Here is a 72,089-nt window from a genome sequence, read left to right as displayed (position 1 = left end):
GCAGTCCATGGGATCACTGGGAGACTGAGTGACTTCACTTTCACTTTTCCTTTCATGCACTGGAGAAGGAAATGGCAACCCACTCCAGTGTTCTTGCCTGGAGAATCCCAGGGACGGGGTAGCCTGGTGGGCTGCCGTCTATGGGGTTGCACAGAGTCGGACACAACTGAAGTGACTTAGCAGTAGCAGCATCAGTATTATACTGTATTATAATTTTCTATTATGGTTTGTATAGTGTAATGCAGTCATTCCTGTTAATTTTAAAGACATCAGAACATCTAGAAAAGACAATCTTGTAGCTTCCATTTAAGAAAATGTGGGAATATGTACTATATAATAGGACTTATAACTTAAGACTAATTTACATCAAACCAGGTTTGGGGAAAATGATTAAAGACAAATTTTTTTAAAATTAATTTATTTTAATTGGAGGCTAGTTACTTTACAATATTCTGGTGGTTTTTGCCATATATCGACATGAATCACTCATGGGTATACATGTGTCCCCCCATCCTGAACCCCCTTCCCACCTCCCTTCTCAACCCATCCCTCTGGGTTGTCCCAGAGAACTGGGTTTGAGTGCCCTGCTTCATGCATTGAACTTGCATTGGTCATCAGTTTCACATATGGTAATATACATGTTTCAATGCTATTCTCTCAAATCATCCCACCCTCACCTTCTCCCACATAGTTCAAAAGTCTATTCTTTACATCTGAGTCTCTTTTGCTGTCTTGCATATAGGGTCATCATTACCATAAAGATGAGTAGCTTTAACACACATAGTTCTGGAATTTATGTATTTTTTTTCCAAATTGATTTGTAGGTTTAGATATAGATAAATAATATAATAACTGAAACCCAAATCATTTTTACATAAAAGTACTATTGAGTTCATTTTCTGAGACCATCCTAAAAAATCTTTCCTATACTATACAGTTAAAAAATTGTTTCTCTAGATAGCAATGTCTTCAAAATGTTCATGACTCATGTAAATAAAGTTATGAATGCTCTAATGTAAAGGAGCTTGGAAGTAATGATTTGTGCCTAGATCTTTTGTTTTATTGCTCCTCATTACTATACTCTTTGGCCTTTTTGTCCTATCCCTGATGTTTTCCCATAAAACTCTTCTTGCAGTGCAGGAGACTGCCTGCAATGCAGGAACAAGGGCTTGATCCCTGGGTCAGGAAGATCCCATGGAGAAGGAAATGGCAACCCACTCCAGTATCTTCCCTGGAAAATTCAATGGACAGAGGAACATGGCGTGCTACAGTCCATGGGGTCACAAGAGTTGGATGTGACTTATTGAGTAGACCACCAACCACCATCAGTTAAGTAGCTCAACAAATGGTGAGAGTACACATATAAAATATAGGTAATAAAGATATAGGCAACTATGAATCCATATTAAGTGATCAACAACCATCTAAATATTTGTTTAGGAATGATTGATGACCATCATTTGGAAGCAGCAGAACCAGGACACATTGTTGCTACAGTTTTCTCACTGCTTACATCTTCATAGCATGATCTTTTGTGGGAATGGGTATTTGGAAGTGGAGTGGGTAAGGTGACTGGATTGGGGAATAGGGAAAACAATAAAAAGGAGAGCAAAATCCATTAAGAAGTCTTTTCTGTACATAAAATATTATTCAAACTTTTAAACATAAATCATACAAATTAACATATGAATTAACTTTTCCTTCTGAGAAGGAAAGCTCTTATTAGGGCAAGAGAAAATTTCAGAATGAGCAATCAGTATGAGAGTTCTGTCACTGCAATTTCAAGTTGGTTTAGAAGAGTGACATGTTGTATAAGATTGCGAAGCGATTGAGAGAAAAACCCTTTCCAAAGGGAGACCAAGATCAATTTTCCCTTTTTAAGGTCAGTACTTTAAATAGCACATGTTTCTCATGAAACATAAAAAAAAAAAAATTATTCTATGCTCTACAGTCCCTAGTATCAATACTACAGAGTTTATACACAGGAAGTAGTCTGAGAAGTGCTGTTGTTTGACAGCAGAAACCTACAAATCACAAAAATAATCATAAATTTATTTAATGCCTATTGTATGCTATACTTTCATTTTCTTTTTCTCTTTTAATTTAATCCCTTTAACAAGCCTATAAGGCAGGTACTATTATTATCCCATTTTCCAGATGAGAAAATTAAGGGCTCCAGGTGGTGATGTTAATTGCCCAAGATAACACAGCAAGTGATGGAATGGTCATCAAATACAGACATCTGGGTCTCCAAGAGCTATGCATTTTCCCACTAAGATATATTGTTCTGTGCACTGGCAAGCACCATTTTCCTTTCCCTTCATAACCTCTCTACCCATGTTTCTGGATATGGGAATAAATGTGGCACATCAGCTTATTGAAATTGAAGGTGTGACTGTGGAAACATATGGTTACAATCCCATAACCCGAGCTATGCCTGGAGCATTTGCACCAGGGATTCATAGCAGGATTGTCTAATGTGATTTGAGGACTACATAACCTGAGAGGTTTAGAGGGCTTTCTCACATGGGCCAAGGTAGACAATATTAAAGGGTACTAGGTAGATGTGAGAGCCCTGTGGGAGTGAAGGAATAGTCCTGCTGAGTCCTTGGCAGTGCTGATACCTGTAAGATGCTTTCCTGGAATGGGCTTTGAGGATGGAGTCATATGAAGCCTTCATTGTAGAATTTTGTGGTTTATGAATGTTAGTTTCAGCCAAGTGTGGCACCTCTGATGGTTACTAATGAATATGTTAAGTATAATCATAACAGGATTTTTTAAAGAAGGGAAATATAAGAATATATGTGTTTTACACTGGAAGGATGAAATATTTCTTTCAACTGAGACAGAAACCAAAATATTTCAGTCACTCCTGTGACTCTAATGAATCACAGACATGGAGAGCTTGCCAAAGACACAGAAGTAAAATACATTCTTTGTTGTCCCTGAAGAATTTCAGGGTAAAAGTAGATTTTTATAAAGGCTCCAAATTTGAATGAATGAATGAATGAATGACAGGTGAATGAATGAGAAGTTCTTTTGTCAGATGGCCCCTGCTCCCTGCTGAAAATATTTTCTCAAAGAGATGATGTTATAGATGGTGTTACTTCTGCCACTCTGAAAACTCCACTAAAATCTGTGTACAAATTTTAAGGACTGTTTATTAGAACTTACTATGTTTTAAGCCCTTTCTAATGTAATACCCACAAGAACTATGTAATATTGGGTACTCTTACTGATGGGCTCCCTAGGTAAGCTCGGTGGTAGATCTGCCTGCCAATGCAGGAGACGCAGATTCGATTGCTGGGTCAGCAAGATCTCTTGGAGGAAATGGCAACCCTCTTCAGTATTCTTGTGTAGAGAAACCCACGGACAGAGGACCATGGCGGGCCAAAGGGTCAGACACAGCTAAGAACATATGCACTCTTAATGATATTATTTTACAGATGAGGAAATAGCCTTGGAGTGCTTATATTTCTTGATCTAGGTTACACAGCTGTAGACTAGTGGTTTTAAATTAGTCCACAAATCACTCCATTTACTACTACACTATACTGTTTAGAAATTTTGAGTATAGAGTACCCTGAAAGTAACTCAGGCCAGGATAAAGAATACAGGTAATAGCAGAGATAGGGAATTAAATTCAGTCTTCCTTGAGGAGTGTTTCCCTGGTAGTTCAGATGGTAAAGCGTCTGCCTGCAATGTAGGAGACCTGGATTCGATCCCTGGGTTGGGAAGATCCCCTGGAGAAGGAAATGGCAACTGACTCCAGTACTCTTGCCTGAAAAATCCTATGGACGGAGGAGACTGGTAGACTACAGTCCATGGGGTCACAAAAAGTCGGACACTACTGAGCGACTTCACTTTCTTTTCATTTTTCTTTCAGGAATCACTTAACCAGTACCTTAAGATACCTCAGAAGTGCCCCAAAGTAGTAAGCAACTGGCCCAAAGTTTGTCTGCAGACCTAATTCATGTAATAGAACTACTGTCATTACTTGTTGCATGGTAGAGGTGAAAGGGTAAGGCAATCACCTTCCTACATCACATCTATGCTAAAAGTGTGTGTGTGCTAGGTTGCTTCAGCTGTGTCTGACTCTTGTAGCCCCCAGTCTTCTCTGTCCAAGGGATTCACAAGACAAAAATACTGAAACCGGTTGCCATTTCCTCCTCCAGATCTTCCCGACCCAGGGATCGAACCCCTATCTCCTCTGTCTCCTGCATTGTAGGCAGATTCTTTACTGCTGAGCCACCGGTAAGCTCCCAAACACATTCTGCTGAAAAACCTTTTGTTCCTTCCTACTGCCTAAAGAATCAAGTTCTGATTCTTTACCTTGTTACTCAGGGTGGGCCACAAGCTGACCACAACCTTACTTAGCAATCTGTCCTTAGGCTATTCTCATATACTGCAGACTAGACACAGTTTGGAAACATGGATAACATGCAACTCAAACAAGTGAGACTTTACTAAGCATGCAGAAAGCCATATAGTTAATGACAAATTACTTACAGCGCAGTTACAACTTCTTCCCAGGTAGTGCCAGTGATAAAGAATCCACCTCCAATGCACACACACACACAAAAAACAAAACTGAGGTGTGGGATCTTTCCCTGGGTCCAAAAGAACCCCTGGTGGAGAGCATGCCACCCACTCACGTATTCTTGCCGGGAGAATCCCATGGATAGAGGAGTGTGGCGAGCTACCATTTATATGATTGCATAGAGTCAAAGACACAACTGAACACAGGCAGTTAAGTTTACACAGTGACAGCTTGACCTAGGGACAGCACCAATTACTGAAACCTCAACCTAGGGGCAGCCTGACCTAGAGACAGCTCCAGTTAGGGACAGCTCGACCTAGGAGGAGGACAAGTGCCAGTTAGTGACAGCTCAGTTTAGTGACAGCTCAACCTGTGGGCAGCTCCAGTGGCAGCTGGCGTCAGGAACAGCTCCGGCAACAGCTCCAGTGGAAACTGACTCTCAAGATGCAAGAACAGCTGCAACCTCGAAGCCAATGCGAGTTTACTTGGCTTCCTTTTTTAATACCTTTGGTCTCATTTCCCTGGAGCCTGATTTGTTATGGCCTATGCAAAATAGGTGACAGTACCTGCATGCCCCTGATTGTTTACACCCAGGAGCACTCGAGCAGGAGTTTTCCCAGGTTCAGTTCAGTTCAGTTCAGTCGCTCAGTCGTGTCCGACTCTTTGCGACCCCATGAATCACAGCACGCCAGGCCTCCCTGTCCATCACCAACTCCCGGAGTTCACTCAAACTCATGTCCATCGAGTCGGTGATGCCATCCAGCCATCTCATTCTCTGTCGTCCCCTTCTCCTCCCGCTCCCAACCTTTCCCAGCATCAGAGTCTTTTCCAGTGAGTCAACTCGTTGCATGAGGTGGCCAAAGTATTGGAGTTTCAGCTTTAGCATCAGTCCTTCCAATGAACACCCAGGACTGATCTCCTTTAGAATGGACTGGTTGGATCTCCTTGCAATACAAGGGACTCTCAAGAGTGTTCTCCAGCACCACAGTTCAAAGGTATCAATTCTTCAGCGCTCAGCCTTCTTCATATGGGATGATATCAGCATGTGCCTGATTGGTTACACCCAGGGCCAGTCAGGGAAGGGGGTGTGTTTTCCCCGGTTAAAGTAAAGTGAAAGTGAAAGTTGCTCAGTTGTGTCCAACTCCTTAGGACCCCATGGATTATAGCCTGACAGGATCTTTTGTTCATGAAATTCTCGAGGCAAGAATACTGGAGTGGGAGTTCCCATTTCCAGGGGATCTTCTGAACCTGAGGTCAAACGGAGGTCTCCTGCATTTCAGGCGGGTTCTTCACCGTCTGAGCCACCAGGAAAGTCTAGGAATACTGGCATAGGTAGCCTATCCCTTCTCCAGGGGATATGCCCAACCCAGGAATCCAACCGGGGTGTCCTGCATTGTAGGCTGATTCTTTACCAGCTGAGCTTTCCCAGGTTCAGTTCAGTTCAGTTCAGTTCAGTCGCTCAGTTGTGTCCGACTCTCTGCGACCCCATGAATCACAGCACACCAGGCCTCCCTGTCCATCACCAAATCCCGGAGTTCACTCAAACTCATGTCCACAGAGTCGGTGATGCCATCCAGCCATCTCATTCTCCGTCGTCCCCTTCTCCTCCCACCTGCAACCTTTCCCAGCATCAGAGTCTTTTCCAGTGAGTCAACTCATCGCATGAGGTGGTGGTTTTTCCCAGGTTCGGCCCTATGCAAATAGGTGATGGTGCCAGCATTTGCCTGATTGGTTTCACCCAAGGTTCTCACTCAGGTCCTTGACTTCCCCTTTTATGGGCCTTCCCCCCTGCACTGCCTCCCTCTCCACCACGTGGTTCTATCATTTGGACTCCCAATTTTTTCTGACTACCTGATGTCTCCCTTTACTCCTTCTATGCCCTGATCTCCCCGACAGGTCATTCCCACTGGTCAAAATCATATTTATCTTTCAACATGCTTCTCAAATGCCATCTTAAAAGTAAGACTTTATTTTTATTTCATTGGTGTATAATTGACATGTATTATTTTCAGGTGTACAACATAATGATTTGATATTTGTATGTGTTGCAAAATGATCACCATACGTCTAGTTAACATCTGTCACCATACATAGTTACAGGGTTTTGTTTTTTTTTTGTGATGAGAACTTTCAAGGCTTACTCTCAGCAACTTCCTCATATGCAGTGCTGTATTATTAACTGTCTCCATGCTGTGCATTATATTGCCAAGGACTTTATATATAGTTTTAGGTATACAGTAATATTGAGAGGAAAGTACAGAGATTTCTCATATACTCCTCTGTTCTGCACCTCCATAGCCTCCCCTATTATCAATATCACACCCCAGAATAACACAGTTTTTTTTTTAAGGAAGGATGAACCTACATTGACAAATGATAATCACTCAAAGGCCATAGTTTACAGTGTTGTAAATTTCTATGGGTTTGGACAAAAGTATAGTGACACATATCTGTTATTGTGTGTGTGCTCACTCTCAATCATGTTCAACTCTTTGTGACCCAATGGACTGTAGCCCACCCACTGGGGTGGTTGCCTTTTCCTCCTCCAGGGAATCTTCCTGACTCAGGGGTCAAACCTGCGTCTCCTGTGTCTCCTGCATTGGCAGCTGGATTCTTTACCACTGTGCCACCTGGGACACCTGTATATCCGTTACTATAATAATCATAAATAGTGTATTCACTGCCCTAAAAATCTTCTGTGCTTTGTCTATTCCTCTTTCTTACCCCCAGAAACGACAGATATTTTTAATCGTCTTTAATTTTGTCTTATGCAAAATGTTGTATAGTTTGAATCATACAGTATGTATACAGAGGATTCCCTGGTGGCTCTGCCTGCCAAGCAGGAAATGTGGATTCAATCCCTGGGTCAGGAAGACCCCCTAGAGAAGGAAATGGCAACCCACTCCAGTATTCTTGGAGAAGAATGGACAGAGAAGCCCAGAGATGTCGCAGAGTTTTACACAACCGAGGACGCACAAGGACTATACAATATGTAGTCTTTTCAGATTGGCTTCTTTCACTAGTAATATGTATTTGTTTCTTGATAACTCATTTGTTTTTTAGGGGTGAATATTCCTTTGTCTGGATGTACCTTTTTCCTTCAGTCTTTCCCAGCATCAGGGTCTTTGCCAAATGACTCAACTCTTCACACCAGGCAAAGGGAGAGCAGGGCGCCAGAGGATAAAATGGTTAGATAGCATCACAGTCTCAATGGACACCAATTTGAGCAAACTCTGGGAGATGGTGAAGGACAGGGGAGCCTGTTGTGCTGCAGTCCATGGAGTTGCAAAGAGTTGGCTGTGACTTAGTGACTGAACAACAACAACAACTGGATGTACTACAATTTATTTATCCATTCACCTACTAAAGGACACCTCTGCTGCTCCCAAACTTTGATAAGTATGAATAAAACTTCTATAAATATCCATGGGCTGGTTCTTTCATAGACATAAGTTTTCAGCTCCTTTGGGTAAGTGCCAAAGAGTGTGACTGCTGAATCATTTGATAAAGGTATGTTAAGTTTTATAAGAAACCGCCAAACTGTCTTCCAAAGTATCTGTACCATGTTTCATTCCTACCATCAATGAATAAGAATTCCAGGGAAAAATACACCTTTCCCTGTGTTTCAGTGTTCTGAATTTTGGCCATTCCAATAGATGTATAGTGTATCTTATAGTCATCTTAATTTCCATTTCCATGATGATATATGATGTGCGGAATCTTTTCATTTGCTTATTTGCCATCTACAAATCTTCTTTCATGAGGTGTCTGTTCAGATCTTTTGCCATTTAAAAATTGGGTTGTCCGTTTTTCAATTGTTAACTTTTAAGAGTTCTTTGTATTTTTTAGACAATTGTCCTGTATCAAATATGTCTTTTGCAAATATTTTCTCCCAGTCTGTGACCTGTCTTCTAATCCTCTTGATACTGTCTTTTGTAGAACAGAAGATTTTTGTTTTAATGAAGTTCAGCCTATCAATTATTTCTTTCTTAAATCTCATTTTTGGTGTTTTATTTAAAAAGTCATTGTCATACCCAGTGTCATCTATTTTTTCTTATATTATCTTCTGAGTTTTATGGTTTTGCATTTTACATTTAGGTCTATGATCTATTTTGCTTGTTTTCTATTTTGAAATTTTCTTGTCTTAATTTTTTTTTCTAAAATTGCAATGATAAAAGAATTTTTTAAAGTTGATTCCCGAGTCCAGAAAACATCTCTCTTTTGATAGGTCCCTGAAAACATGGATTGTATTTTACTCTGTGTTGAAGGCTGCTAGGCCCTTGCAGTCTGCCACTTTAGGAAAATAGTCCTTTAGTCTCTCTGAGCATGGAGGTGTTCCAAGGCCCATTTCTCCTGCAAGACAACAGCTTGAGTACAGAGGAAAGAGCAGTTTGTAAACTACTGAATGTAGAGTACAGTCCACCAGGTGTAGTTCTTCCCAGATGTGGCTGGAGAATCGTTGTGCTGAAGAAGGTAGAACAGGATGGTAGAGGAATTTTACAATTTTATTCCTACTGCCTTTTAAAATATCCTTTTTTTAATTGAGATATAATTGACATAATATTATGTAAGTTTAGGTGTAGAATATGTCATTTTGGTCTGTTTATATATTACAGTATGATTACCACCAGTTAGCTAACAGCTCTATCATATCACATCATTATCTTCTTTTTTTTAGTGAGAACAGTATTGTTCAGTCATGAGAAAGAAGAAGTCTTGCCATTTGTGACAACACTGATGGACCTTGAGGGCATTACCAAGAGGTACATCAGGCAGAGAAATACAAATATTGTACAATATCACTTGCATGTGGAATATTAAAAGAAATCCAAAGCAGAGTAGAATGGTGATTATCAGAGACTGGGAGTGGAGGAATTGGGAAGATGTTGTTTCAGGGTGCAAACTTGCATCTAGTAGATAAGTTCTGGAGAGCTAATATATAACATAGTGATTATAGACAATGTTGTTGTATTATAAACTTTACAATTACTAAGAGACTAGATCTATGATCCATTTAGAGTTATCTTTTGTGATGGCTACTCAAATACTTCTTCATGGAGACTTTTCAGATTACCCTCTTCCATGAGATGGACATGATTTTACCCCCCAAGCTTTCGAACACCTATTTTTTTCTTCTCTCATGATTGGGGCTGACTATATAATTTATTGTTTGAAGGGGGATATTTTCCAAAGTGAAAGAGTGTGCTACTGATAGTTACATCAGTATGATAGACACTAACTGGAACAGTCCCTATGGACATGTTAAGTATGGTACATGCTTTATCTTATCCATATTGTTCAGTTCAGTTCAGTTGCTCAGTTGTGTCCGATTCTTCGCGACCTCATGGACCACAGCACACCAGGCCTCTCTGTCCATCACCAACTCCTGGAGATTATTCAAACTCATCTCCATGGAGTCAGTGATGCCATCTCACCTTCTCTTGTTCGCTTTTCCTCCTGCTTTCAATCTTTCCCATCATCAAGGTCTTTTCAAATGAGTCAGCTCTTCACAACAGGTGGCCAAAGTATTGGAGTTTCAGCTTCAACATCAGTACTTCCAATGAACACTCAGGACTGATCTCCTTTAGAATGGACTGGTTGGATCTCCTTGCAGTCCAAGGGACTCTCAAGAGTCTTCTCCAATACCACAGTTCAAAAGCACCAATTAATTGGCACTCAGCTTTCTTTATAGACCAACACTCATATCCATACATGACTACTAGAAAAACCATAGCCTTGACGAGACGGACCTTTGTTGGCACAGTAATGTCTCTGCTTTTTAATATGTTGTCTAGGTTGGTCATAATTTTCCTTCCAAGGAGTAAGCATGTTTTAATTTCATGACTACAGTCACCATCTGCAGTGATTTTGGAGCCCCCAAAAATAAAGTCTGCTACTGTTTCCAGTGTTTCCCCATCTATTTGCCATGAAGTTATGGGACTGGATGCCATGATCTTAGTTTTCTGAATGTTGAGCTTTAAGCCAACCTTTTCACTCTCCTCTTTCACTTTCATCAAGAGGCTCTTTAGTTCTTCACTTTCAGCCATAAGGGTGGTGTCATCTGCATATGTGAGGTTATTGATATTTCTCCCGGCAATCTTGATTCCAGCTTGTGCTTCTTCCAGCCCAGCATTTCTCATGATGTACTCTGCATATAAGTTAAATAAGCAAGGTGACAATATACAGCCTTGATGTACTCCTTTTCCTATTTGTTGTTTCCTGTTATTTCCTGTTGTTCCATGTTCAGTTCTAACTGTTGCTTCCTGACCTTCATACAGATTTCTCAAGAGGCAAGTCAAGTGGTCTTGTATTCCCATCTCTTTTAGAATTTTCCAGAGTGTGTTGTGGTCCACACAGTCAAAGGCTTTGGCATAGTCAATAATGCAGAAATAGATGTTTTTCTGGAAATCTCTTGCTTTTTCGATGATCCAAGGAATGTTGGCAATTTGATCTCTGGTTTCTCTGCCTTTTCTAAATCCAGCTTGAACATCTGGAAGTTCATGGTTCATGTATTATTGAAGCCTGGCTTGGAGAATTTTGAGCATTACTTTACTAGTGTGTGAGACGAGTGCAATTGTGGGGGTAGTTTGAGCATTCTTTGGCATTGCATTTCATTGGGCTTGGAATGAAAACTGACCTTTTCCAGTCCTGTGGCCACTGCTGAGTTTTCCACATTTGCTGGCATATTGAGGACAGCACTTTCACAGCGTCATCTTTTAGGATTTGAAATAGCTCAACTGGAATTCTATCACCTCTACTAGCTTTGTTTGTTGTGATGCCCACTTGACTTCACGCTCCAGAATGTCTGGCCCTAGGTGAGTGATCACACCATCATGATTATCTGGGTCATGAAGATCTTTTTTGTATAGTTCTTCTGTGTGTTCTTGCCATCTCTTCTTAATATCTTCTGCTTCTGTTAGGTCCATACCATTTCTGTCCTTTATTGAGCCCATCTTTGCATGAAATGTTCCCTTGGTATTGCTAATTTTCTTGAAGAGATCTCTAGTCTTTCCTATTCTGTTGTTTTCCTCTCTATTCCTTTGCCCTGATGAGTGAGGAAGGCTTTCTTATCATTTGTGAACGTAACCAAAGGATATCATAAACTCTCAAGGCTTTTGTTAACTCCTTGGCAGCATCTTCCTCTTTTCTGAAGTTCTTAGCACAGCATTTTGAATATTCATTAGAGCCCTCTTTTTTAAAGATATTTGACTGCACCATATGGCATGTGGGATCTTAGTTCCCTGACCAGGGATCGAACTCACACCTCCCTGCAGTGGGTGCATGGAGTCTTAACCATTGGACCACCAGGGAAGTCCTAGAAATCCTCTTATCTAAAATGATTCTACCTACTTAGTTAATTGAAGAAGTCAGATGAAAAAGAATATTAAGTAAACATGATATATACTTAAGCATACTTTTTTTCTCAAAACATATGAATGTTCAATTATTCACTTATGTTTTGATCTAGGACCTCTCAAGTCATTTGGGGATGAACTCATTGGCTGCTGCTGCTGCTGAGTCACTTCAGTCGTGTCCGACTCTGTGTGACCCCTTAGACGGAAGCCCACCAGGCTCCCCCATCCCTGGGATTCTCCAGGCAAGAACACTGGAGTGGGTTGCCATTTCCTTCTCCAATGTGTGAAAGTGAAAAGTGAAAGTGAAGTCGCTCAGTCGTGTCCGACCCTTAGCGATCCCACGGACTGCAGCCTACCAGGCTCCTCCATCCATGGGATTTTCTAGGCAAGAGTACTGGCGTGGCTTGCCATTGCCTTCTCCAAACTCATTGGCTAGTGTTCCATAAACTGTTTTGTGTGTGTGTGTGTGTGCAGAAACTCCACCTGTAAGTATCAGCTCTGATTTTCAGGGCAATTTCCTTAAAGTAGAGATACATTCTAAAGATACTTGCAAAGAAATAAGTAATAGTTCTATCCTTACTTTTCCAATTAAAAAACATATAATCATATAATATTTAATAACTTGACCAATAAATATACAGTTCAATGTTATTAAATACCTTCATAATGCTGTGTAGCCATCACCACTGTCTGTCTTCATAACTCTTGCAAAATGAAACTCTATACCCATTAAACAATAACTCCCTATACCACCCTTCCCCCCAGCTCTGAAAACTACCATTCTACTTTCTGTCTCTGTAATTTTGATTACTGTAAGTATCTCTTATAAGTGGAATTATACAGTACATATTTGCCTTTTTGTGAGTTATTTGTTTCACTTAGTATAATATCTTCAAATTTCATCTGGGTTGTAGCATGTCAGAATTTCCTTCCTTTTTAAGACTGAATAATATTTCACTGTATGGGTATTCCACATTTGCTTATCCATTCAGTCTGTTGATGGACACAAGTTGCCTCCACATTTTAGTTGTTGTGAATAATACTGTTAAGAACATGGTGTACAAATATCTCTTTGAGAATTGAAATCACTGGATCATATGGTAATTCTAATATTAAAGATTTTTTTGAGTCGTGCTGTTTTCCACAATGACTGTACTGTTTTACATTCACATCAGGAGTATGTTGTTCATTTGCTCAGTTGTGTCCAACTCTTTGCCACCCCATGGACTGCAGCACACCAGGCTTTCCTGTCCTTCACAATCTCCTGGAGTTTGCTCAAACTCATGTCTGTTGAGTCGGTTATAACATCCAATCATCTTATCCTCTGTCGCCCTCTTCTCCTCATGTCCTCAATCTTTCCCAGCATCAGGGTCTTTTCCAATGAGACCACTCTTTGCATCATGTGGCCAAAGTATTGGAGCTTCAGCTTCACCATATGAATAGTAAGTGTTGATTTCTTTTAGGATTGACTGGTTTGATCTTCTGGCTGTCCAAGGGACTCTTGAGAGTCTTCTCCAGCATCACAGTTTGGAAACATCAATTTTTCAGTGGTCAGCCTTCTTTTTAGACCAGCTCTTGCATCCATACATGACTATTAAAAAGACCATAGCTTTGACTATACAACCTTTGTTGGCAAAGTGATGTCTATGCTTCTTAATATGCTGTCTAGGTCTATGATTATACAATGTCTAGTTAGAACTGGACATGTCAAGGTTTGTCATTAGATAATGTCTAGTTAGAACCAGACATGGAACAACGGACTGGTTGAAAATTGGGACAGGAATACATCAAAGGTGAATGTTGTCACCCTGCTTCTTTAACTCGTATGCATAGTACATCATGTGAAATGCTGGGCTAGATGACTCACAAATTGGAACCAAGATTGCTGGGAGAAATATCATTTACCTCAGATATGCAGATGATACCACCCTTATGGCAGAAAGTGAAGAGGAACTAAAGAACCTCTTGATGAGGGTGAAAGAGGTGAGAGAAAAGCTGCTTTAAAGTTTAACATTCAAAAAATGAAGATCATGGCATCTGGTCCCATCATTTCATGGCAAATAGATGGGGAAACAATGCAAACAGTGACAGACTTTAATTTCTTCAGCTCCAAAATCACTGCAAATTGTGACTGTAGCCATGAAATTAAAAGAGCTCCTTGGAGGAAAAGCTATGACAAATGTTGTTGTTGTTTTTCATTTGCTCAGTTGTGTCCAACTCTTTTCAACACCATAGACTGCAGCACACCAGTCCTATCTGTCCCTCACCATCTCCCTGAGTTTCCCAAAGTTCATGTCCATTGCATCGGTGATGCCATCCAACCATCTCATCCTGTGACTCCCTCTTTTTCTTCCCTCAACCTTTCCCAGAAACAGGGACTTTTCAAATGAGTCAGCTGTTTGCATCAGATGACCAAAATACTGGAGTTTCAGCTTCAGCATCAGTCCTTCCAAGGAATATTCAGGTTTGATTTCCCTTATGATTGATTGGTTTGGTCTCCTTGATGTCCAAGGGACTCTCAGGAGTCTTCAGCAGCACCACAGTTTGAAGCCATCAATTCTTCCATGCTCTGCATTTTTAAGGTCTAGCTCTCACAACCATGTGTCACCACTGGGAAGACCATAGCCTTGACTATATGGATCTTTATTGGCAGAGTAATGTCTCTGCTTTTCAACACACTATCTAGGTTTGTTATCGCTTTCCTGCCAAGAATCAAACATCTTCTGATTTCATGGCTACAGTCACCATCCGCAGTGATTTTACTGATTTCCCAAGAAGAGGAAATATGTCACTACTTCCACCTTTCCCCCTCTCTTTGCCATGAAGTAATGGGGCCAGATGCCATGATATTAGTATTTTAATGTTTAGTTTTAAGCTGGCTCTTTCACAAACCTAGACAGTATATTAAAAAACAGATGTTACTTTGCTGACAAAGGTCCATATATTCAGTGCTATGGTTTTTCCAGTAGTCATGTACAGATGTGAGAGTTGGACCATAAAGAAGGCTGAGCACTGAAGAATTGATGCTCTTGAACTGTGGCATTGGATAATACTCTTGAGAGCCCCTTGGACTGAAAGATCAAACCAGTCAATCCTAAAAGGAATCAGCCCTGGATATTCAGGGACTGATGGGGGGACTGATGCTGAAACTGAAACTCCAATAATTTGGCCGCCTGATATGAAGAGCCGCCTTTTTAGAAAAGACCCTGATGCTGGGAAAGACTGAAGGTGAGAGAAGAAGGAGATGACAGAGCTTGAGATGGTTGAATGGCATCACTGACTCAATGGATATGAGAGATGGGAGATGGGGAAGAACAGGGAAGCCTGGGTGCTGCATGGGGTCACAAAGAGTCAGACAGGGCTGAGTGAATGAACAACACCTATGTTTGTCATAGCTTTTCTTTCAAGGAGTAAGCATCTTTTAATTTCATGGCTGCAGTCACCATCTGCAGTATTTTGAAGCCCAAGAAAATAAAGTCTGTCATTGTTTCCATTTTTCCCCATCTATTTGCCATGAAGTGATGGGGTCAGATGTCATGTTCTTTGATTTTGAATGTTGAATTTTAAGCCAGCTTTTTCACTCTTTTCTCTCACAATCATCAAGAGGCTCTTTAGTTCTTGTTCACTTTCTGTCATAAGACTGGTGTCATCTGCATATCTGAGCTTGTTGATGTTTCTCCCAGCAATCTTGATTACAGTTTGTGAGTCATCCAGGGCAATATTTCACATGATGTACTCTGCAAATAAGTTAAAGAAGCAGGGTGATAACTTTCAGCCTTGACATACTCTTTTCCCAATTTTGAACGAGTCCATTGTTCCATGTCTTGTTCTAACTGTTACTTCTTGACCTCCATACAGGTTTCTCAGGAGGCAGGTAAAGTGGTTTGTTATTCTCATCTCTTTAAGAATTCTCAATAGTTTGTTGTGATCCTCACAGTCAAAGACTTTAGCGTAGTCATTGAAGCAGAAGTAGATGTTTTTCTGGAATTCCTTTGCTTTTTCTATGATCCAATGGATGTTGGCAGTTTGATCTCTGGTTCTTCTGCCTTTTCAAAACCAGATTGTACAACTGGGATTTCTTGGTTCATGTACTAGCTTGAAGTGTAGCGTGAAGGATTTTGAGCATAACCTTGCTAGCATGTACATAAGTGTATGGTAGATTGAGCATTTTTTGGAATTTCCCTTCCTTTGGATTGGAATCAAAATTGACCTTTTCCAGTCCTGTATCCACTGCTGAATTTTCCAAATTTGCTGGCATATTAATTGCAGCACTTTAACAGCATCATCTTTTAGAATTTGAAATAGTGCAGCTGGAAATCTGTCACTTCCACTAGCTTTGCTCATGGTAATACTTTCTAAGACCCCCTTGACTTCACACTCCAGGATTTCTGGCTCTAAGTGAGTGACCACACTATCATGGTTATCTGGGTCATTAAGACTTTTTTGTATACTCCTTCTGCGTATTCTTGCCACCTCTTCTGCTTCTGTTAGGTTCATACCATTTATGTCCTTTATTGTTCCCACCTTTGCCTGAAATGTTCCCTTCGTATCTCTCATTTTCTTGAAGTGATCTCTAGTGTTTCCCATTCTGTTGTTTTCCTCTATTTCTTTGCATTGTTCACTTAGGAAAGCTTTCTTATCTCTCCTTGGTATTCTTTGGACCTCTGCATTCAGTTAATCATATCTTTCCCTTTCTCCTTTGCCTTTCTCTTTTCTTCTTTTCTTAGATATTTGTAAGACCTCCTCACACAACCATTGCCTTGTTTCATTTCTTTTTCTTGGGGATAGTTTTGGTTACTGTCTCCTGTACAATGTTACAAACCTCTGTTCATAGTTCTTCAGGCACTCTATCAGATCTAATCCCTTGAATCTATTTGTGACTTCCACTGTATACCAATAAGAGAGTTGATTTAGTTCACCCCTGAATGGCCTAGTGGTTTTCCCCAGTTTATTCAATTGATGTCTGAATTTTGCACTAAGGTGCTCATGATCTGAGCCACAGTCAGCTCCGGGTCTTCTTTTTGCTGACTCTATAGAGCTCCTCCATCTTGGGCTGCAACACAGGGTTCTAATTTCTCTATATCCTCTCCAATATTTGTTATTTCTGTTTTTTGTTTGTTTGTTTTTTGATAGTCATTCTAATGGGTGTGAGGTAATAAATATCTCATTGTAGTTTTGATTTTCATTTCCGTAATGATTAATGATGTGCTTATTGGCCATTTGTATATCTTCTTTGGAGAAATGTATATTCAAGGCCTTTGTTTACTTCTTTTTATAATTTTTAAAAAATGTATTTATTTTAATTGGAGGCTAATTACTTTACAATATTGTATTGGTTTTGCCACATATTGACATGAATCCACCCCGGGTATACATGTGTTCCCCATCTTGAACCCCCCTCCCACCTTCCTCCCTATATCATCCCTCTGGGTCATCCCAGTGCACCAGCCCCAAGCATCCTGTATCATGCATCGAACCTGGACTGGCGATTCGTTTCACATATGATAATATACATGTTTCAATGCCATTCTCCCAAATCATCCCACCCTCGCCCTCTCCCACAGAGTCCAAAAGACTGTTCTATACATCCGTGTCTCTTTTGCTTTCTCGTATACAGGGTTATCGTTACCATCTTTCTATTTCCATATATATGCGTTAGTATACTGTATTGCTGTTTTTCTTTCTGGCTTACTTCACTCTGTATAATAGGCTCCAGTTTCATCCACCTCATTAGAACTGATTCAAATGTATTCTTTTTAATTTCTTAATTGAGTTGTTTTCTGTTGTTGAATTTAGAAGCTCTTTATATTTTCTGGATATTAATTCTTTATCAGATATATGATTTGCAAATATTTTTTCCCATTCTGCAGGTTGTATCTTTATTCTGTTGATATTGTCCTTTGAAACACAAAATTTAAAAAATTCATGATGTCCAGTTTGTCTATTTTTTCTTTTGTTGTTTGTGCAAGAAATTATTGCTAAATCCAGTGTGGTGCCCTATGTTTTTACCTAAGAGCTTTATAACTGTAATTCCTAATTTTGGTTTTAGAATCATTTTGAGTTAATTTTTGTGTATGGTGTTAGATAAGGGTCCAACTTTATTCCTTTGCACATGGATACCTAGTTTTCCCAGCGTAATTTGTTGCAAAGACTGTCTTTCCTCTCTGAATGGTTTTGGCACTCTTGTCAAAAAATCATTTGACTATACATGTAAGAGATTATTTTTGGGTTCTCTGTTTTATTTCATTGGTTTGTATGTTTGTCTTTATGTCAGAATGATTCTTTTTAGATTACTATAATTTTGTAGTAAGATTTGAAATCAGCAAGTGTGAGCCCTTCAAGTTTGTTGCCCTTTTTCATGATTGTTTTGGCTATTTGAAGTCCCCTAAGATTCCATATGAATTTTAGGATGGGTTTTATTATTTCTGCAAAAATTGTCATTGGGATTTTGATAGAGATTGCATTGACTCTGTAGATCACTTTGGGTAGTATTGGCATGCTAACAATATTAATCTTGCTACCCATGAACATGGGATGTGTTTCCATTTATTTACGTTTTTTTTTTTTATTTCTTGCATCAATTTTTTTCTTAATTTTTATAGTGTTTCACATCAAATATGACAGCAATTTGTGATTCCCTTTTAACTAGTCTTTCTAAATATTTTAATATATTTTTTCATAGAAGCAAATACTCTTTCTTACATATACTTTATTTGTATAACATTTTATTAAACTCATAATCAAAAAACAAATATGATTGGCAGAAACAGATTTTGTAAATAAACCTGACTCTTGTTAAGTCTAGAGCACTATGGGTGGGAGAAGAAGCACATGGAAAAGCTAGAGATTAACCTACCAAAAGCAATGGCTCAGTCAGCATCAGACATTAGTCAGTATGTTTTACAAAGGGCATGAAGAAGTTTTGTTAATCTGTTGAGTTGGCTAAATGGAGAGATTGTTTATAGAATATATACTATAGAAGGTTCTAGTAAATATTTGTTGAGTTTAATTGAATTTACCTGAGTCTTTATGAAGATTTGCCATCCTCCATTTTTATTGATATTTTATCCATTGTGTCTATGAAAGGGGAAATGCAGACAGGATGACCAGTTTTATTATTAAAATTAAAATTTCAACCTTTGCCCCTTTTGGTACTCTTTATCCTTCCTCTGCACTTACTTTTTTCTCCAACGTACTTACCACCATCTGATATATTAAATACACTATTTATGTAGTTGTTTATTGTCTGTCATTATACAGTAGGATCAAAGGTCAATAAGTGAAGGAATTTTGGGTTCCTTTATTCACTGATGTATTCCTGAAGCCTAGGAGCATTGACTGGTATATAGCAGGTGCTCAATAAATATGTATTGAATGAACAGATGCAAGTTAGAATGGTATCATAGGGTGTCAAAACTGCAATGAGACTTTGGGATAATCTAGTTCAATCCTTTTATTTTATATAGCTGTAGCATAGCATAGACATTTAGTATGGGACACATAGATAGATCTGGGTTTAAATCTCACTTGCTATGATTTGTGGCAAATTACTTGACCTTTTTTTGCCTCACTTTCCTCATATTTAAAAATGAGTCAATAACAGTCACCTAATATAGAGCGAATTATGAGGATTCAATGACATTATACAAGCAAAACATTTAGTATAGTCTGTAAGAAATGATAGTTTTGCATCAGTCAAAGTTTAGAAATAGAGATCACTTCAAGGATTGACAATAAAAGGAAATTAATGTGAGGAATTAGCAATAAGGGGGATGGAGCAGCTGAGAAGCCAAACAGGGGATAGTAAGTTAATCCCTCGGAGAAAGCAATGGCAAGCCACTCCAGTACTCTTGTCTAGTAAATCGCATGGACGGAGGACCCTGGTGGGCTGCAGTCCATGGGGTCGCTACTAGTCGGACACGACTGAGCGACTTCACTTTCACTTTTCACTTAGAAGGAAATGGCAACCCACTCCAGTGTTCTTGCCTGAAGAATCCCAGGGACGGCGGAGCCTGGTCGGCTGCCGTCTATGGGGTCGCACAGAGTCGGACACGACTGAAGCGACTTAGCAGCAGCAGTAGCAGCAAGTTAATCCCTAGATTAACAACTGAAACCTGGGACATGGAGGAACAGTGGGAAAAGATGGTGTTAACAGAGCCCAGAGGCTTGGTCATCTGAGATGAGCTTGAAACTTAATGAGCCTGTCAGGACCTGAATCTATAGGGAAGATTCAGCTGCTATAGGAGATGCCACCATAGGTAGAGAGGGAGGGAGAGAAACCCTGGTTTATCTTTGCCTACTGCGTTAACAGTGTCCCTCCAATATTTCCCATTGGCTAAACCTAGCCGGAAACCAGATCACATGGGAACCTGGGAAAGGCAGCCTATTGCGGTTACTCTGGGCCCTTTGATTCAGAGCAGAAACTGGGAAGAATGAGGAATGGCATGCTGTTTAATAAACAAGAGATATTATTGCTATTATTGCCTTCACTAACACAAGGCAGAGCTAACCAGCTAGAGGCAGTTTGTTACATAAGGGAAAATGTGCTAAATGAAGAATCAGAGCCAAATTTTGTCGTGTTCAACACCATTTACATTAGTCATGATGTTATCAACTCACAAAGGATTGGCTGGGTATTTGAACTCTTTGAGGTTCAACATGTTATGTTTCTGAGTTGTGCTGCTAGGTGTTAGCTAAGGACGTAAGCTTTACCCTAGCCCTAAACTTAGGCCATTTCCCGATTTCACAACTGAATGTGATTTACAGTTCCATACGGTGCAGCCAAAATTAATGTAAGCTGAAATGTTTAATTTTTTTGATGCTCAGTTTAAATAGCCAAATTATGGACTAAATTTAAATTTAAAAACTCAGCATGAATCAGATGGCTTATGTCTCTGTGTGATGGCTTTTATATTAAATGGTTTACATGAATGCTGTTGTTCATCTTGGAAACAGGTTGTCATGCATATTAATGAGACCCAGGTGTTAACTTCATGCTGTTTTCTTTCCAAAGAAGAAAATCTTTACATTAAGTTAAAGTGTTTTTACAAGTATTTGTAGTAATAATTATAGGACAACATTTTGCACCTTGCAGTGTTTACCAAGTTTATTTCCTAATTCCAACTCATTTCTTAATTCCTCTCCTTTCCCACTGCACTTTTGCTTTTTGTATGCTGAGAGTTTCTGGCCATATATGACGGTAGCCTGAAAGTTCCCCAGGAGCTCAAGAGGGACAAACCTTTCTCCAACAACTCTTCAAATGGCAAGACTTCATGTTCATCTGTGTTCTACCCAAGGTCATTTTATGTGCACCCCTTGTGATTTCCTCCTTCCCTACCAGGAAGGGAGATTGGCCAATTGATTACAGGTTAAAGACCTCATGTCTTTTATAATTTTCTAATATTTCCTTCGGGTACTTTTTTTTAACTTCTTGGATCATTTCCATAACTTTTCTGTATCTCTCCAGTTTTCCTTTCAGTGCAGAAACTCAGGCTGGTTGGGCTTCTCTAAGAGGAACTGACTGATGTTACACATAGCTGGACAATAACTTCATGGATCTTGCTTATCTTAGAGAAAATTCTCAGGGTAGCAATACTCCACCTAACTTTCTGAGATTGATGTTGTGGGATTGTGTCCAAAGGGACCACCCCGTGAATGAATGGTAGGTACACACTCCTTTTGATTTTACAGACAGGTTTTGAGTACCTACTGTATGCTGAGCATGGTGTTATGTTCTGGGAATACAATGATGTGTAACACATCATCCTAAGTCTTGGAGAATTTGTAGTCTTACAGCAGAGACTTGTACATAAAGTTTTAAAAAGTGTGGTGGTACAGTTTTTGAGATATACTCTGGGTAATTCTGAATCGCGGTAGAGGTACCCAAACTAGCCTTGGGGTAGAGATCCTCAAAGATATGATACCTAGAGTTAAGTCTGGGATGAGGGATAGTAGTTACTTGAGTGAGGAGGTGAGCTAAGGGCATCCCTGGAAGAGAGAACATATATGACCTCAGGCAGGGAGGTGTGAAGAAACATGTCCTAATTCAGGACGCGACGCGAGAGACGCCGGCCCCGGCGCAACGAACCACGCAAAGAGGTGCGGCCGTGAGGAGCTACCACACACCTGAGGCCAGGGCCGGCGGCCAAGAGGAGCTACTCCACGTCCAACAGGCGGTGGCTGCGCGGGCGCAGGAGGGCCGAGAGGAGCTACTCCACGATCAAGGTCAGGAGGGGCGGCCTTGAGGAGATACCCCTCGTCCAAAGTAAGGTACAGTGGTTGCACTTTGCTGGAGCGGCTGTGAAGAGATTTTTCCACGACCAAGATAAGAGAAACCCAAATAAGATGGTAGGTATTGCTAGGGGGCATCAGAGGGCAGACAAACTGAAATCATAATCACAGGAAACTAGCCGATCTGATCACATGGACCACAGCCGAATGTGGTCCACTGGAGAAGGGAATGGCAAACCACTTCAGTATACTTGCCTTGAGAACCCCATGGACAGTAACAAAGGGCAAAATGATAGGATACTGACTGAGGAATTCCCTAGGTCGGTAGGTGCCCAGTATGCTACTGGAGATCAGTGGAGAAATAACTATAGAAGGAATAAAGGGATGGAGCAAAAGCAAAACCAATACCCAGTTGTGGATGTGACCAGTGATAGAAGCAAGGTCAGGTGCTGTAAAGAGCAATATTGCATAGGAACCTGGAATGTTAGGTCCATGAATCAAGGCAAATTGGAAGTGGTCAAACAGGAGATGGCAAGAGTGAACGTCGACATTCTAGGAATCAGTGAATTAAAATGGACTGGAATGGGTGAATTTAACTCGGATGACCATTATATCTACTACTGTGGGCAGGAATCCCTTAGAAGAAATGGAGTAGCCATCATGGTCAACAAAAGAGTCCGAAATGCAGTACTTGGATGCAATCTTAAAAACGACAGAATGATTTCTGTTCATTTCCAAGGCAAACCATTCAATATTACAGTAATCCAGGCCTATGCCCCAACCAGTAATGCTGAAGAAGCCGAAGTTAATCGGTTCTATGAAGACCTACAAGACCTTTTAGAACTAACACCCAAAAAAGATGTCCTTTTCATTATAGGGGACTGGAATGCAAAAGTAGGAAGTTAAGAAACACCTGGAGTAACTGGCAAATTTGGCCTTGGAGCACGGAATGAAGCAGGGCAAAGGCTAATAGAGTTTTGTCAAGAGAATGCACTGGTCATAGAAAACACCCTCTTCCAACAACACAAGAGAAGACTCTACACATGGACATCACCAGATGGTCAACACCGAAATCAGATTGATTATATTCTTTGCAGCCAAAGATGGAGAAGCTGTATACAGTTAGCGAAAACAAGACCAGGAGCTGACTGTGGCTCAGATCATGAACTCCTTATTGCGAAATTCAGACTTAAATTGAAGAAAGTAGGGAAAACCACTAGACCATTCAGATATGACCTCAATCAAATCCCTTATGATTATACAGTGGAAGTGAGAAATAGATTTAAGGGTCTAGATCTGATTGATAGAGTGCATGATGAACTCTGGACGGAGGTTCGTGACATTGTACAGGAAACAGGGACCAAGACCATCCCCATGGAAAAGAAATGCAAAAGAGCGAAATGGCTGTCTGAGGAGGCCTTACAAATAGCTGTGAAAAGAAGAGAAGCGAAAAGCAAAGGAGAAAAGGAAAGATATAAGCATCTGAATGCAGAGTTCCAAAGAATAGCTAGGAGAGATAAGAAAGCTTTCCTCAGTGATCAATGCAAAGAAATAGAGAAAAACAACAGAATAGGAAAAACAAGAGATCTCTTCAAGAAAATTAGAGATTCCAAGACAACATTTCATGCAGAGATGGGGGCTCGATAAAGGACAGAAATGGTATGGACCTAACAGAAACAGAAGATATTAAGAAGAGGTGGCAAGAATACACAGAAGAACTGTATAAAAAAGATCTTCACGACCAAGATAGTCACGATAACGTGATCACTGACCTAGAGCCAGACATCTTGGAATGTGAAGTCAAGTGAGCCTTAGAAAACATCACTACTAACAAAGCTAGTGGAGGTGATGGAATTCCAGTTGAGCTATTTCAAGTCTTGAAAGATGATGCTGTGAAAGTGCTGCACTCAATATGCCAGCAGATTTGGAAAACTCAGCAGTGGCCACAGGACTGGAAGAGGTCAGTCTTCATTCCAATCCCAAAGAAAGGGAATGCCAAAGAATGCTCAAACTACCGCACAATTGCACTCATCTCACACGCTAGTAAAGTCATGCTCAAAATTCTCCAAGCCAGGCTTCAGCAGTATGTAAACCTTGAACTCCCAGATGTTCAAGCAGGTTTTAGAAAAGGCAAAGGCACCAGAGATCAAATTGCCAACATCCGCTGGATCATGGAAAAAGCAAGAGAGTTCCAGAAAAACATCTATTTCTGCTTCATTGACTATGCCAAAGCCTTTGACTGTGTGGATCACAATAAACTGTGGAACATTCTGAAAGAGATGGGAATCCCAGACCACCTGACCTGCCTCTTGAGAAACCTGTATGCAGGTCAGGAAGCAACAGTTAGAACTGGACATGGAACAAATGACTGGTTCCAAATAGGAAAAGGTGTACGTCAAGGTTGTATATTGTCACCTTGCTTATTTAACTTATATGCAGAGTACATCATGAGGAACGCTGGGCTGGAAGAAGCACAAGCTGGAATCAAGATTGCCGGGAGAAATATCAATAACCTCAGATATGCAGATGACACTACCTTATGGCAGAAAGTGAAGAGGAACTCAAAAGCCTCTTGATGGAAGTGAAAGAGGAGAGTGAAAAGGTTGGCTTGAAGCTCAACATTCAGAAAACAAAGATCATGGCATCTGGTCCCATCACTTCATGGGAAATGGATGGAAAAACAGTGGCAACAGTTTCAGACTTTATTTTTTGGGCTCCAAAATTACTGCAGATGCTGATTGCAGCCATGAAATTAAAAGACGCTTGCTCCTTGGAAGGAAAATTATGACCAACCTTGATAGTATATTAAAAAGCAGAGACATTACTTTGCCAACCAAGATCCGTCTAGTCAAGGCAATGGTTTTTCCCATGGTCATGTATGGATGTGAGAGTTGGACTGTGAAGAAGGCTGATTGCCGAAGAATCGATGCTTTTGAACTGTGGTGTTGGAGAAGACTCTTGAGAGTCCCTTATACTGCAAGGAGATCCAACCAGTCCATTCTAAAGGAGATCAGTCCTGGATGTTCATTGGAGGGACTGATGCTAAAGCTGAAACTGCAATACTTTGGCCACCTCATGCGACGAGTTGACTCCCTGGAAAAGACTCTGATGCTGGGAAAGTTTGGGGGCAGGAGGAGAAGGGGACAACGGAGAATGAGATGGCTGGATGGCATCACCGACTCTGTGGACATGAGTTTGAGTGTACCCCGGGAGTTGGTGATGGACAGGGAGGCCTGGCGTGCTGTGATTCATGGGGTCGTGGAGGGTCGGACACGACTGAGCGACTGAACTGAACTGAACTGATGGATTTTGAGTGAAGTGACATGTGACGGGAGATAAAGTTTGAGGAAGACTTGGGGCCAGGTTGTGGAATGCCTACTTGCCTACTGCTGTGTGGAGTGCAGTCTTTCACCTTGAATCTGTTCTTGGAGTGAAGATGAGGTAGGATGGAGTGATGAGGGATAGAAGGCTTTATAAAAGAGTAATTTATTTCCTTTGAGGTTTGGAAGGATGAGATGGGCTGAACAACACTTTATCTTGAAATGGCTCTTTTTTTCTTTATATTTTCCAAAGCTGACATGTACACCCTGAGGCTTCTGCCTGTTTGTATGGGCATGTGAAGTATTTTTTTTTATTATGAAAATTAAAAAAAGCAAGAGTCAAAATCCAGATAACTCAATTTTAAAGTAACTTTTATTGTGTGTTTTTCTCTGATTCAAAGTAACACCTGCTCACTTTTAAAATGTAGTATGAACAGAAAAACGCAAAGAGCATTTAAATTACCAATAATCCTGATATTCAGAAAATGTATTATTAATATTTTGAAGCCTTTTCTCTCAATCTTTTCAACACACACACACATACACTCACACCCACACATATATTTGCATTTTACAAAGTTGGGATCATATTCAATACATTGTTTTGTAAGCTGTTTTATTTTTATTTATTTTTTTTACTTTACCTTCTATGGTGAACATTTTCCAGGTTATAAACTATTCTTCTACAAGGAATTTTAATAGCTGTGTAAGTATTCCATTCAACTTACATGCACAATGCTGTTTACTCTCCTCCATTGTTAGACATTCATTTTTCACTATTATACTATTTCAGTATTATATTATGATACTCATGCCTCTACATAAATATTTATGTACCTTACTGATTATTTTCTGTTGGATGAATTCTTAGAGTTGGTTTTGCTATAAAAAACTGACTGCATTGACTGCATATTTTTAAAAACTTTAATGCACTTTGCTAAATTATTCTCTAGAAATGTTACTCCATTTTTATTTTTTTTTAATTTATTTATTTTAATTGGAGGCTAATTACTTTACATTATTGTATTGGTTTTGCCATACATTAACATGAATATGCCCCAGGTTACATGTGTTCCCCATCTTGAACCCCCTCCCCCCCCTCCCTTTTTATAAATGTTTATAAAATGCTGCTTGTTTCTCCATATTTCTGCAACTTTTTCAGTGGAAACTTGTTTCTAATTTTCTCTAATTTATTTGATCACTAGTGAACTTTACCATCTTTTCTCATGCCTATAAGTCATACATATCCTTTTAATGAATTTCCTATGTGCGTTCTTTCTGAATTTTTTATTGCTGTTCTGTTCCTCATTATCAGTTTTTAAAAGTGTTTATATACTAACAATATATTTCCATTTACCTGTCTCTTACATTACATTTTCCCCTGTTATTTTCCCCTTTTTATTCATGGAATACACACACACACACACACACACATATATAACACAGTCAAATCTGTAACATTTCATTATGGTTTCTTTTTACTTTTATTCTTAAAATAAAAATATTTCTCCACTCTTTGTTCAAATATTCACCCATAATGCTTTTCTTTTTATTGAAAAATATTTAACTATCTACTCTCCTTGGAATTTAGTTGATATACATTGTGAGAAAGGGGTCTAATTTTTTTTCCAAGCAGTATGCCAATTAGTCCATTATTATTTATTGAATAATTGATCTGTTCATCTCCCATACTGACATAGCACCTTTATTGTATGTTGAAAACTCATTTAAATCCGTATCTCTCTTTTTTTAAATTTTGGATGTGTAGGTCTCTTTTATGGTGTGTGGGCTTTCTCTAGTTGTGGACTTCTCTTGTAGTGTGAGGGCTTCTCTCATTGTGGAACATAGGCTCTAGAATGAGCCAGCTCCTTGGACTGAGTTGCCCTGCGGCATGTGGGATCTTAGTTCCCCATCCAGGGGTCAAACCCGTATCCCCTGCATTGGATGTCAGATTCCTAACCACTGGACCACCAGGGAAGTCCCTCATGTCTCTTTCTGGACTTGTTATACTCTTGCTTTGAACTCTCTACTCTGGCACTAGTGCCCTTTATAATTATTTTAGTTTTTGATATGTTTAATACTGTACAAAAATCTTATTTTAAAAATTTAGCTATTCTTCCGTGTTTCTTACCTCATATTATCTTTACCAAAGAAAACTTTGATTGTGATTTTAATTGGAATTGTTATATTTTATAGATCATAGAGAGAGGAATTGATATCTTTACAATATTTGGACTTACCACCCAGTTATTTCATATGGTTCTCCATTTCTTTGAATTTTTAACCAATGTAAGTCTTTAGAATTCAATTTTGAAAATGTCCTGTAGACAAAGATAGACAGCTTGCATATAGAACTTGCATCTTCATGTTGAATATTGGTTCATCACCTGACCTGATGGGACAATTTGACAACGACAAGCAAAAGTTAAGAAAGAAGCATGAAAATTTGATAAGGCCCTTTCAACATTTAGCCCCATGTTCTTCAGCTGTTCAGTTGCACATATTCTCCTAGGTCACTCTGGATATTTATCCTGACAAAGGCACCCTGCTTGAGTTTTATTACTGTTGCAGAAAAACCTGGAGTTTCCCTTGTGAATAGCAGTGTGTCAGCACTTCACTAATTAGAAGAGACCTTACAACTAAAAAGAGCCAGGGAAGGGCTCAGCATTCAAGCAGAGACCTAATTTTAAAGTACAAAATGTAGCCAGGAAACTCTTGGGTGGTAAGATTCTCTAACTTGGTGGTTAGCATTCCTAGACACTCCCACTCAGTGTTAGACACACACACACACACACACACACACACACACACAATTTGCTTTTCGAGTTGTTGAAGTAGGAATATTTTTCAGAAGAAAAATGTAATTTGCATTACTATATCACTTCATCTTTTTTGAAGATTCAGTTCAGTTCAGTTCAGTCGCTCAGTCGTGTCTGACTCTTTGCGACCCCATGAATCACAGCACGCCAGGCCTCCCTGTCCATCAACAACTCCCGGAGTTCACTTAGAGAGCTTAAATCGTTTCCATATTCAGTTAGGAAAATATGAAGATTATTGAGCTGATAGCCTTTGGAGATAAGCTGAAGGTGAGAAAACCCACATTCCGAAGTAAATAATCAGTAGTAGTGAGGGAAATATTAATGGTTACTTCAAAGAATAGAGCAGATGCGTTTGGATATATTTGGAGGGACATAATTAAGCTCATGTCAGATTCTGTGTAGAAATAGCCTGATGAGACCGGGTTAATCTCTAAGGTAGGTTTTATAATAGGTTTCATCATATGCAAATTAAGTATCAGTATTCTTGTTTGATCTCCATAATGCCATTGTATAGGTGTCCATAAGGAGTAGGAAATGGCAACCCACTCCAGTATTCTCGCCTGGAAAGTCCTATAGACAGAGGAGCCTGGCAGGCTAGAGTCCATGGGGTTGCAAAAAATTGGATATGACTGAGGTACTGACCACAAGGATAGGACTGACTATGAAGGACAGGGACAGAGAGATAAGACTTCTGCAATGGTGCAGTAAGGACCTCCACAAATATGGATGAACCTTGAAAACACTCTGCTGAGTCATAGACCACATGCTGCATGATTCCATTTCAATGAAATGCCCAGGATATGAAAATCCACAGAGACAGGGAGTAGACTGTTACTTACTTTGTGCATGCTTAGTTGCTCAGTTGTGCCCTACTCTTTGTGACCACAAAGATTGTAGCCCACCAGGCTCCTCTGTCCATGGGGATACTCTAGGCAAGGATACTGGAATGGTTGCCATTTCCTCCTCCAGGTGATCTTCCCAACCCAAGGATGAAACCATGTCTCCTGCATTTACAGGCAGATTCTTCACTGCTGAGCCAGCAGAGAAGCCCTTAATTACCTCAGATTTGCTCTAATAATTAAATAGTTGCCTATGTTTAGGGCAGGACATGGGGGCAAGTGAGGAGTGACTCTCTACGTGTAGGATTTCCTTTTTGGGGTGATGAAAATTTTCTAAACTTACTGTGGTGATAGTTTCACAGCTTGTACAATTCAGTTGTTTTTACTGTATGTTCATGTTGGGCGAATGGCATGTGAATTAAATAGCAATAAAGCGTGTTTTTTTTTTTTTCCCCAGAGAGGATACAGAATAAGAGTTTAGCAGAGCAAGGGTGAATGAGCTGATGCCATAGTTCTTGAGCAAGTATCTAACTATTCCGGACCTTATTTTCTTCATCTATAAAAAATGAGAGTAGTAACATTAAAATCAGAGTTCTGATAATTACATGAGGTATCTTTAAAGCACTTAACTCAGTAATTGACACATAGTAACTTTACAGGCCATCAAGAAAGAGGCCAGATTCCAAGTGACCAGTTGCTGAAGAGAAATAAAAAGTTATTACAGTATATTTAAGTAGGCAATCAGGATCACCCAGGAAGTGAGAGTCAGCAGAAACAACACACATGTAGAGCTGGTACCCAATAATCCCTGGAATAAATGTCTTTTGTTTCATCCTGTTTTCATACTGCTTTCTGGATTGGATAACCTGAAGGGGGGACTATCAGGCGGTGATTTCAGCTAGATGGAGACAAGGGTCTATAGGTGAGTTTGCCTTTATATGACATGTGGGGCAAAGATACTATGGTTACCTTACACGAAAGTTCTGGTCTTTCTAGCTAATTTTCTCATCAGATGGAAAAATGTAGCATCTGTTGTGTGTCTTCCTTTCCCCTTATCACTGAAATAAGGTCAGAATTTTCATAAAATGGAGTGAAAAAGTTGTGATTACTGAGCTGAGAGTTGACTTAGAACCATATTTTCACACGTGCACTGGTGGAGAAATCAATCTTCTTCTTTTAGTCATCCCTACGACTGAGCAACTGAACTGAACTGAACTGAACTGAGGGGTGAAAAATATTGGGCCATCTTATCCATTCTTGCAGCCATCTGATCTACCCACCTGGCTTTCTAGCTATAACTGCTTACTTGGTCAGATTCTGATAGGTGGTCTGGGGGAATTGGATCACTGCTGAATGCTTGTCCTTGAGCACTTCTCTGAAACCAATGTAATGCTTTCTTTTTTGCCAGTTAACTTAATGAGGTTCTTTAGGATGGCCCCACTGAGGTTTGGTAAAAAGTGAGAAGGAATATTGAAGCCAATTAAACTTTAGTCTTGGAAGAAGAAGCATAACTGGTGGATTGAGTGTTACCAGAGACAGCAGTAGTTTGGAACCTTGGCCATGAGGGATCATAATTCAGCTGATCGGGAAACAGGAGGCAGGTGGAGTCTTGGAGCTTTGCAACTGGAGGCAAGAAGTCTGTTGGCCAGACATAATTTATAAATCACTTTCACCTCACTCACGGTGCTTATGGGACGGTTGACCTCTAGGCTATAAAAGTTATGAAGTGTACAATCTATGCTGCCCTTTGTCATCTTTGTTGGGATAAAATGAGTAAGGAATTTTGGAATTTTTGAGAAGTTATAGACAGGTTAATCATTTTCACAGGATTGTAGAAACCTGTTCATCTTCTTGACTGATTAAGAAGTACTGTTCCTGAGATGTGGTATGACAGTTTTGATGATGAAATCTTGGCTGCTTAAAATGTCTTGAAGACATTGCTCCATAAACTGCATCAAAGCAGAAAGTTCTTCAGAGTTCTTTGAAGGGAAATCAATCCTTAGGAAGATCAAAGAAGTGCTCTGCCTGACACTAAAGCAGATTTGGTAAGACATGGCAGTAGGGAAAAGAGAGATTCTAGTAGTTGATGTCAGATTTCAGCTTAGGGATTGAATTTGCTCTCAGTGGAAGGAGATAAGTACGACATTTGTAAATGATGCTGGGAATATTTCAGTTGAGGTGACACACTTTGGTAATGGATTCCTTTAAACAGTTGAGGAGGAATTGAATAGGCATTCTTCTCTCACTTCAGGGAGAACAGTTGGCTAAATGGAAGAAGAAACAGTGCAAGTGTCCCTCAGTCCCTTACCTAGCTTCTCTGGTGACTTCCTGTTGCCACTGGGTCTTTAACTACCCAGCGATTTGTTCATAACACTTGTGTGTTGAGTGGGGCACTAGTCTCCTTTATTAAAGCTGTTTAGAGAAATGTGAAATTCTAGCCAAAAGAGTTACAGCTGAATACCTTGCTTATAGTAAATGCTGCTTGTGGTATCTCAGATGGAGAAAGCTAAATAATGAAAAAACTCATTTAGCTCTCAAACAACCCAAGACGTGTCATTATTATGTCCATTAGACAGATGAGGAAACCATGGCTTAGGGAAATTTGATAACTTGTCCCAATTCACACACTGTATAAGTGATGAGTCAAGGTAGGAAGCCAGGTCAGTCAGATTCTGGAGCCTTCATCTTTAATCACAAAGCCATGCTGCTTGTTTCCATGGGGAGGTGACTTTTCCTGAAACAAGCAGGGCTTACCAGTTTACTTACATGAAATACAGCTTGCTTATATAAAGAGTCCATTTTCAATTACCCGTAATCATAATAAAATGGGTTTTGTGAGTTGCATTTTCTCATTCAGTTCAGTTCAGTTCAGTCACTCAGTCGTGTCTGACTCTTTGCGACCCCATGAATCACAGCACGCTAGGCCTCCCTGTCCATCACCAACTCCCAGAGTTCACTCAAACTCATGTCCATCGAGTCGGTGATGCCATCCAGACATCTCATTCTCTGTCATCCCCTTCTCCTCCTGCCCCCAATCCCTCCCAGCATCAAAGTCTTTTCCAGTGAGTCAACTCTTCGCATGAGGTGGCCAAAGTATTGGAGCATTTTCTGGTTAACTGAGAATATTCATGGATATCTGTTCCACTCATTGTTCACATGCTGGTAGTTACAGGATCACCAACAGCAAAAAAAGGGCAAGCCTCAATACACTAGCACTTTTCAAGTCTCACAACTGATATAGTCACGTTGCCTAAAAGAAGTTATGTGGCTGAGCCCAGAATCAAAGGCAGGGAGAAATTGTCTACCTTTTGATGATAGGAGTGGGAAAATTACAGAGGAGTGTGCATCTGAGATCGGTGGACAAATTCAGAGCCAGTACTAAGACAGTCTACCATGCTTCCTAATAACATTTCATGCTTCATTTGTTAAAGCTTCTTCCTTAGCCATATAGACTTGATTCTTCTTCCTTGGATGTGTCAGGCTGTTTCATGTTTCTGTGCCCTTGCTTGTGCTGTTCTCTCTACTTGTAATACACCCTACTACTCATGTCTCCTCACTGTACCTCCATCTGGTTGGTTAATACCTATTTATTCCTTAAAGGTCACCTCCTGCTTCCTCAGTCTCCACTGTACCCTGTGCATACAGCCATCAGTGCACTCTGTCATATTCATCTGTTTACATATTTATCTCCTCTTACCAGGCTTTCATCTCCTTGAGGGCAAGGACTGCATTTGATTTTGTGTATTCTGCATTTGGCAGCATACTTGCTACATAACAGGAGCCTAATATATGTATTCTTCAGTCAGTTCAGTCACTCAGTCATGTCTGACTCTTTGTGACCCCATGGACTGCAGCACGCCAGGCTTCCCTGTCCATCACCAACTCTCAGAGCTTACTCAAACTCATGTCCATCAAGTCAGTGATGCCATCCAACCATCTCATCCTCTGTCGTCCGCTTCTCTTCCCGCCTTCAATCTTTCCCAGCATCAGGGTCTTTTTCAATGAGTCTATTCTTCGCATCAGCTGGCCAAAGTATTGGAGTTTCAGCTTCAGCATCAGTCCTTCCAATGAATATTCAGGACTGATTTCCTTTAGGATTGACTGGTTTCATCTCCTTGCAGTCTAAGGTACTCTCAAGAGTCTTCTCCAACACCACTGTTAAAAACTATCAATTGTTTGGCACTCAGGTTTCTTTATAGTCCAGCTCTTACATCCATACATGACTACTGGAAAAGCCATAGCTTTGACTAGATGGACCTTTTTTGGCAAAGTCCTAATGAAATAATATTTGGACTTCTCTGATGACTCAATTGTAAAGACTCCACCTGCCAACGCAGGAGATGGAGTTTGATCCATGGGTCAGGAAGATACCCTGGAGGAGGAAATGGCAACCCACTCCAGTATTCTTGCCTGGAAAATTCCATGGACAGATGAGTCTGGCAGGCTACACTCTAAAGTGTCACAAAGAGTTGGACATGACCGAGCAACTGAGTACACACAGTGAAAGAATAAGCAATGTGCTTCCCAATATTTTGGTAGCTATGGTGCTTTTTTTTGGACCCTGCAAACTGATATTTTTGTTTAAGTTTTTACTACGTGTCCAGTTTCCCCAAGGATGCTATAATTCTCCCAAAATTTAGGGTAGATTTTCTCTGGAGATTTGTAAGATCATCTTGAGATATGGGAGCTACTGTGCAGTGTTATCAAGTTCAGGATTGGGAAGCACATTCTTAGATGGGCACTAGCCAAAACTATTGTGATGCCTTGCTAAGAACAATTGTTCACATATCACATTTGATGTGAAAATACAAAGTCTTAAAGGTAGAAACGGCTAAGCCAGGTAGCAGAGGGGGAGGTAAAAGTGTTGGTTGTCTAGCAATCGAACATGTGTATCATATGTGAAATTTGTGTTTCTGGATGACGGAGGTTGGAGAGGTAGCTAACATGCAGAGGAAATATGGTGATAGCCATTTGTCCCCAGAGATTAAAAAAAAAAAAAAAAAGAAATGTGGCTCATGATAGACAGGAGGTGCTGAGAATGATTGAAAGTCTGTGAACTTGTATGTTTTCATGTTTGTAAGCAGATATTTTTACCCTTCAGAGTTCCAGTTTTTTTAAGAAATAATCTTTATTCTTTACCCCCTTTCAAAAAAACAAACAAACAAAAAAAGCCACTGCAGCATTTGATAGCCTTTGCTGAGAAAGAAGTAAACATATTCCAACGTGTTAGATTCCCACTTCGCCTAGGCTGGCAGAGGCTTTCACTTTGGAGGCTGCCATAGTGGATCCACAGAGCTTTGGCTGTCCAGGGATTTCAAAGCTTTAATAGTTCCAGTTCATGGTTTCCACCAATGCATGATCTTCAACAAAAGAAACAGTGCTCCCCCCACCCCCAGGAGACTTTCTGGCCTTGCCCTCCATTTCTGCAAGCTTCATCATCTTTTGTCCTCTTTACCTCCTACTTAAAAGCATTCACTCTCCTTCAGGTTAGGTGGAGGCACTACCTTTTCCCTCCAGTGTTAGAGGTATATTCAGACAAATGTTCAAAGCTTTTAAAAAAAAAAAAAACCACAGATAACTGGAAGAAAGGTCGAACTTGGGGGAAAATTTTTAAAACCAAATGCTATATATGCATATGACCTTCAAAACTCCTAGAAATCCTTGTTGCAACTTAAAATTGACAAAGCCTCAGACTCTAAAAGGAGTGTTTTCTGGGGCTTTGAGGATTTGAGGACTTCATTTTAATGGGTCACTTTAGCCTATATTGGCTCTTTGGTTTACTACTTGAATTTTTTTTTCAAAGCACAAGGCCTTTGCAAAGCCATAAATACACAAAGATTGGCTCCATCTTTCTCCTTGTCTTCCAGTCTACTTTCCAAGGCAATCACCACCAAACCAACACCTACCATTGCCTTCATGATTTGAAAAGTGTTTCTTAAAATCTTATGAGCAGGAGCTGCCCCATGAAGACATGAATGGGACTCAAAATATACACTGAGCAAAAAATAAATATATTTTTATAAACTCAAAAGAGTTTATTAGCACAAGCTTGGGAGATGAATAGGATGCTGAAGAGGAAGGCAGGTGGATAGAGGGGTCAGAGTGATGGGATAACTGACTTTCTCTAAAAGGTAGGTAAATGAAGATAATTAGGAAGAGACTGGATTTAGCAGGAAAGCATGAGTTCCTGAGTGGAAGGGAGATAAATTTTATAAGGATATTACAATACACTGTTATTAGTTTCTTAAGTATCATTCTACAGTTTTATTTTGCATATACAAAATATAAATTATATAAAACAATTTTAAGTATATGATTATTTATACCTTTACACAGATAGTAGTATAGTATACATATTATTCTGCACTTAACAGGATATCTTGGAAGTATTTCCGTGTAAATACAGAGAGGACTTCACCATTCTTTCTTAACAGCTGTATAGTATTCTATTAGTATGTCCTACTTCTTTTCCTGACTAAATCCCTACTGATGGAATTGCATTTTTCTAATCCTTTGCCATCTTGTGTTTGTAAATATATCTGTAGGATAAATTATTAAAAATGGAATAGCTGATCAAAGGGTGAATGTATTTGTAATAAACTTGTTATATATGTTGTCAAATTGCCCTCTGCAGAAGTGTAGCAATTACACTCCTGCCAGCAGTGTATGAAAATACCTTTCTCTATAGCGAGTAATCAGATTTTTTATTTTTGCCAATCTGATATATTAAAAAGTATATTTGAGTTGTTTTGTTTTGCAATCACTTTATTGCTTATGAGGTTGCACATATTTTCATGTTTAAGAGTCATATAATGTTTTTTTTGTGTGAACTATTGCATTCTTTGACCATTTTTTTTTTTCTTTTGAGTTGTTGGCCTTTTAGCCTGATGTACTCATCTTCAGAATTTGAATCTATTAAGAAGTCTTCCTCTAAATGAGGTCAGATCCCCATTCCATTCAGTGTAAGCCACTGGACTTCATACTGTCAGAAATAGAGCTGGGTTGAGGTGAGAAGACCATGGGGAGAGCTTGTTCCCCATGAACACAATACCCAAAAGTGGGGCCTTTTCAATACATATTGTAAAGCTTTTTGTTCATGTATGAAAATATATCAGAGGAAGCAGTGTGAAAATGAGACATAGAGAATGTAGCCAAGGATAGCATGTGCCCAGGACAGCATAGCTGTGCTCTGGCTCAATCCCAACCCCTAATTGGAAACTTGCTATACCTCTCCTTACTGACTGCTGATGACTAGTTCTGTGTGGGTGGGTTTCTATGAGTAGTGGCAGCTTAGGTCAACACTGGCAGAGCTCACTATGTGAACACTTAGTTTTTTCTTTTTTTAAATTTGGTTGTACCACATGACATGGGACCTTAGTTCTCTAACCAGGGATGGAACCTGTTCCCCCTGCAGTGGAAGCACAGAATCCCAACCACCGGACTGCCAGGGGAGTCCATTTTTTTCAATTTTAATAATATATTTTATTTAACTCAATATCTCTAAAATATTACCATTGTAACATGAAATTAATATAAAAGTGATATATTTTATTTTCTTGTTTTTCTTATTATGTGTTGAAAAATTCATTGTGTATTTTACACTTGCAGCATATTTTGCTTTGGACTAGTCATATTGAATGGCTAAATAGCCCCATGACCTAGTGGCTACCATATTGGACAACACAGTTATAGATGGTGGAGAGATTTTGAGGCATTTAAGAAAAATAACTGTAGTTTTAAGACATTTTACTTTGAAATAACTTCAGTTTTTCATGGAGTTCTCATATGCCTTTTATTCAGTTTTTCCTATTGTCAGTCTTGTTATGCTTCATATTTTATAGCTCTGTCATTTTTTATGTACTTTATGAGAGATTTCTTCCATTTTACTTTTAAAATCCTCTCATGTATATTTTATTTCATATTTTTAATTTCTAAGAGCTCTTCTTATTCTCTGGTTATTTCTTTTTATAGCATACTGTTCTTGCTTCATGGATGTAATATCTTTTATCTCTCTGGGGATATTAATCATAGTCCTTGTGTACTACTCCCAGTATTGTGTCTATTGCCTTTTTTAAAACTCTTTTCTGTTAGTGGTTTTCTTACAATGTTTGGTGATTCCTGGCTGTCCTTTTATGTTTAAGCATGAAACATTATTTAATATGAAAGGACATGAATGTAAATGTATCTACAGGTAGGACTTAGCAACTAGTAAAATTCACAGTGGATAATTACGTGAGGACACAGCTTTTTAATTGGGTATCCCCTATTAATATCTGTAGGCCTTTTCTCATGGGCTGTTCAGTACCGCTTTTGAGGTACTCTTCAACTTCCTGCCTGAGCAATATGATCATGTCTATTGTGGGAGATGCATGAAGGAAACGAGCTGAGGGTTTTACTATTTAGCATATGGACATTCATTGAATGCCTTTCACTTCAATAAGATCCTTCGTTTGCATTTTTGGCTGTTCCTGGTATCCCTAAATTCAGATCCTGTCTGGTTTAGTCTTACTAGATATTGATCTAGGTGGAGTAGAAATTGATCTGGGTGTTATCAGTCCCATTCTATACCCCTTGTTTCAATAGTGTCTTCTATCTCTAATTCTTGAGGCTTTCCAGAATTTTAAGGCCAAGTACACTTGCTTATTGATGACTACTCTTACTGAAATTTTATATTACAACTTTACCTGACCTGCTAAGTCAGCTACTACTTAGCCATTGGCTTTCCATTTTTCTAATATAGTTACTTCTCTTGTTTGCTGTTTTCTCCCCTCCCATTCTCTTTGCACTTATGGATTTATATCTTTTCATTTATTGTCATTTTAGTGGGGATTCAGGAGAAAATGGAGATAAATAAGTTTAGTTATCCAATTTAGTCAGAAGTTTGAACATTTGATTTTAAGGATTACCTCTGTATAAAAATAGTTGCTTTCATTTGCCTGGTGTGTTTTCTGTCCGAGGCTTAAGAATGTCTCTTGTAGGAGCTTTGGCAAATTTTGCAGCCCTGGATGCTTAAAACTTCAGAACTGTCCTGGATAACATTAATTCAACTACCTTTAAGTGAATAACTGAATAAATTTTCTCTCATGTAAGCCTGTGATTTTTCTCGAAAGGTACAAAAGAACAGAAATATAGCATGACAGAGGTGGAAGAGGACTTAAATATCATTGATCACAGGGTTTCCTAAGTTGTGATCTATGGGGCATTTATTCCTCAAGGTTCTCTGAGAGAAAAGGTTTCTGTGGTCAAATAAATTGAGGAAACTCTGTAATAAAGCCCTACTTTGAGATTTCACAGAATATATGCTTCTATTCTTTGAGAAATCTGCAGAAACCTCCACTTCCAGCATAAGGCAGACTTTGCTGAATTGGCATAAAAAGAGAGATTCTACAGAGGCCAAAAAGTAGTTGAAAACAGGAGGAATCCTGAGAGGTAAAGTAGTCTGTAAACTAGCTTTTCCCCTCAGGGCTTCTCTTGATGTCTAGAGACCCTGAAAGACCCCCTTAAAGTTGTATTAGAAGTGAGGAGTGGGAGATGAAACTCTGAGACCAGACAGATGGTTGTTATAGGAAATCCCTGAATAAAGCAAGGAATCTAAAGACCACACCCTCAATGTGATGGTGAATGGTAACTAACTAATCCTATGACTATTAAAGACATAATATCAGTACCTTAAAATTACCCCATAATGAAAACGTCAGGCTTAGATTATCTAGTGTGTAGCCAAACACTTAATGAAGAGGTAAATTCAGTTTTATACAAATTATTCTAGAGAAAGTAAAACAAGGACAATACCTAATTTTTCTTCCCTATGGAGCCAGTAAAAACCTCAATAACAAAATTTGATAAGGATGATTAAAGAAAGTACAGTTACAGGACAAATTCACTCATGAACACAGATGTGAACTTTTTAAAAAAATCACAAACTTATATCCAACAAAGTATAAGAAAAATAATATTTCAGAGCTAACTAATAATATTTCACCACTAACTAAGAAGTAAGTTATCCTAGAAATACGAGGTCGATTTAACATTAGAAAATCAATTAATGTAATTTACCGCATTAACAGAAAATAATATATGATGATCTCAATAAATGTGAGAAAGCATGTGGCAAAATCCAAAAATCCATTGATTAAAAAAAAAAAAAAAAGCTTTGCAAGCTAGAAACAAAAGGGAACTTCTGTAACCTGATACAGGGAATCTTTACAAATCCTGTGAAAAGTGAAAGTGTTAATTGCTCAGTTGTGTCACACTCTTTGTCTCAGTCATGTCTGACTTTTTGTGACCCCTTGGACTGTAGCCCACCAGGCTCCTCTGTCCATGGAATTCTCCAGGCAAGAATACTTGAGTGGGTAGACATTCCCTTCTCCAGGGAATCTTCCAGACCCAGGGATGAAGCCAGTGTCTCCTGCATTGCAGGCTGATTCTTTACCATCTGAGCCACTAGGGAAGCCCTAATAATCCTACACCAAAGATTATTTCAGATGGAAGAATTTTGAAAGTATCCCCTTTAAATTAAGGAACAAGACAAAAGGACTGACTCCATTACTTCTATTTCATGTTCTAGCTGGAAATGCTCAGTTCAGTTCAGTCACTCACTCGTGTCCAACTCTTTGTGACCCCATGGACTGCAGCATGCTAGACTTCCCTGTCCATCACCAACTCCTGGAGTTTACTCAAACTCATGTCCATCAATTTGGTGATGCCATCCAACCATCTCATCCTTTGTTGTCCCCTTCTCCTCCTGCCTTCAATCTTTCCCAGCATCAGGGTCTTTTCCAATGAGTCCATTCTTCGTATCAGGTGGCCAAAGTATTGGAGCTTCAGCTTCAGCATCAGTCCTTCCAATGAATATTCAGGACTGATTTCCTTTAGTATTGACTGGTTTCATCTCCTTGCTGTCCAAGGGACTGTCAAGTGTCTTCTGCAACACCACAGTTCAAAAGCATCAATTCTTCGGTGCTCAGATTTCTTTATAGTCCAACTCTCAGATACATACATGACTACTGGAAAAACCATAGATTTGACTAGATGGAACTTTGTTGGCAAAGTAATGTCTCTGCTTTTTAATATGCTGTCTAGGTTGGTCATAGCTTTTCTTCCAAGGAGCAAACATCTTTGAATTTCATGACTAGCTACTGTGTGCTAGCTACTGTGTGAAGATAAGGAAAGAAATAAAAGATCTAATAATTGGAAAGGAAGAAATAAACTATCATTATTTATAGATTATCTGATTTTCTACTTTAAAGAACTTAGAGTATCTAAAGATAGATTTTTCAAAGTAATAAGAACTTAGCAACATTGATGGATTAAAAATCAATATATAGAAATCAATTGCATTTCTATTTATCAGGAAAATTTACTAGACATGTTCAATGGTATAATAAAAAAGAAAACATTCAACAGAAGCTATCAATGTAAATTAATAATTTTTTAAAAGATTGATAGTGTTTTGTAAGAAACATTGTAAAAATAGAGAGATATTCCATGGGTAGGAAATTTCAATACCAGCAGTTATAGAATTTTCTCCAAATTCATATTAACTCAGTAGAATTCCATTCAAATTCTCAAGAGAGTTTTCTGTGGAACTTGATTAGCTGCTTCTAAGGCTTATATGGAAGATTTAGAACTAGTAATAGCCATCATACTCCCAAACAGCCAGAAGTTATTAGTGGTAGTGTGGGGCTTGTCCTTCCAAGGCATATTATAAACATATAGTAATTAAGAGTTCATAGGCAGAAAAGATAAAAACACTAATTCAATAAGATATATGCACTCATGTTCCTTGCAGCATTATTGACAGTAACCAAGATATCAAAGCAACTTAGATGAATGGATATAGAAGATATGTGTGTATAACACAGGATGGAATACTGTTCTTGTTGTTTAGTCATTAAGTTGTGTCTGACTCTTTTGCAACACCATGGACTGTAGCCCTCCAGGCTTCTCTGTTCATTGAATTTCTCAGGCAAGAATACTGTAATGTGTTGCCATTTCCTATTCCAAGGGGTCTTCCTGATTCAGGGATTGCATTTTGTATGTTGGCAGGCAGATTCTTTACTATTGAGCCACCAGCGAAGCCCTAATGGAACACTACTTAGCCATTAAAAAGAATCAAATCTTGCCTTTTGCAATAGCATGGATGGACCATGTTCATATTATGTTAAGTGAAATAAGTCAGATGGAGAAAGACATGATTTATCTTATATGTAGAGTCTAAGAAACAAAACAACCAAACAAATAAAATCCAGACTCACTGATATAGAGAAGAGATTGGTGGTTGCCAGAGGGGAGGGAGATTGGTTGGGCAAAACGGGTGAAGTGAATCAAGAGGTATAAACTTCTAGTTATAAAGTAAACAAACCATAGGGATGTAATGACATGGGGATTACAGTCAATAATATTGTATTAACTTTGTATGGTGATGTATGGTAGACTTATTGTGTTCATTTTGCTGTGTACATAAATGCCGAAATACTATTTTGTACCCATGACACTAATAAAATATTGTATGTCAAATATACTTCAATAAAAAGAAAATAGAATAAAAACTGAAAAGGGAGCTCATGCAGCTGAATATCAGAAAAACCAAAGAACCCAATCAAAAAATGGACAGATCTAAATAGACAATTCCCCCAAAGAAGACAGGCATATGGCCAATATTCTCAACGTCACTAATTATCAGAGAAATACAAGTCAAAACTATAATGAGATATCACCTCAAATAGAATGGCCATCATAAAAAAAATCTACAAACAATAAATGCTGGAGAGGGTGTGGATAAAAGGGAACCCTCTTACATGGTTGGTGGAAATGTAAATTGATGTAACCTTTATGGAGAACAGTGTGGAGATTCTTTAAAAACTAAATATAGAGTTACCATATGATACAGCAATCTCACTCCTGGGAAAACCAATCTGGAGAAAACCATAATTGAAAAAGATACATGTTTCCCAATGTTCACTGCAGCACTATTAAAACAGCTAAGATATGGAAGCAACCTAACCGTCCATTGACAAATGGTAAAGAAGTTGTGGTAATATACAATGGAATATTAATCAGCCATAGAAAAAACTGAAATAATGTCATTTGCAGCAACATGAATGGTCTAGAGCTTATCATACTAAATGAAGTAAGTCAAACAGAGAAACAAATATTGTCTAATTTCACTTATAGGTGGAATCTAATAAAAATTACACAAATGAACATTTTTACAGAATGGAAACAGACTCACAGATCTATAAATCAAACTTTTGGTTACTAAAGCTGAAACATGGGGTGAAGTTAAAGTAGAACTTCCATATACTCTTTGATCCAGGAATTTGACTCCTAGGGAAATACTCTAGAGAAACTCTTACACATGTGCACCTTAGGAAGAAGGTACCTAAGCATATGTTAGTATCACTGCTCAGTGCAGCACCCATCCTGCCCTACACTGCTTTTGCTGCATAGGTATACTGCCCTTCTTTGACTCACTTTTTCCTTCTTTTTTTCTTTGTAACTTTGGTCTCTGTTTCTTTTTATTTTTTCTGTCTTTTTTCCTTGTTGTTTCTCTATTCTAAGTTTTCAAGTCACTGACTTTTTCCAAGTCATTACTTGATTTTTCCAAGTCATTATTAAGTTTTCATATCACTTGATTTTTTCAAGTCATTGCTAAACTAATAATACAGGGATTATACAGTATAGTTATTGTATAATCCCTATAGTTCAGACAATAAAGAATCTGCCTGCAATACAGGAGACCTGGGTTCAATCCCTGAGTCAGGAAGATCCTCTGGAAAAGGGAACGGCAATCCACTCCAGTATTCTTGCCTGGAGAATCCCATAGACAGAGGAGCCTAGTGTGCTACAGTTCATTGGGGTTGCAAAGAGTCAGACATGACTGACCAACTAACACTACTACTGCTACTACTAAACAGGGAACTTTTCTTTTACTTAGCGATGCCTAAAATCTCAGTATTGAAAGTTTTTGGCTACTTTTGTCATCACCCATTCTCCAGCAGTTATTGTCTGCAATAGATTCAAATTTTAAAAAATTTAAAAAAATGAAACCAAAAATCCCTCAGCTTTCATGCTGCAGGTAATAGAAGACCGACCTCAAGGCAAGTGGGCAGCACCACATTTACATGGCAGTCAGTCAGGTTTCCAGAAACCAGAGTTACCTGAAATAGTTGTGACTAAAAGTGAGAAAGACCTCAGCACATTGAAGAAAGTAATAGTCACCACATTGTGCAATTTACACCACAGGAGAGGTATGGAATTAGTTTTCAGCTAGATTTGGATTTAGTGATTTAGAATTGTGTAGAATTTAGGATTATTTCTTCCTTGCTATACACCATTGCCTTCTTTATATAAACGTGGTCACATCTCTCCTATCTTTAAAAAAGTTTTGACCTGGGATACACTACTGGCAAATGCCTTATCATTCTCCTTTACATACCCTAGGTTCTTAAGGAAATTGTCTACATTCCTCCCTTTCACCTCCTAAACCCACTTTCCTGTGTTGGCACTTTACAAGGTTACTGATGAACTCCATGGGCATTTGTCTCTGCTTGTATAGTCTTGACCTCCTTTGCCATGTTTGTCCCTGTGGATTACTTCTTTCTGGAGAATTTATCCTTGCTTGACCTCTGTGAGTCATTCTCTCTTAATTTCCTTCAACTTTCTGCAGCCACTCCTTTCTCTAGGTCTCTGTCTTAATGTGGATGTTTCTTCAAGTTCCCATACTTGATCCTTTTCTCTTTTCACTCTTTGTGGCTGAGTTCTTCTGCTCTCATGACTCTCAAATCTAATTTCTTCAGTTTGGGCCTCTCACCTGTACTCCAGATGCAAATCTCTAACATATCCATTTAGATAGTCGGTCAACATGCTCAAACCTGAACAACAACCCTGTAGCATGTGGAAGATCAGAGAGAGAGTCTTCATTGCCTTTTCGTGTCAACTCTGATCTGATGGGTACCTACAGGAAACTTTGTGCTTTGTGGTTAGATTGGCCCCTAACATCCAGCTTCTTCAGAGTTGGATATGAATCCTGGTTCTCTTCAAATGAGACTTCGGCCAAGCTACTTATCCTCTCTGAGTTTCAGTTTCCTCATCCATGAAATGGAGATCATAATATTGGGTTGACCAAAAAGTTCGTTTGGGTTTTTCTGTAACATCTTATGGAACAAATCATAACATCTTATAGAACAAACTGAACAGACTTTTGGCCCACAAAATAGTAGTATCTTTCATATAGGATTGTGGTGAAGATTACATGATTAAAGGATTAAATCATGAAAACTCATTTGTACTAACTCTGGCACTTGGTGAACATTCAGTTAATAGTAGTTGAAATTATTAAATATCACTGTTACAGTTTTATTATTGTGTTGTTTGAGTTTGAATCTAGGCTCTACTATCTACTGGCTGTTGTAAGCCTTACCTTTATCTTCTGTAACATGGAAATGGATGTATCATTCAAGTAATTTATATATATATAGCAACAAAATAAAATAGCACAGGAGTCTATAAACTTTTTCTATAAAGGGCCAGTTGGCAAATTTTTCAGCTTTGTAGCCCATCTGGTCTCTGTTAACTATGCTGTTGGAGTACTGAAATAGCCATAGATGACATGCAAATGAATGAGCATGTTTAGTTGCTAAGTTGTGTCCAACTCTTTGTGACCCCAAGGACTGTAGCCCACCAGGCTCCTCTCCTTGGAATTTCCCAGGCAAGAATACTGGAGTGGATTGCCATTTCCTTCTCCAAAAGGAATGAGCATGGATGTGTTCTAATAAGACTTTATTGATGGGCACTGAAATTTGAATTTCATATAATTTTCATGTTCTTTGAAATATTATTATTTTTTCATATCTTCAACATTTGAAAATGTAAAAACTGTTCTTAGCTCTCAGGCTAAGAAAGACAAGTGGGAGCTAAATTTGACCTAAGTGCTATTGCTTATTGATCCCCAAAATAATGCATGCAAATTGGAATATCTAACCAAGGAGCCTAAATACTTGCATTTGCTTGACTGAAGAACTCTATCTGGGAAGGTTAGTTCAAGAAAAGATGACAGTTGGCCTTTTCCCATATGGAAGCTAACTTTGGCCCTTATTCCTGCTGTGTAAGAAGAAGAGGGGGAGAATTTAATCAGTCTTTGGGGTCTTTGAAAGCTCTACCTCTTCAAAATGTACACCACCCCTCCTCCGCCCCCTGTAAAGTGTCTTTAAATCAGACCAACCAGGTCAGTAGTTCTCCTTCTGGAGGAAGAGCAGAGAGTAGCTATTCGATACCTTTCCATTAAAAAAAAATATTTATTTGGCTGTGTTGGGTGTCACTTGGGTCATGTAGGATCCGTCATTGAAGTGGCTGGACTCTAGTTGTGATGCACAGGATCCAGAGCACATGGGCTCAGTAGTTGTGGTGCATGAGCTTAGTTCCCCCGAGGCAGGTGGGATCTTAGTTCCCTGACCAGGGATTGAACCTGTGTCTCCTGGATTGTAAGATGGATTGTCAACCACTGGGTCATCAGGGGAGTCCAATGCCTTTTTGTTTAAAACTTTACCTAATCAGAGGACAAATTTCTTTTCATCCCTTTCTTCCTTCCATCCACAAATATTTATTGCATTTCTACTATTTTCTCAGGCATTATGTTTGCTACAGGAAATACAAGGAGAGTAACACTGAAAATATTACTGCCCTCATAGAGCTTATATTTTAGCAGGGGTGACAAAAAATAACTAATTATTGGGGGAAATGTAATTGACAATTGTTTATTATCTTTATTATTTGTCTTTCTTCTGTATGATTGTTTTTGATTCATATGTTTTACTTGCCTACTTGACATCTCTACTTGGCTGTTGCACTAGTTTTTCAACCTTAGCTAACTCCAAATGGAGTTCTTGATTGCTTCTATGCCGCCTTCCAACCTGTATGTTGCCCAAATCTTTCCATCTTAGATAATTGCAACACCATTTACTCAATTATTTAAGCCAGAAATGGGAAATCATTTTTACACTTTCCTCTCTCAACTCTCACATCTGGTCAACCACTAAGTTCTGTCTCTTTTGCCTCCAAAATAAATCCAGAGTCAGAACACCTCTTACAACTTCTAGCATTTTAACACCTCCTCCAAGTCATTGTCATCTTCAGCCTTGACTAATACAATAACTTACTATTTGGCATCCACACTTCCATTCTGGCCCTCTTTCTTTCTATACAGTAGGGTTGAAATCAGATCATATCCCACTCCCCACAACCATGTTAAATCAACATCCAGTAAGTTCCTATTACACTTGGAATAAACCTCAAATTTCTTACCATGGTCTGTCAGATCCAGCATAATCTAGACTCTGCCCACTGCTTTCATTTCATCTTGTACTACATCATCTTCACCCCAGACACTCACACTGGCCTCTTTCCTTAGGCACATCAAACTCCTTTCTGTAATTGGACTTTTGTACTTTTGTTCCCTCTGCCTGAAATGCTTTCTCTCAGGTTTCCTCATAGCTGACTCATTCTCATTATTCAAGTTTCAAGTTTAAATGTCATCTTTCCTCAAATACCTTAATCGTCTTGTCTAAAGTAGCTATACCTACCTTCTCATACATAGTCATTATCTATTGGTATAATTTATTTTTTTTGTAATGGTTGTCACTGTTTGATATTCAGTTCAGTTCAGTTCAGTCGCTCAGTTGTGTCCGACTCTCCACGACCCCATGAATCACAGCACGCCAGGCCTCCCTGTCCATCACCAACTCCCGGAGTTCACCCAAACTCATGTCCACAGAGTCGGTGGTGCCATCCAGCCATCTCATTCTCAGTCGTCCCCTTCTCCTCCCGCCCCCCACCTTTCCTAGCATCAGAGTCTTTTCCAGTGAGTCAACTCGTCGCATGAGGTGGCCAAAGTATTGCAGTTTCAGCTTTAGCATCAGTCCTTCCAATGAACACCCAGGACTGATCTCCTTTAGAATGGAGTGGTTGGATCCCCTTGCGGTACAAGGGACTCTCAAGAGTCTTCTCCAACACCACAGTTCAAAAGCATCAATTCTTCGGCGATCAGCTTTCTTCACAGTCCAACTCTCACATCCATACATGACCACGGGAAAAATCATAGCCTTGACTAGACGGACCTTGGTTGGCAAACTAATGTCTCTGCTTTTTAATATACTATCAAGGTTGGTCATCACTTTCCTTCCAAGGAGTAAGCGTCTTTTAATTTCATGGCTGCAATCAGCATCTGCAGTGATTTTGGAGCCCAAAAAAATAAAGTCTGACACTGTTTCCACTGTTTTCCATCTATTTGCCATGAAGTGATGGGACCAGATGCCATGATCTTTGTTTTCTGAATGTTGAGCTTCAAGCCAACCTTTTCACTCTCCTCTTTCACTTTCATCAAGAGGCTTTTGAGATCCTCTTCACTTTCTGCCATAAGGGTAGTGTCATCTGCATATCTGAGGTTATTGATATTTCTCCCAGAAATCTTGATTCCAGCTTGTGCTTCTTCCAGACCAGCACTCCTTATGATATTACATATTGATTTATTTATCACTTGTCTCCCCCTATTAGATTATTTGTTTTTGTTGCTCAGTCGCTTAGGTATGTCTGACTCTTTGTGACCCCATGGACTGCAGCACTCCAGGCTTCCCTGTACTTCAGTATCTCCTGGAGTTTGCTCAAACTCATGTCCATTGAGTAGATGATACCATCCAACCATCTCATCCTCTGTTAGATTATAAGCTCCATGAAATCCTTTCTGTTTTTAAAAGTCTTATTTTAGACATGATAAAGTTTAGGTACCTATGAGACATAAAAGTAGTGATGTCAATTAGGCAGTAGAATATGTTTAGGTAAAATGAAGGGCCAGTGCACAGCACGTAATACATACCCACTACCTGTTAGTGAACATCAGCAACAGCAGTGATAGCATCATTATTATCATTACCATCATCATCCCAGTCATTGGTTAAAAGGTATTAGAGCATCTTTGATCTTGTATCATCACATCAAACACCCAACTTAATTGAACCAAGTAGCTCTTTTAAATTTCTTGATCCAATTTGCAAATAAACAAGTTTGAGGAATTTAGGAGCCCTCCAGGATTTGTGTTGCAGAAATGACAGCCTTTATTTGTGGGAAAGGATGGGCTGTCCCATAGTCGGCTTTGGTGTTCCTCAAGAAAAATAAGTCAGAGATAATTTGGGTGGCATTTAGAAACTCTTCCCACAGCAGCAGTATTGCTACCAGACAAATAGAATGATGTGTCTTCAGGCTCTACTTGTGTTATCTTTAGTCAGTGTCAACTTGTAAATCATGTACTTTTCACAGATCTTGTTATCGCTTATAAAATTTCTGTCAGTTCCCTTTGCTTTCCATTACATCTTATCTTTCTTTTGTGTTGGTGACACCTGTATTTATACAATACTAGATAGAATATGAAATGCATAGATGTGTCAGCATGTTTTCAGTGCTTTAAAGAAGCCTAAGAAATCTCAGTAAACTTGCTCTTTCTCATGACATTCATGCTTAATACAGTAATAAGTATGAAGTTGTGTCTTTCCTCTATTATCTTTCTAGGGAGAGTAGCTACAGGATATCTGAGAAAACAAGAAGAAAATAGTCTTTACATCCATGCTGAAACTTAATCACCCATGTTTACCTCCTTTCCAGCAAAGCAGAGGCAGAAATGGATAGGTAGAACACAGGGGCCAGGGTCTTTGTAAGCAAAAATAGTAAAGGAAGGTAAAGACATCTACTGACTTGGTAGGCACATGAAGCTCCATGGTTTAGTCACAGGTTCCAGTTTCTGATGCAGTTTTTGGTCTGTGAACTTGAAATTATATTTACACTCTCTAGACCTCAGTTTCCTCATCAGTTATGTGAGAAATAATGTTTTACACCTTAGGCTTGGAAAGTTAAGTGTTTTGGTGATATTTGGGAACTGCAGGAATAGATAATCTGTGAGAAGTATTTTCTGCCTTTTCTGTCTATTCACGTTTGACTTCCTTTCATATATTCTCTGAATTCTATACCTCATAGGTCTCCCAAAAATCTGATTTCCTGTTGTCTAGGCAGATGGTCAGTAAGCATCTCCACTTTGTCACCAACTATACAATTCCTCTCTACTCCACTTTAGCCAATTGCAGCTAATATCCTTGAATCTATACTCTGACTTTACCATGTGCTCACAAGACCTGTCCACACTTTGGATTATCCCTGTTGCCTGTTTTCTCAGCATCCAAATGCTGGTAGTTGAGGAAGAAAGGCATGGGCATTTTGTTGACTCAGTTCTATCTGCTCTTTTGCCTTCATACCTTATTTGCTCTCTACCATTATTGCTCCATCAGTGATTACTGTATTCATCTTTGTTGTCATCCTATTATATTCACCAAAATGGATGTTCCAGATATTTTTGGATACAAACTCTGAAGCCTACTCCCCTACACTCTCAGGTACCTCGTGAGAAGATGAAGGCTGTAGATCGTGGAACACCAGGTATGTCTTGGTTTCCATATCTATTTTATACTTTCTTTACCTACTCAGAATTTCTCTGTATCTTTAGTTTCCTGTTGATGTCCCCTCCTACCTCAGTAAAAGAAGTGTTCCTCTTCTTCATAAGGCTAATCCTTCCACTTGAGTTTAAAATTTTCCTCTTCCGTCCAAATGTGGGGCTCTGCAGCATAAATTTCTGCTCTTTCTCTACTATAATCAGTCTTTCTCTCTTCATTACCTTCTACTAATATTTCTCTCGGGTGAAACAAAAGTCCCTCAATCATTCAGAGATACTGTTTTATCTCTGTGCTTCTTTTCGTTGCCAACTTCTCAACATAGGTGGATTCATGTCAATGTATGGCAAAACCAACCAATATAATATTGTAAGATAATTAGCCTCCCATTAAAAAAATAATAATAAATAAAATTTTAAATATGAAATAAAAAAGCAGTCATTTCTGTGTGCCTTGGTTGCCTTCGTTCATTCGGTCGCTCATTCGTGTCCGACTCTTTGCGCCCCCATGAATCACAGCACACCAGGCCTCCCTGTCCATCACCAACTCCCGGAGTTCACTCAAACTCATGTCGTAGAGTCGGTGATGCCATCCAGCCATCTCATTCTCTGTCGTCCCCTTCTCCTCCTGCCCCCAGTCCTTCCCAGCATCAGAGTCTTTTCCAGTGAGTCAACTCATCGCATGAGGTGGCCAAAGTATTGGTTGCCTTACAACACACTTACTCTTTCACTCTTTAATCTGACTTCTTCACTTAATGCAGCTCACCAACTCAGAGAGGCCTTCTTTGAGCACACTATTTAGTGGATTCCCTCCAATATTCTCGACCCCTGCATACTATTTTGTTCTTTGATAATAATTAGATTTTATGCACACTTATTTGCTTGTTTATTGTTTATTGTCTGTCTGCCGTAACTGACTATGAATGGTATGAAGAGAATAAGTACATATTTCAATTCATAAGTATATTAACCAGTACTTGGCACAGTCCCTGGTCCATGGTAGGCCATCAGCAAATATTTGTTGAATGAATTATGGATGAATACTCAACTAAAATGCCTTTTCTGTCTGTTACCAAGTTTCCATTCCAGTGGCTTTCTCTCAGTTCTCATCCAGCTAGATTTTTTCATAGTGTTTGACACTGTTCAAACTCTCCTTTTTGCCCTTCTTTGAAACATTCCCTTTCCTTGTCTTTGCTGGCATCATTACTGGCCTGGCTTTCCTCTTCTTTTCTTCTTTCATCTCCTTTTTATTTGAAAGCATGTTTCTCCTTAACCCCTCTCTATGGCTGTCTCCTAAGGAGCTTATGTTGGTATCGTTGTTGTCATCATGGTTATGATTATTATTTCTCCTCGTCACTTTCCTCTCCTTCCCCTCCTCCCTTTCTCTTATTCATCCTCTTCTTTATTCTCCTCCTCTTTCTCCTTCTTCATCTGCCTCTTCCTGTTCTCCCTTGTGACTTAAGTAATCAGTCATCCAGTCTTCTAGAATCTTCTTCCTTTCTCAGTAGCTATTATACTCACCTCCTTCCAATTTAAATGCTTATTACCATATTGTAGTGAAAGTGAATGTGTTAGTCACTCAGTCTTGTCTGACTCTTTGCAACCCCATAGAATCTAACCCACCATGCTCCTCTGTCCATGGGATTCACCTGGGAAGAATGCTGGAGTGGGTAGCCATTCCCTTCTCTAGGGGACCTTCCCAACCCAAAGATCAATCTTGGTCTCCTGCATTGCAGACAGATTCTTTACCATGTGAGCCACCTGTGAAGCCCATATTGTAGTGACTGTTAGTAATTAAGAGTGTGTGACGGAGGAACTATATTTAAATTTTTGTTTAGTTTTAATTAATTTAAATTTAAATAGCCTCCAGTGGGTGGGTCTAGAGAATACTCCCAAGTGGTCTAGGGCATGTGAGTCTGTGTCAGTAGATATTTTAGGTCAGAGAATCATGTGGGCTTAGGTCAGGGGCTGTGATGTGTAGCCTGGAGTTGGACTGAGGTCAGGTGCAACAGGAAAAATTTTCCCTAGAAAGGTAAATTGAGTCAATGGACATTTTCAGTTAAGTGTCATTTTTTGTGAGGAGTCTGATGATTGGGGTGTTAGGTAAGTCTTTTCCAATCTTAAAGGGTCTGGACTATATGAGGAATAGTATAAAAGTGATATGTCCCTATCTCATATGTTTGTTGTGAGTACTGAGGTAATGCATGTAAAGTACTTAGAACATGATGACTGACAGTAGTATGTGCTCATGCAATGGTAACCATTTCTGTTGGTAACTATTTATGCATAGTATAATAGTTAAGAGCATGGATTTGAGGATCAATAGATCTGAGTTCTAGTCCTAGTGGCTATGTGACCTTGGCTAAGTCACTTTAATTTTGTAAAACCTCAGTTTCCTCAATGCTAAAAGGAGAATAGCATTCATCCTATAGGGGTTTTTTGAGGCTATAAAACTGTTGGAGCACATTGTACAGTATCTGGCACATAATCTCTACTCATCCATATGATTATTATTGTATCTGGTATCTCTCTATTAGCTTCTTACTCAGAAGTCATTGCTAGTCTTTTAAGGTTGATAGAAGTTCTTTTGAAGCCTACACAGCATCTTCTTCATCCAGGAAAGCTTTGGAAGAAGGATCTACTTCAGTGGTTTGTTTTTCTTTTTTTGCAGTGGAAAGGTTTTGTTAATAAGAATATGGATGCAGACAGAAATTTTGGCACCATACCCTTTCTAGTTCACAAGGTATCAGAGAGGTTCTTTAGCCTTAGTGGCCAGGAGTCCAGACAGACGTGTGCTCTGTAAACCTGAAATTTGTAGATCCACCAGACTAAAAATTTTGGCACTTGAGGAGGGGTCTGGGCTTCCTAGGTGGGCCTAGTGGTAAAGAACCCACCTGCCAATGTAGGAGAAATAAGAGACGTGGGTTTGATCCCTGGGTTGGGAAGATCCCCTGGAGGAGGGCATGGCAACCCACTCCAGTATTCTTGTCTGGAGAATCCCATGGACTGAGGAACCTGGTGGGCTACAGTCCATAGGGTCACAAAGAGTCAGCCATGACTGAGAGACTATGCATTGAAGCACTGAGCAGAGGCCTATAAAATGGATAAGCAATGCCATGAATGGTTGGAAATTACTGAGGCATTCAGGTGAATAATCCATCTAGTTTTGTAAATTAATTTTAAATTTATTTTTCACTTGAAGGATAATTGCTTTACAGAATTGTGTTGGTTTCTGCCAAACATCAACATGAATCAGCCATATACATATGTCCCTTCCCTCTTGAACCCATCTAATTTGAAAACATTCTTGGAGACTGTTGCCATAGAATATTTTCTGACCCTTATGGTTTTAACCTGCATCTACAATGTCAGTAAGAAGTGTAAAGTTCAGTAATAGAAATTCCCTGGTGGCTCAGATGGTAAAGAATCCACCTGCAATGCTGGAGACCTGGGTTCGATCCCTGGGTCGGGAAGATCCCCTGGAGAAGGGAATGGCAACCCACTCTAGTATTCTTGCCTAGAGAATTCCATGGACAGAGGAGCCTGACAGGCTACCATCCATGGGGTCGCAAAGAGTCAGACACGACTGAGCAGCTAAGCATACAGCACACAAAATCACTCTATCTTAGTGGTGAACGAAGTAGCACCAAAGAAGCCATTCCATTTCTGAAGCATTTAAAAGGCCTGAAGATAGTGTGCTGAAGACAAATGGGTTTTTAAAAAATTAATAAATTTGTTTTTAATTGGAGGATAATTGCTTTACAATATTCTGTTGGTTTCTGCCATATGTTGGTTTCAACATGAATCAGCCATAGGTATACATATGTCCCCTCCCTCTTGAACCTCCCTCCCACTTCCCACCCCATCCCACCCCTCTAGGTTGTCACAGAACACTGGTTTTGAGCTCCCTGCATCTTACAGCAAATTCCCGCTGGCTATCTATTTTACACATGGTAATGTATATGTTTCAAAACTACTCTCTTTATTTGTCCCACTTTCTCCTTCCCCCACTGTACAGACTTGTGGATAAATGGGTTTTGACACTGAATGTAGAAGAGAAGCTTGGCTGAAAGTGTGATATAGACTGGAATTCCAAAGTCTAAAATAATTTGGATAGATCACCTGCTGCTGCTGCTGCTAAGTCACTTCAGTCATGTCTGACTCTGTGTGACCCCATAGACGGAAGCCCACCAGGGTCCCCCATCCCTGGGATTCTCCAGGCAAGAACACTGGAGTGGGTTGTCATTTCCTTCTCCAATGTGTGAAAGCAAAAAGTGAAAGTGAAGTCACTCAGTCGTGTCCGACCCTCAGTGACCCCACGGACTGCAGCCTACCAGGCCCCTCCATCCATGGGATTTTTCTAGGCAAGAGTACTGGAGTGGCTTGCCATTGCCTTCTCTGGATAGATCACCTAAAGAGGTGTAAATACCTTGATTCTGACCCTCTCATCCCACATTTATTCCTTCCTCAGTAGTCTCCATCTTAAGTAAAAGGCACCACCCTCCACCTACTTGCTCAAGGCAGAAAACTCACCACCCTTGATTTCTCTCTCTCACCCTCCAAAACATTACTGTCTTGTCTATGTTAAATATATGTCATGAACTCTATCACTTTTCCACCTTGAATTGCATTAACCCTAGTCCATCCATCCATCATCTCTTACCTGGACCACTGCAATAACTTCCTAACTGATCCCCCTGCTTCCACACTTTTCTCTTATGATTCATTCTCTGGAGTGATCTTTTAAAAATGTAAATCATATTTTTATCTCTCTTATAGAGGTTTTTTGTCTAGATATATTTAAAAATCTATATAAAAAAACAATTTTTTAAGTTTTTATGATAAATAAATATACAAAATAATTTTACTAATAAAGTAACTCTTTACTAAAGGACCCTCCAAGATTTGCCCTATGTTCAACATGATCTACCTTGCTTATTTTGTTCTGTCTTCACTGGCTATTTTGATAAACAAAAACGTTTTCTCTTTCAGGATCTTGTATTGCTCTTCTCTTAGGTATTTTCATGCCTGGCTCCTTCAAGTCATGTAGATGTCAGCTCACACGCTACCTCTTCAGAGAGGTATACTCTAGCTACTCTATTGGTCAATTACTCTTTATCATCACCAGGTTTTATTTTCTTCATGTCACTCATCATGTTTTAAACTAGCTCATTTATCTATTTTGTTGTTTTATGCCTATCTCCTTCACATGATTGTATGATCCATGATGGCAGGCAGAAGTATTTGCAATAAACCTTTAAGATTTAAAGAAATTCGTCAACTGGATATGTGAGAAAGGGGGATGTTCTAAGAACTGAAAACTGATGACACAAAACTGATAGAGTATATAGTAAGAGGGCAAGATGGGTGAGGTGAAAGTGGTGGGAGATTTGTCAAGGGCCAATTAAGCAGGAACCAGATTCTGAAGGGTCCAGTAAATACACCACACAAAAGAGTTTAGATTTTATGCTGTAGCTGATGAAGCCTCACTGAAGGGTCTTGAGCAGGGAAGTAAAATGATCAGATCTGTGATTTGCACAGATTACTCTAGAAGCATAGTAGAGGGCAGGTTGGCAGTAGGTAATTCAGGAAGAAGCAGACCAATCAGGAAGTCATTGGGAAAGTGTGAGCAAGAAATGAAGAACAGAGTTCCTAAGGAATAGGAGCAGGTAGGAGGGTAGACAAGAAAGGGCAGAGGTGAGTGACATTCAAGAGTCAGAAACACCAGGACTTGGTGACTTTTTAAAAAGCATTTTTACGTTTTGGTCACGTGGCATGTGGGATCTTAATTCCTTGACCAGGGATTGAACCTGTGCCACCTGCACTGGAAGCACAGAGTCTTAACCACTGGACCTCCAGGGAAGTCTCAGGACCATTGGGGGTGGGGGACAAGCAGAAGGAGAAAGGGTAGGGAAAAGGAAAGGAGGAAGAAAAGGAAGAGAAGGAGAGGAAAAGAAAGACTAGGGTGATTCTTGGGTCCCTACATTTGGACTGGGAGGATGGTCAAAGATATCATGGCAAAATATACCGTATTTTAAGGAATTCAGAATAGGAAACAAGATGTATAAGTGGAAATTATATTTTCATTTTTGGCTATGTTGAGTTGGCTGTAATAATAGTAAGTAGCAACAACTATCAGCATTTATTGAATGCTTATTCTATGTCAGTTTCTGTGATGAACATGTTCAGTATCTCAAGATACTTCCCACAGATAGGTGCCATTATCACCCCCATTTTACAGGTGGAGGAAACTGAGGCATTAAGAAGTCAAATTGTTTGCTTGTGGTTATAAATGTCAGAGCTAGAATTTGAATCAGAGTTTTTTTTTCCTCCAAAGCTCCAGTTGTGTTTCTAATGAGCAATGTTTAAAAACAACTGGACTATATGATGATCTTTTACTTTTATGTAGTTTGCTTCACTTTTTCTATTTCATATTCAGTGCTCCCATTTTACTGAGTTTCTGTTTTCCAATTTCTTCATCTATTTTTTTTTTTGTTGTTGTTGTTCTTTCTCAAGCCTTTATCAAGCATAGTAGAAAAGCTTTTGTATACATATATATAGTATGTATCGGAGAAGGCAATGGCAAGCCACACCAGTACTCTTGCCTGGAAAATCCCATGGATGGAGGAGCCTGGTAGGCTTCAGTCCATGGGGTCGCTAAGGGTCAGACACGACTGAGCGACTTCACTTTCACTTTTCACTTTCACACATTGGAGAAGGAAATGGCAACCCACTCCAGTGTTCTTGCCTGGAGAATCCCAGGGATGGGGGAGCCTGGTGGGCTTCCATCTATGGGGTCACACAGAGTCGGATACGACTGAAGTGACTTAGCAGCAGCAGCATATAGTATGTATAGTATATTTTAGAAAATTTATGAATTTCTGCCTACCTAAAAAAAATTATGACATTTTCATTCAACTTGTTTGACTTAGTATGAATAGAATGCTAGATTTTTAATTTATATTCATTCAAAACTTTGATATAATTCCGTATATTTTGGCATCTAATATTACTGCTGAAAGTCTAGAAAACTGATTATCTTAGTGCTTTTAAAAAAAAAAATTTGAACGGAGCTTGAAGTTTCTAATCCATAAAAAACCTACCAGGAAATTAACAAGTGATACAGAATAAACTAAAGTACAGTTTTTGTTCAAATTTCACAATATTTTATGCTAGTGTCCATTATTTGTTTTCATACCTTATTCAAGACTCTATATCGTATTTAATTTCATTGGGCAGCTTCAGCTGCATGCAACAAATTCTGGTAAATTCTCTTTTCATTTTTATTCTATTACAAATATTTTCTAATTTTCCTTGTTATAGGTTCTTAGATACACCCATCATTTAAAAGTAGACATTTAATGTCCAAATACATGGGATTTTGTTTATCTTTCATATTAATTTCTCATTTTGATGCTAATTTCTTATTTAAATGCATTCATCTCTTCAATCATCCTCTACGTTTTTTTCAGTCTAAGTTTATTGAGGATTTTGATGGCTAAGTTGAAGATTTCTCTTGATGAATGTCACATCGCACTTGAAACTATGTGGGTTGTTTTAAAATATATTTTGATAGTAACTTCTAGCATAATTCCAGTGATAGGAGAACAGACTCTATAAGTTTCCAATACCTTTAGACCATGAAATTTTGTACCTTGTTGTATGTCCCTGGCTATGTTCCAGTGTCTCCTAGTTTACAGTCTACGGGAACTTGAATAGAATTTGTATCCTACTGTCGTATCCGTGAGGTGGCTCAGAGGTTAAAGCATCTGCCTCCAATGCGGGAGACCCGGGTTCGATCCCTGGGTCGGGAAGATCCCCTGGAGAAGGAAATGGTAACCCACTCCAGTATTCTTGCCTGGAGAATCCCATGGACGGAGAAGCCTGGTAGGCTACAGTCCACGGGGTCGCAAAGAGTTGGACACGACTGAGCGATGGAACGGAACGTCGTATGAAAATTATATAAATCCTAATTATGTTCAATTGGTTTACAGTGCTTTTCAGGTCTAGTATATCTTTCTACCTCTCTGTATATTCATTCTATTAATTTTTGAATGCTTGATATTGAAATTCAACCAAAAATCTTAATTTATCTACTTAAGAAAATAATTGTAATATGTAGTGGAACTATATGTGACCTTGTTCTGTATTTTCCAAGTCTCCAGTAAATGTGTGATCATACTTTAATAATTTAAAAAATTAAACTTAAAATAAAAGGCTAGTCATTGAAGTATGATTCATAAGGAGACGGGATGGGATTCAGAACCCAGCTGGAGGTTTGGCCTGAGTTAGGAGGAAAACCCTTTCTCTCTGCAAGAGACAAGCAGGTAGGCAGGTACATATATAGAAAAGTATGTGGGGGGGGGCAGGGAGTTGGGGGACTTTAGACTTAGTGGTTTTTATTTTCTCTGGGCCAAGAAATAGACCATCTGCTGAGAGAAACATATTGAGAGTGAGAGTTGGGGGGTGCTTGGTGCCACAAGTCATTAATCATCAGTTTGGGATCAATGTTTATCTAGCATTTGTGCGGGAAGGCTTCAGCATATATGTAGGATGTGGCCCATGTGCCAATGTTGAACAAGAAACTTATCATTTCCTGATCTCTGAACAAGGCCATGGCTTTGTCCTTTGAGACAGAGTATCTATCTTCCACAATTAGGAGAAAATGCCTTCTACCTTAGTTAAGCAGAAACCTGTTTGGACCTTTTCAAAATGAACTTCTAATTGAAAAATTGGTGTGAGGGGGCAAAGACAGAAAAGTGGACAAACTTCAAGAATTCAGATTCCTTACTGGAACTATTAATACCTCTGATATGATACAAAAGATCAACTTGGTTTACCCAAATTTCAGAATTTGTGTTCCTACTCTTCTCCATGGCCTCTTCCTACAGACTTTCAGTGGCTCTCCCTCCATGACATTTGGATCATATCACACAGTTCTTTCTCCTGCTCTTTTGTTGCCTTCACATTCCTTGTTCCTCTACTATGGAAGAGCCACTTCCTTCCATCTGGCCTGAATATTGCTTATTGTGATGGTTAATTTTACATGTCAGCTTGACTGGCCATGGGGTGCCCGGATTAAAAATGATTCTGGGTGTGTCTGAGGGTGTTTCTGGATGAAATTGGCATTTGAATTGGTAGACTCAGTAGGGTGTCCTCTCCACTGTGAGTGTTGCTGTTGTTCAGTTGCTAAATCATGTCTGACTCTTTGTGACCCCAATGAACTGCAGCACACCAGGCTTCCCTGTCCTTCACCATTTCCTGGAGTTTGCTCAAACTCATGGCCATTGAATTGGTGATGCCATCCAAACATCTCATCCTCTGTCATCACCTTCTCCTGCTGCTCTCAGTCTTTCCCAGCATCAGGGTCTTTTCCAGTGAGTTGGCTCTTCACATCAGGTAGCAAAATTATTGGAGCATCAGCTTCAGTATCAGTCCCTCCAATGAATAGTGAGGGTTGATTTCCTTTAGGATTGACTGGTTTGATCCTCTTGCTGTCCAGGGGACTCTCAAGAGTCTTCCTCAGCACCATAGCTTGGCACAATTCTTTGGTACTCAGCATTTTTAGCGTCCATACTCACGTCCATACAAGACTACTAGAAAAACAATAGCTTTGACTATACGGAATTTGTTGGCAAAGTGATATTTCTGCTTTTTAATATACTGTCTAGGTTTGTCATAGCTTTTCTTTCAAGGAACAAGCGAATTTTAATTTCATGGCTGCAGTCTGTAAGTGGACCTCATCCAATCTGTTCAAAGCTTAAATAGAACAAAAGGCAGAGGGAGGAGCGATTCCCCCCTTTCTGATTCCTGCCTCACTGCTTGTTTTCTTATCTTCTTTGGGATTGAAACCATTGGCTTCTTGGATTCCCAGGCTTTTGGACTTGAACTGAATTATACCACCAGCTCTCCTGTGTCTCCAGCTTTTAGATCCCATATCATGGAACTTCTCAGCCTCAGTAACTATATGAGCCAATTACTTATAATAAATTTCTTTTTAAAATTATCTGTCTATCCTCCTGTTAGTTCTGATTTTCTGGAGAATTCGGACTAATACACATATCTGTGAAGTTTCTGATCAACATTCCCATCCTCTCAGAAACTTTCCTGACTAGGGTTATCCTATGGTGGTCTCTTAAAGCTGTCCAGCACCTTAAAGCAGTAAGGTTCAAACCTAACTAATCATTTTTTTAAAAAAATTTTAATTGGAGGGTAATTACTTTACAATATTGTGGTGGTTTTTGCCATACATTCTCATGAATCAGCCATGGGTATACATGTGTTCCCCATCCTGAAACTCCCTTCAACCTCCCTCCCCATTCGATCCCTCAAGGTCATCCCAGTGCACCAGCTCTGAGCACCCTGTCTCATGCATTGAACCTGGACTGGCGATCTATTTCACATATGCTAATATACATGTTTCAATGCTATTCTCTCAAATCATCCCACTCTCACCTTCTCCCACAGAGTCAAAAAGTCTGTTCTTTAAATCTGTGTCTCTTTCACTGTCTTGCATATAGGGTCATAGTTACCATCTTTCTAAATTCCACATATATGCGTTAATATACTGTATTGGTGTTTTTCCTTCTGACATATTTCACTCTGTATAATAGGCTCCAGTTTCATCCACTTCATTAGAAGTGATTCAAATTCATTCTTTTTAATAGCTGAGTAATATTCCACTGTGTACCACAGCTTTCTTATCCATTCGTCTGCCGATGGACATCTAGGTTTCTTGCATGTCCTGGCTATTGTAAACAGTTCTGCAATGAACATTGGGGTACACGTGTCTCTTTCAATTCTGGTTTCCTCAGTGTGTATGCCCAGCAGAGGGATTGCTGGGTCGTATGGCAGTTCTATTTCCAGTTTTTTAAAGAATCTCCACACTGTTCTCCACAGTGGCTGTATTAGTTTGCATTCCTACCAACAGTGTAAGAGGGTTCATTTTTCTCCTCACCCTCTCCAGCATTTATTGTTTGTAGACTTTTTAAAATTTATTAATTTTAATTGGAGGCTAATTAATTTTGATAGTTTGAGTAGGATAGGTGTTAGCTCTTCTCTAAATATTTGGTAGAATTCACCTGTGAAGCCATCTGGTCCTGGGCTTTTGTTTTTTGGAAGATTTCTGATTACAGTTTCAATTTCTTTGCTTGTGATGGGTCTGTTAAGATTTTCTATTTCTTCCTGGTTGGGTTTTGGAAAGTTATTCTTTTGCAATAATTTGTCCATTTCTTCCAAGTTGTCCATTTTATTGGCATATAGTTGCTGATCATAGTCTCTTATGATCTTTTGTTTTTCTCTGTTGTCTGTTGTAATTTCTCCATTTTTATTTCTAATTTTGGCGATTTGATTCTTCCTTTTTTTCTGATGAGTCTGGCTAATGTTTTGTCTATTTTATTTATCGTCTCAAAAAAAAAACAACAACAACAGCTTTTCGCTTTGTTGATTTTGGCTATGGTCTCCTTTGTTTCTTTTGCATTTATTTCTGCCCTAAGTTTTATGGCGGAGAAGGCAATGGCAAGCCACTCTAGTACTATTGCCTAGAAAATCCCATGGATGGAGGAGCCTGGTAGGCTGCAGTCCGTGGGGTCACTAAGGGTCAGACACGACTGAGCGATTTCACTTTCACTTTCACACGTTGGAGAAGGAAATGGCAACCCACTCCAGTGTTCTTGCCTGGAGAATCCCAGGGACGGGGGAGCCTGGTGGGCTTCCGTCTATGGGGTCACACAGAGTCAGACACGACTGAAGTGACTTAGCAGCAGCAGCAGCAAGTTTTATGGTTTCTTTCCTTCTACTAACCCTGGGGTGCTTCTTCTTTTTTGAGTTGCTTTAGGTGTAGAGTTAGGTTATTTGTTTGATTTCTCTCCTGTTTCTTGAGGTAGGCTTGTATTGCTATGAACCTTCCCCTTAGCACTGCTTTTATTGAATCCCATAGGTTTTGGGTTGTCATGGTTTCATTTTCATTCATTTGTATAGATATTGCGATTTCTTTTTTGATTTCTTCTGTGACTTGGTTATTCAGAAGTGCGTTATTTAGTCTCCATATGTTTGTATTTTTAATAGTTGTTTTTTCTTGTAGTTGACATATAATCTTACAGCACTGTGATCAAAAAAGATGCTTGACATTATTTCAAATTTTTTGAATTTACCAAGGCAAGATTTATGGCCCAGGATGTGATCTATCCTGGAGAGGATTCCGTGTGCACTTGAAAAAAAGGTGAAATTCATTGTTTTGTGGTGAAATGTCCTATAGATATAAATTAGGTCTAACTGGTCCATTGTATCATTTAAAGCTTGTGCTTTGTTGCTGATTTTCTGTTTAGTTGATCTATCCATAGGTGTGAGTGGGGTATTAAAGTCTCCCACTATTATTGTGTTACTGTTAATTTCCCATTTCATGCTTAGCATTTGTCTCACATATTGTGGTGGTCCTATGTGGGGGCATATATATTTATAATTGTTATATCTTCTTCTTCTTGGATTGATCCATTGATCATTATGTAGTCTCCTTCTCTATCTCTTTTCACGGCCTTTATTTTAAAGTCTATTTTATCTGATATGAGTGTTGCTACTCCTGCTTTCTTTTGGTCTCCATTTGTGTGAAATGTCTTTTTCCAGTCCTTAACTTTCAGTCTGTATGTGTCCCTAGGTTTGAAGTGGGTCTCTTGTAGGCAGCATATATATAGGGGTCTTGTTTCTCTATCCATTCAGCCAGTCTTTGTCTTTTGGTTTGGGCATTCAACCCGTTTACATTTAAGGTAATTATTGATAAGTATGATCCCATTGCCATTTACCCTGTTATTTTGGGTTCGAATTTAGAAATCCTTTCTGTGTTTCCTGTCTCAAGGAGATCCTTTAGTATTTATTGAAGAGTTGGTTTGATGGTGCTGAATTCTCCCAACTTTTTCTTTGTCTGTAAAGCTTTTGATTTCTCCTTTATATTTGAATGAGATCCTTGCTGGGTACAGTAATCTGGGTTGTAGGTTTTTCTTTCTCGTCACTGTATGTCCTGCCATTCCCTCCTGGCTTGAAGAGTTTCTATTTAAAGACCATCTGTTATCCTTATGGGAATCCCCTTTTGAGTTATTTGTTGCTTCTCCTTGCTGCTTTTAATATTTGTTCTTTGTGTTTGATCTTCATTAATTTGATAAATATGTGACTTAGGGTGTTTTGCCTTCAGTTTATCCTGTTTGGGGCTCTTTGGGTTTCTTGGAGTTGGGTGGCTATTTCCTTCCCCATTTTAGGGAAGTTTTCAACTATTATCTCCTCAATTATTTTCTCATGGCCTTTCTTTTTGTCTTCTTCTTCTGACACTCCTATGATTTGACTGTTGGGGCTTTTAACATTGTCCCAGATGTCTCTGAGGTTGTCCTCATTTGTTTTAATTCTTTTTTCTTTTTTCCTCTCTGCTTCATTTACTTTCACCTTTCTATCTTCTACCTCACGTATCCCATCTTCTGCCTCCATTATACTACTGTTGCTTCCCTCCAGAGTGCTTTTGATCTAAGATACTGTATTATTCACTATTGATTGACTCTTTTTTATTTCTTCTAGGTCCTTGTTAAACTTTTCTTGCATCTTCTCAATCCTTGTCTCCAGACTATTTATCTGTAACTCCATTTTGTTTTCAAGATTTTGGATTATTTTTACTATCATTATTCTGAATTACTATCATTATTCTGAATTCTTTTTCAGGTAGGCTCCCTATCTCTTCCTCTTTTGTTTGGTTTGATGGGCTTTTATCATGTTCCTTTACCTGCTAAATATTTCTCTGCCTTTTCATCTTGTTTAGGTTGCTGTGTTTGGGGTGGCCTTTCTGTATGCTGGAAGTTTGTGGTTCCTCTTTACTGTGGAGTTTCCTCCCTGTGGGTGGGTTTGGACGAGTGACTTGTCAAGGTTTCCTGGTTACGGAAATTTGCATCTGTGTTCAGGTGGGTGGAGCTGGATCTCTTCTCTCTGGAGTGCAATGAAGTGTCCAGTAGTGAGTTTTGAGGTATCTATGGGTTTGGTGTCACTTTTGGCAGCCTGTATTTTTGTGCTCAGGGTTATGTTCCTGTTGTTGGAGAATTAGCTTGGTATGTCTTGCTCTGAAAGTTGTTGGCTCTTGGGTGGAGCTTGGTTTCAGTGTAGGTATGGAGGGTTTTGGATGAGCTCTTATCGAATAATGTTCCCTGGAGTCAGGAGTTTTCTGGTGTTCTCAAGATTTGGATTTAAGCCTCCTGCCTCTGGCTTTCAGTTTTATTCTTAAAGTATACTCAATACTTCTCCATCCATAAAGCACCGATGTTAAAACATCTAGGTTAATTGTGAAAAGATTCTCCACAGTGAGGGACACCCAGAGAGGTTCACAGAGTTACATGGAGAAGAGAAGAGGGAGGAAGTAGATAAAGGTGACCAGGAGGAGAAGAGGGGGAATCAAAAGGGGAGAGAGCAAGCTAGCTAGTCAACAAATCCCTATGTACTCTCCACAGTCTGGAACACTCACAGAAGTTCACGGAATTATATAGAGAAGAGGGAGGGGGAGATAGAGGTGACTAGGAGGAGAAAAGGGGGAGTCAAAAGGAGAGAGACCAGTCTAGCCAGCGATCAGTTCCCTATGTGTCCTCCCCAGACTGGAACACCCAAGGAGATTCACAGAGTTAGTAGAGAAGAGAAGGGGGATGGAAGTGACCTGGGGAAGAAAAAGGAGAGTCAAAAGGGGAGAGAAGAATGAAGCTACTAATCACACTCCAGTGTAAAAATGGGTACTGAAGATTGGATTCTTAAAGGTACAAAATTAATAGCAAATACTAAAAAGCAAAGATTAAAAATGTAGAGTTTAGGCTCTCAAATATACAATATTAAAAAAAACAAAACAAAATCACAAAAGTTATAAAAATATATATGAAATTTGCTTTAAAAATCGGGTCTTTTTTGCTATGTAATAGTAGGTTTTAAAAATGATAATGAAAGGAGTAATAAAGAACTTAAAAATAAAAATAAATTAAAAATGATAATAAAATATATCTAGGAATTTTTTTGGAGCTGTTGAGGGCAGTGTGGTGTCAGTTCAGTTTCAGATAGTTGCTTGTTCCAGCTTATACTTCTTTTCAAGGTCTATAGGTCCCTTCCAATGTAGTCAATGTTAACTAGAGGGTTTTAATCTGGACAACTGTCACTTCCAAAGTGGTTCCCTCTTCTTTGTTTATTTTGGCTTCCTCTGTTTGAAAGTCTCTTAAGTATTTAACTACTGCCCTGACGCAAGGGGGCGAAGGTGTTCATTTATTTAGGCTGTCTTGTTCAACTGTGCTGCGGGGAGGGAGGAACACTGCAAACAAATATCACTGGTATGTTTGGGGAGTGCTCACAGTGTTGGGCCACACTGGGTTTGCCGCCGCTTACGGTGTGTGTGCTTTCTGGGTCTCCCCTGCTCAGGCTCCAGGTTGCTCTGCAAGGGAACTGTCTAAAGCGGACCCTGGGTTGCATGCACTTCCCTGGTCTAAGCCACTCAGGTTCAGGTTCTTGGGTACTCCACAAAGGCACAGACTCGGTTGGGCCTGCATTTGTGACCTTCCCAGGTCCAAGCAGCTCAGGTGACCAGGTGCTTTGTGAGTGCACTCTCCCCAGGTGGGGCGGTGCATCTTGTCACCTGCCCTGTCCCTGCTGCTCTGTTTCCCAGGTGCGCAGCGGGAGCACCATCTCAAGTGTTCAGTGTGTCTCCTCTAGGGAGCTGATCTCCGGCTGCGACCCTCTTGGCGTGTGTCAACCATCCAGGATCCCAGGAAGACTTGGTTAGCAACTGGGAGCCTGCTCGTACTTTGGTAGAGGATGCCATCTATGGGACCAAGTTTGCCCCTTGCCTTCTGGCTCTGGCTGTCACCCACCTGCCTCCCTGTCTCCAGCGGGGAATGGGCTTGTCTGCTGCCAGTTAGCTCTCCTCTGGTATTCGCTCAGTCTTTTGTTCTGTGAACGGGCTTGGCAGTGCCTTAGGTGAGAGCTTTTTGTGGGAGAGTTCTCTCTCTCTCTCTCTTTCCTCTTTTTTTTTTTTTTTTAAAATCTCTCTGGCTATCCCAGTTTGGATTGCTATCTCACGTAGGCTCCCTCAGATTGCCCTCAGGGCATTCAGTCCTGGTTCTTACCCTAAGCAATGCAGCCAGCACCTCCCTGTTCAGCCCACTTGCTGGTGGTGGACACAAGCATCTGGACTACTTCTCTGCTGGGAGTTGTGGTTAGGCAAGTAATCTGTGGGCTTTATTTATTTATTTTTTCTTCTCAGTTATGTTGCCCTCTGAGATTCCAAAACTCCCCACAGACGCGCCAGTGAGAGGGTTTCCTGGTGTTTGGAAACTTCTCTTTTATGACTGCCTCCCCAGGACGGGTCTCCATCCCCAACTCATTTTGTCTCTCTTTTTATCTTTTATATTTTGCCCTACCTCCTTTCCAAGACAATGGGCCACCTTTCTGGGTACCTGGTGTCCTTCACCAGCGTTCAGAAGTTGTTTTGTGGTATTTGCTCAGCGTTCAAATGATCTTTCAATGAATTTGTGGGGGAGAAAGTGGTCTCCCCGTCCTATTCCTCCACTGTCTTAGGACTGCCGTCCCCTAACTAATCATTTTAATCATTGGGGTAGCATTTAAAAAGATGGCTTCCTATGCTGCATCGTAGAGATTCTGATTCAATTTTTCCATGGTAGACCTTGGGCTTTGGTACAAGATGATTCTAGTGGTCAGCCAATGTGAAAAGGGCGACAGAGAATGAGGTGGTTGGATGGCATCATCAACTCAATGGACATGAGTTTGAGAAAACTCCAGGAGATGGTGAAGGACAGGGAGGCTGGCGTGCTACAGTCCATGGGGTGACAAAGGGTCGGAGAAAACTTAGTGACTGAATAACAACAATAACAATGTGGGGGAGTCACACTTAATGGCTTTCTGAGGAATAGACAATCAAGCAAATTCGATAAACAGCAGAGCAGCTAAAATTTCACTGTGCCTTAGTTCCGTTCCGTTCAGTCGCTCAGTCGTGTCTGACTCTTTTGCGATCCCGTGGACTGTAGCCTACCAGGCTTCTCCGTCCATGGGATTTTCCAGGCAAAAATACTGGAGTGGGTTACCATTTTCTTCTCCAGGGGATCTTCCCGACCCAGGGTTCGAACCCGGGTCTCCCGCATTGGAGGCAGACGCTTTAACCTCTGAGTCACCAGGGAAGCTCTGTGCCTTAGTGCCCTGTGTAAATTTTGGCCAACACCTTGACGGTTTTTTTCCCTCCTTTGATGTTCTGCCTGCTTCTGGTCCTTTGCCCTGTGTGACAGGCCATCTTATAACTTCCTGGCTTGACTTTCCTTGATTTTACGTTATCATGTCTGCTAATCTCCATTTGAACCAGGCTCCTTCCCTGGCTCTAGGTTTCTAGCTATGATCTCCCCATCTCCCAGACTTTCCTTCACCTAAAATCTGATTCCATTTTCAGGCTTCTGACTCTGCCTTATTATGAGGATTCCTTTTCTTGCTCTACTTCCTCCCAGCAGCTTAAATCTTGGGACTTGGCACCTCCATGATTTTGATTACCTTAGCATCCTAGGATGTTTTACTTGGATCTTATCCTAAGTCAACTTGTGCATTAAAACAAGCCCCCAGTGTTTGGTCCAAAGATACATAATCATCTCACCTCTATCAAAAGTGACTTGAAGGGAGAACTCAGGCTTTCGCTGCCTGATCTTTCCTTCTAGACCCCAGAAAAGAACTTGATACCTAATAGTTACTCAGTAAGGTTGTTGGGTTTAATTCATGAACTCATAAACTTGTGAAGTTGGAGAAAATCGGTCTCAGAGGTGGTGTAGGACCTGATTTGCTGTCCTTTATCAGGGCATCTTCATTGTCCTCATCTAATTCTAGTTCATGTTTGATCATCTGAGCAAGACTGACTGCTGTTTGATCTAATATTATCAAGTACTGAACAGATTGTTCTATCAGCATACAACTGTACTGACATGAGGGAAAGATGAAAATTCTTTTTAGAAGAAAGCTGTTCTACCTGGTAGCATACTATTGGAGAAGATGGCAGACTGATTATGGCAACCATGTCCTGTTTCTCTGCCATCTCCAAACCCCTTGCTAGTGCCATGCTGTCCACAAGCCCTGTAGCTAAGATCTGCCCTTGTTGGTGCCATCCAAAGGTGAGAATGAGAATGTAAATTCTGCCTTTTTATTTCTCCTTCCCTTCAATAAGCTCCTCATTTCTTGGCTGATGACAACTTAACATGCTATATTTTCTTTTTTTTTTAATTTTTATTTTTATTGGAGGCTAATTATTTTACCATATTATATTGGTTGGTTTTGCCATAGATTGATATGAATCCGCCCCGGGTGTACATGAGTTCCCCCTCCCGACCACCCTTCCCACCTCCCTCCTCCCCTTATCCTCCCTCTGGGTAATCCCCGCATACAAGCCCCGAGCATCCTGTAACGTGCATCGACCCTGAACTGGTGATTCGTTTCACATATGATAATATACATGTTTCAATGCCATTCTCCCAAACCATCCCACCCTCACCCTCTCCGACAGAGTCCCAAAGACTGTTCTATACATCTGTGTCTCTTTTGCTGTCTCATATACAGGGTTATCATTTCCATCTTTCTAAATTCCATATATATGTGTTAGTATATTGTATTGGTGTTTTTCTTTCTGGCTTACTTCACTCTGTATAATAGGCTCTAGTTTCATCCACCTCATTAGAACTGGTTCAAATGCATTCTTTTTAATAGCTGAGTAAGACTCCATTGTGTATATGTACCAAAGCTTTCTTATCCATTCGTCTGAAGATGGACATCTAGGTTGCTTCCCTGTCCTGGCTATTATAAACAGTGCTGCAATGAACATTGGAGTACATGTTTCTCTTTCAATTCTGGTTTCCTCGGTGTGTATGCCCAGGAGTGCGATTGCTGGATCATATGGCAGTTCTATTTCCAGTTTTTTGAGGAATCTCCACACTATTCTCCATAGTGGCTGTACTAGTTTGCATTCCCACCAACAGTGTAAGAGGGTTCCCTTTTATCCACACCCTCTCCAGCATTTATTGCATGTAGAATTTTGGATAGCAGCCATTCTGACTGGTGTGAAATGGTATATCATTGTGGTTTTGATTTGCATTTCTCTGATTATGAGGGATGTTGAGCATTTTTTCATGTGTTTGTTAGCCATCTGTATGTCTTCTTTGGAGAAATGTCTGTTTAGTTATTTGGCCCATTTTTTGATTGGGTCATTTATTTTTCTGGAATTGAGCTGCAGGAGCTGCTTGTGTATTTTGGAGATTAATCCTTTATCAGTTGCTTCATTTGCTATTATTTTCTCCCATTCTGCAGGCTGTCTTTTCACCTTGCTTATAGTTTCCTTTGCTGTGCAGAAGCTTTTGATTTTAATTAGGTCCCATTTGTTTATTTTTGCTTTTATTTCCAATCTTCTGGGAGGTGGGTCTTGGAGGATCCTGCTGTGATTTATGTCAGAGAGTGTTTTGCCTACGTTCTTCTCTAGGAGTTTTATAGTTTCTGGTCTTACATTTAGCTCTCTAATCCATTTTGAGTTTATTTTAGTATGTGGTGTTAGGAAGTGTTCTAGTTTCATTCTTTTACAAGTGGCTGACCAGTTTTCCCAGCACCACTTGTTAAAGAGACTGTCTTTTCTCCATTTTATACTCTTGCCTCCTTTGTCAAAGATAAGGTGTCCATAGGTGCATGGATTTATCTCTGGGTTTTCAATTTTGTTCCATTGATCTATATTTCTGTCTTTATGCCAGTACCATACTGTCTTGATGATTGTGGCTTTGTAGTAGAGCCTGAAGTCTGGCAGGTTGATGCCCCCGGTTACATTTTTCTTCCTCAAGATTGCTTTGACTATTCGAGGTTTTTTGTATTTCCATACAAATTGTGAGATTATTTGTTCTAGTTCTGTGAAAAATATCATTGGTAGCTTGATAGGGATTGCATTGAATGTATAAATTGCTTTGGGTAGTATATTCATTTTTACAATGTTTATTCTTCCAATCCATGAACACGGTATATTTCTCCATCTACTAGTATTCCCTTTGATTACTTTCACTAGTGTTTTATAGTTTTCTGTGTACAAGTCTTTTGTTTCCTTAGGTAGATATATTCCTAAGTATTTAATTCTTTTCGTTGCAACAGTGAATGGAATAGTTTCCTTAATTTCTCTATTTTCTCATTATTAGTGTACAGGAATGCAAGGGATTTCTGTGTGTTGATTTTATATCCTGCAACTTTATTGTATTCATTGATTAGCTCTAGTAGTTTTCTGGTAGAGTCTTTAGGGTTTTCTGTGTATAGGATCATGTCATCAGCGAACAGTAAAAGTTTTACTTCTTCTTTTCCAATTTGTATTCCTTTTATGTATTTTTCTGCTCTGATTGCTGTAGCCAAAACTTCCAGAACTAGGTTGAATAGTAGTGGTGAGAGTGGGCACCCTTGTCTTGTTCCTGACTTTAGGGGAAATGCTTTCAGATTTTCACCATTGAGGATAATTTTTGCTGTGGGTTTGTCATATATAGCTTTTATTATGTTGAGATATGTCCCTTCTATTCCCACTTTCTGGAGGGTTTTTATCATAAATGGATGTTGAATTTTGTCAAAGGCTTTCTCTGCATCTATTGAGATATTCATATGGTTTTTATTTTTCAGTTTGTTAATGTGGTATATTACATTGATTGATTTGTGGATATTGAAGAATCCTTGCATTCCTGGGATAAAGCCCACTTGGTCATGATGTATGATCTTCTTAATGTGTTGTTGGATTCTGATTGCTAGAATTTTGTTAAGGATTTTTGCATCTATGTTCATCAGTGATATTGGCCGGTAGTTTCCTTTTATTGTGGGATCTTTACCAGGTTTTGGGATTAGAGTGATGGTGGCCTCATAGAATGAGTTTGGAAGTTTCCCTTCCTCAGCAATTTTCTGGAAGAGTTTGAGTAGAATAGGTGTTAGCTCTTCTCTAAATTTTTGGTAGAATTCAGCTGTGAAGCCATCTGGACCTGGGCTTTTGTTTGCTGGAATATTTCTGATTACAGCCTCTAGTTCCTTGCTTGTGATGGGTCTGTTCAGATTTTCTATTTCTTCCTGGTTCAGTTTTGGAAAGGTGTACTTTTCTAGGAATTTGTCCATTTCTTCCAGGTTATTCATTTTATTGCCATATAATTGCTGATAGTATTCTCTAATAATCCTTTGTATTTCTGTGTTGTCAGTTGTGATCTCTCCATTTTCATTTCTAATTTTATTGATTTGGTTCTTCTCCCTTTGTTTCTTGATGAGTCTGGCTAGTGGTTTGTCAATTTTATTTACCTTCTCAAAGAAACAGCTTTTGGCTTTGTTGATTTTTGCTATAGTCTCTTTTGTTTCTTTTGCATTTATCTCTGCCCTGATTTTTACGAGTTCTTTCCTTCTACTAGCCCTGGGGTACTTCATTTCTTCCTTTTCTAGATTCTTTAGATGTAAGGTTAGGTTATTTAGTTGACTTTTTATCTTGTTTCTTGAGGTGTGCCTGTATTGCTATGAACTTCCCCCTTAGCACTGCTTTTACAGTGTCCCAGAGGTTTGGGGTTGTTGTGTTTTCATTTTCGTTCATTTCTATGCATATTTTAATTTCTCTTTTGATTTCTTCTATGATTTGTTCATTATTCAGCAGCGTGTTGTTCAGCCTCCATATGTTGGCATTTTTAATGGTTTTTCTCCCATAACTGAGATCTAATCTTACTGCATTGTGGTCAGCAAATATTCTTGGAATGATTTCAACTTTTTTGAATTTACCAAGGCTAGATTTATGGCCCAGGATGTGATCTATCCTTTAAAAGGTTCTGTGTGCACTTGAGAAAAAGGTGAAATTCATTGTTTTGGGGTGAAATGTCCTATAGATATCTATTAGGTCTAACTAGTCTATAGTATCATTTAAAGTTTGTGTTTCCTTGTTAATTTTCTGTTTAGTTGATCTATCCATAGATGTAAGTGGGGTATTAAAATCTCCCACTATTATTGCATTGTTGTTAATTTCCCCTTTCATACTTGTTAGTAATTTTCTTACATATTGTGGTGCTCCTATGTTGGGTGCATAAATATTTATAATTGTTATATCTTCTTCTTGGATTGATCATTTGATCATTATGTAGTTTTCTTCTTTGTCTCTTTTCACAGCCTTTGTTTTAAAGTCTGTTTTATCTGATATGAGTATTGCTACTCCTGCTTTCTTTTGGTCTCTATTTGCATGGAATATCTTTTTCCAGCCCTTCACTTTCAGTCGGTATGTGTCCCTTGTTTTGAGGTGGGTCTCTTGTAGACAACATATACGGGGTTCTTGCTTTTGTATCCATTCAGCCAGCCTTTGTCTATTGGTTGGGGCATTCAACCCATTTACATTAAAGGTAATTATCGATAAGTATGATCCCGTTGCCATTTTCTTTATTGCTTTGGGTTCGGGTTTATACACCCTTTCTGTGTTTCCTGTCTAGAGAAGATC

Source organism: Moschus berezovskii, chromosome X, assembly GCF_049115385.1.
Source record: "Moschus berezovskii isolate FMDL1 chromosome X, NW_MosBer_1.0, whole genome shotgun sequence".
NCBI lineage: Eukaryota > Metazoa > Chordata > Mammalia > Artiodactyla > Moschidae > Moschus > Moschus berezovskii.
This window is presented reverse-complemented; position numbering follows the sequence as displayed.